Raw genomic sequence first — 72089 nt, forward strand, 5'->3', positions numbered from 1 at the left:
AGATAAGCATCAGGCAGTTTGTATTGTCTCAATACACTGAATTCCTCTGAACAGAAATTAGAGATGCCTGTGAGTACAGGCATCTGGCTGTGAATGCAGCAGTGTATAAGGATAGCTGTCTTGTGGATTACTAGGAACCTTGACTACAAGTCTCTGAGAGCCTGTGATGTATTATTAGTGATGCCCTAAGTCTGATGTGGTTCACTTACATGTTCAACTAGCCAAAGCATTACTATATGTACATAGATAGATAGATAGAGAGAGAGAGAGAGAGAGAGAGAGAGAGATCTATATAGATAGATTTTCTATCTATCTATCTATCTATCTATATATAATGAGATAATCATGAATTGGTGCTGTGAGGTACCTATTATATGTTTACTTAAAAATCTTACATAAATTATACTTTCCCTATTTGTACGTACTTCTTAGTAACTAGCATTGGCATTAAAGAGTTAAATACCTGGTTTACAATATATGGAGAATGAACTGTGTAACTTGTGGGTGAGGATGAGAAGGGGAGATGGGAAAAATGAAGGAAGGGGTGACATTGTCCAAAAAGAATTGTACTCATTACCTGACTTATGAAGCAGTAATACCTCTGTACATCACCTTAATAATAACAATAAAATTATATTTAAAACAAAATACCTAGATTATTATAAGACACATAAATTCATGAAAAAAACTTATAAAGCAAGAAAATGTTCATGAGCTTTTTGCTCGGACGTGATTTTTTCCCCCTACTATGGCAAAAATAAGGACAAAGCAAATGAACACTGAGGTATCCTGACAGATGGGCAGATCACAGTCACAAGGAATTTAGGACCCAACCATGTTTAGAAATCCAGTTAGGTTAGCAGTTGAAATCAGAAAAAGTTGTCAGTACCTAGCCTTTCAAATATCAGACTCTAAATTTGTTCTGAATCATTACCCCAGATAACCATAACTGCCTTGATTGCTGAGGGCTCTGTTCTGCAGAGCTGTTGGTATAATCTAACTGGCCACTAAAAGGAATGGCTTCCCTATGCTTTTAAGCTTTTTCTTTTGTCCTTGTTTTTAGACATCCTCCACACAGTGACTTTGTGTGAGGATCACTCACTATCTTGGAATGCATGAGTTGTTAAGAGTATTGATTAAATGCTGATGAATTCTTTAAGGGTGTTTGTTCTTCTTTCTTGTTTTATAAGCCTTAGGATCTATCTCTTCCCTAATGATCCTGTTCTATTTGCTAAGATTCCAGAGAACTCACCTGTAATGTAGATCAGATTGCTCCTGAAAGTCTGTAAGTCACATTTCCAAATCTATGGACAAATAAGACAGGAGTGATAATTTTGTACTTGATGATAATACTTGCAGCCAACTGCTCTTTTCTCTATTTTTTAAAAAGTGGAAGGAAAAGCCAAAAATGCAAGCAAATGTTTTAATCAAAATGTTACCTACTCTAAAAGACTGATCTACATAATTTAATTTTTATTTCTCCTTGAAGATGTAATAAAGTCATTATTATTTTCCCTGTATTCATTTATGTATATTTTATGGTTCTTGTGTGTACTATCTATTCTGTCCTTCACTCTAAATTAAACTATAAAAATCTGGCTTTATAAAAATGTCTATTCAATCCTACCATAGAAATTAAATGAGAGAAAGCCCTCATAAAATGTGATTTCTTATTGGCTGAAATGACATTGCAAAAACACATATTTAAAATATGTAATCTTTTTAAAAGAATTGGTAGTCCATATTTAGTGTCATATGTGCTTTACTTTCATCCCTAACACATTAATTCTTTTCAAATTTTGGTATACAAATTAAATTCAAATACCTGTCAACTTATGAAATATCTTCTGGAGACACTTAGTTTTCAATGTATCTTGCCATTTAATTTCTTTTCTAAGTCACTTTAATGCAAATTATATAACTAAAGCAATTAAAATAGTAGGATAACAATAATATATATATTTTAACTCAGGGCTTTGTACTTGTAAGGAATTCTGCTACATGAACCCTTCTCCCAGCCATTTTTGCTTTCATTATTTTTTGGATAAACCTCATGTTTTGCAAGGCTAGCCTAGACTGCAACCTTCCCGATCTGTGTCTTGTGAGTAAGGGATATTATAGGTGTGAACCACTGCTCCTAGCTAACACAGCTAATTTAAAAAGAGCTATGCTTATTGTTTTATAAGAAATTGCATGTGTGTCCAGTTTAATTATATATCCAAATAGTATAAAAGTCAATAACTAGGTAAAATTATTTTTTAGTGCCTTTGATCAGTTTCACTTTAACATGTTTGCCTAAATTGTTGATTAAAAATAATAAAACTCAGTCTTCTGAAATGAGACTCTTCATAAGATGTACTATTTAAAGTATAATTTTGTTAACTTATACTTAACATTATTGTTTTTAAATGGATTTTCATACATATTAAATTGTATCTCACTTTCTAGTTAACATGACAAATCAAACACATCTTTTAAACACTGCAGTAAAAGAACAAAAATATTTTAATTCACAAGAAAAAAAAGAAAATAAGAAAGTAAATATCAAGCAATAGCCCTATAGAAATACTGACAAAATTTTGTTTCATGGATTGTAGTTAGATGAATGGTAACTGACTCAACAGGGTAAAGAAAGCTAAGTCCTTCTGTAACAGATGCTCAAAAGGTACTTTTGCTAAAAAGCACTGACGACTTGGGTCAACTCATTAACTGAAAACTGAAAAAAGTTAGCATCTATGCTTCCATTTGGTACTTGTCTTTGCTGTAAGCCATTCTCTCTGCAATTATTTGGCAGTTACCTTGGAATTCCAGGAAGGAGAGAACTGATCAATAACTTATTTATGGCAAGGGATCAAAACTACCCTGAAGGAACAATAAAGCCTCCTCATCACAGTCTACTCACTAGGCAACCGTGCCTTGTTTACCTCCAGGAAGTAAAGAAACCATAGACTTCTCTGGACTTCCTCTGGAAACAAGGACTGCAAAAATGATCAATGACATCACACTTTGACCAGGACTATTTGATTATTATGCATATTCCTCTGCCTCTACTGCCAGTTTTCTATCTATGTAAAGTACAACTAATGTCTCTACTACAAAGGTGGCTGAAGTTCTATCTTCCCACACCTGCCTGTGGCATGACGCTCATTACTCTGCTCTTAACTCTTATCAGTGTCTCTTTATTTGGCATATAGGGATGAATGACTGACCTGACATGTAGAATTTCTGAAGTTTGGGCCTGCGGTATCAAAGTCTGGTTACACTTCGTGCTATAGAAAACACATGAGTAGTTATGCCATGCTGATCAATAATATTCCTGGCTCAGAGAAGCTATTGTGATTTACTGCTGGATAGAGATAGATAGATGGATAGATAGATAGATAGATAGACAGACAGACAGACAGACAGACAGACAGACAGACAGACAGACAGACAGACAGACAGACAGATAGATAGATAGATAGATAGATAGATAGATAGATAGAGATAGATAGAGAAAAGAGAAAGAAAAAGTCGTGTTAACATGCTCATAAATGTTATTTCAGTTACATATAATTATTATTAATCTCAATTAATAATTTCAGTGTAATCATTGTGGAAAGATAAAGATAATAGTTAATCCAGTTTTTGGTTAAACTAGGCAGTTCTTAGAGATAGATTGAGACATCTACCTAGTGTTTTCACTTGTTAGTTTTATTGAGAAATATCCAAGTTTTGTTTAATAATATAGATTGAATAATGAAATGGATTTTTTTTGGCCCATCCTAGGGCTAGAAATCTTGGTATGAGTGCTATCCCTGATGTCCTTTTGCTCAAGGCTAGTGCTCTACCACTTGAGCCACAGTGCAACTTTCAGCTTTTTCTGTGATTAATTACAGCTTTTCCTGTATTTAATTTGAGATAAGCATATCATGGATGTTCCTGCCTCAGCTCACTTTGAAATACCATCATCAGACCTCAGGATCTTATAGGCTTGAGCCACTAGCGCCCAGCAAATGAAATGGAATTTCAACATTTTGGAAAATGGCACAACTACATATTTTCAAGTGTTTTCTACATGAAGCATACAATCATCATCTCCTTTTTATTACTTTCAGAATGATTAATAGTACAAGGGAATTTCATTTAAAATATTTTAAAGATGTGTACAATGTAATTGGAACAAATTCACCACTTTTAATATATTTCCTTAATTTCCCTCTCTCACCAATTTTAGGCTATCTTCATATATACATACATATAGATATATAGATATAATAGTTTTGACCCTTTCTTATAATGTTTATATTGTTATTGTCAAGGTGATGTACAGGGGTGTTGCACTTCTCTAAGTCAAGTAATGCCACCCCTTCCTTCCCTCCCTCCTAGTTTTTCCATCCCATCCCCACCCACAAATTGCATACTTCATTTTCAACATGGTATCTAGTGAGTGTCACGTCTGTATTTGTTCATTCTTTGTCCCACACTTTCTGTTCCCTCCTTGCCCTATCAAAACTGATAAACTTTCAAAGACAAAAACAACAACAAAGAAGAAAAGAATACCTCTTGATTCCATTTTTTAGTTTAATTTTATTGTCAAGGTGATGTTCAAAGTGGTTACAATTAGATACTTAAGGAAGTGAGTACATTTCTCGTTAAACATTGTGATCCCTCCTTGGTTTTTCTCCCAATTCCCCTCCCAATGCCACCCCCCCCCAAGTTGTACAGATCATTTCTAACATATTGTCTTGTGATTATTGCTGTTGCATTGGATTGCCCTTTGTCCTTTGTCTCACCAATTTGTTGTTCCCCTTCCCTTCCCTAATTCAGATAAATGTATATAAAATACACAGAGTATCAAAATCAAATACAGTGACACACAAGATATAAACCATATGGGAGAAAAAAAGAAAAAATGCAAGCAAAAAGGAATAACTTCACATAGTACATTAAAAACAACAACAACAAAGAAAAACCTCTTGTTTCCATATCTTGGAGTTCATTCCACTTAACATCATCTTATATGGTCGTACATACATAACTATTGAGCTATTGTGATCCTGTGCTAGGGATATCCTAGACATACATTAATTACTATAATGGGAGGAAAACATGGAGTCTATGTTTCTTTAGGTCTGGCTTACTTCATTTATTTATTATTTTTTTTGGGGGGGGGGTCAGGTCGTGGGGCCTGAACTCTGGGCCTGGGCACTGTCCCTCAGCTCTTCAGCTCAAGGCTAGCGCTCTACCACGTGAGCCACAGCACTACTTCTGGCTTTTTTCTTTTTGCTTATGTGGTGCTGAGGAATCGAACCCAGGGCCTCATGCATGCAAGGCAAGCGCTGTACCACTGAGCCACCTTCCCAGCCCACTTCATTTATTTTTTTTCAAGTCTTTCCATTGCCTTATGAATGTCATTCTTTCTGATGGAAGCATAAGATTCCATTGTGTATATATGCTACATTTTTTTGAGCTATTCATTTACTGAGGGGCATCTGTTTTGTTTCCATATAGTAGTATAGTAGTATAGTAAATAATGCTGCAATGAATGTGCTTGTGCTGGTAGGTATAGTATAGCCTTGTTTGTGATTTTTTGGGTAAATGCCCAGAATTGGGATTGCTGGGTCATGGGGGAGATGTATGTGTAGTCTTTTGAGGAACCTCCATATTGTTTTCAAGAGTGGTTGAACAAGTTTACGCTCTTACCAACAGTGTAGTAGCATACAACTTTGGCCACATCCTTGCCAGCATCCATAATTAGATTTCTTGAAAATGGCCACTGTAACTGGGGTGAAGTGGAATCTCAATGTTGTATTAATTTGTGTTTCTTTTATGTTGAGCATTGCTTCATGTGTCCATTGGCCATTCTTGTTTTCTCTTCAGACAAGTCTCTCTTTAAGTCATATATATATATATATATATATTTAATCACTTGATCTTGTTTAAATGATTTTATAAAAATTTCATTATCTTTAATAACATGAATGATAGGAAGTGATGATGACACAGAAGAAGAGCTGAGCAGCAGATAAGTAAGTACAGATATTATCTGCATCACAGTTTTGCAAAGAGTCAATTGTTTTTGCAGTCTTTAATGACTAACACAAAATATCAAATTTAAGAAAACCTTTGTCTTAGAAGAAGATAGCCATTTCCAGAGATGTAATTGTGCTGCAGTAAAATCTAAGTGATACTAAAACAGTCAATGACATCAGAAAGTCAACGATTAATAACATTTTCTGGATTACTCCAATTACTGTTTCATCAAGGAGTATTACCAACAAGCCAGTAATTATTGAACACGTAATCTGTGGTAATTACAACTTGATCAAAAACTGTCAACTGCCTCTTGAACCTTTTATAGCTCTATTAACGCAAGCAAGTTCACCATAGCTTATAATTAAATAATGATGACTCTGTAACCTTTGAATGCTTTTTGTTGTTCTTGTGGGTATGCTGCTTATTAAGCGTCTAATTCCTAGGTGACTGAATGAAGACTCTCATTTAAGATACCGAGAATTACTTTCCAAACTCTTTTTATTTGTGCAAAACAATAAATAAATAACCTTCTCCTGCTCCAATTGCTAGCCAAAAAGGAGGCAGAACATCAGTGTTTATGTGCTGTCCACAGGATTATAGGATATTAAACTAGATCTCAGGGAAGCTGGGAACATTTTTACTATGTCATTTTGATTGGGAGAGTTTACAAAACAAACATACCATCTAGATTTAGACAGATTGTCACCAAGTATAAAGAATAATGCCATTCATATTGTATATATCAAAGATTATGCAGTCCTACTTTTTTCAGGACTCTTATTAAGAAGTAATTCTCTGCTTAGTCTCTGAAATAGAAAGAAAGGGCACATTATGACATATACTGTTACAAATGGTGGTCAAAAAAGTACATGGCCATTTGTACTTACAGGCTCCTATTTTCTTTTAAAATTGGGAGAGACATTCAATCCTTATAGGTCATTGATCTTGGGCAAATAGATTCCTTTTATGAAACCTTGATTTCTTCATGGTTTTGCTTGAATAATAGCTTAGTGATGTTAGAGACATTAAATAAAAATATTTAAATTAACCTTGCATTGTAATGATAGCCATTCTATTGTGGTGTTTCTTATTTACTAACATGAGAAAATTTCCTGAGAACTTGAATTTAGGTGTTTCCTCGAGACTATTAGGTTTAGTAAACACTGAAAAAAATGGAGCAGAAATTAATTATAGACAAGTAAAACAATGGCAATTTTGAGAATCTAGGGGTTTAAGAATTAGGAATGCAATCTTACAAACACATGCATATGAGTATGTACAACCCATCTGTTCTTGCTCTATGATGTGTTTTCCTCTAGCATTAGGACCAGGAATAGAGAAAAATATATGATTAGATTAATAGATTCACATATTCATTCTTGCATTATCAAGGACTAAAAATATTCATAGAAGACAGAAAGGAAAAAGAAAAGCATTTGAGCTATTTAGAAACACACCAACAGGTCACAATTGTCTTGGAGTACAATGACTTTTGCCAATTATCACTTGTCTGCACTTGGAGAAGCCACTTAGTGACTCTGAATTTAGTATCTTCATATATAAAATAGGAATTAAAATTTAAATTCATAGTGTTATTACAAGGTCTTAATATGATAATTCTAGAATTTATAAGATGTGTAATGTATACTATGTTTTTCAACTGATACACAAGAACTAATTCATTCAAACCTCTGTATAAATTTATGATATTAATTTGTAATCTTTCATATTATACCAATAAGAAAATCCCTGCTCTTAGTGGTGAAGTATATGCATATTAATAGGCATGACCAATAAGTTACATTCTTCATGATCCATAGAATATGTAAAATGCTTTGTTAAGTTTGAAGGAACTAAACTAGAATAAAATAATTGGAAAATTTCATGTTATAGTCATTTAATATGTCTGTTACTATTTTTATTTGATTGTAATTCTGTAACTCACATATCTTCTTTTGGCCTTCTAGTCATTGCTATTAAAAGACAAAACAGTATAATTTGGTCTATATAAATTTCTGAAATGACTTAGATAATTAGGTTTTTAAATTTGGAGATTTGAGACTCATTTTATATAAAAATATTTATTGAACATGGAAGACATTATACAAGTTTTAGCATCTTTGGCTTTTAAATTGATTTTTTGATGTTGGGCTTGAGGCTTGAACTCTGGGCTTCAGCACTGTCTTTGAGCTATTTTACTCAAGGAGACAGATCTACCATTTGTATCACAGCTCCATTTTGGGCTTTTTGGTGGTTAATGGGAGACAACAGTCTCAAACACTCTCCTGTCTGGGCTGTCTTCAAACTGTGATTTTCTTCTATTTTTTTTTTTTTAATGTTTTTGGGTCCCGTCGTGGGGCCTGAACTCTGGGCCTGGGCGCTGTCCCTCAGCTCTTCAGCTCAAGGCTAGCACTCTACCACTTGAGCCACAGTGCCACTTCTGGCTTTTTTCTTTTTGCTTATGTAGTGCTGAGGAATCGAACCCAGGGCCTTACGCATGCAAGGCAAGTGCTCTACCACTGAGCCACCTTCCCAGACCAAAGTGTGATTTTCAAATCTCAGCCCCCTGAGTAGTTAGAATCACAGGCATAAACCATTGGTGCCCCTTTTCTCCTGTCCTTCTCTAGTGCCTATGCTTAATATGTACAAAGAACATAGACTGAAGTTTCTTAAATTTTCCTGTTTCTCAACTGTTCTTAAAAGTGTTCTCTCCTGACCATATATTAGAATCACCTGGTCCAAAATACAAATTTCTTGATCCTATCAATGATTAATGCATCTTAAATGAGACACTATCTCACAACTAAAATCTGAGCAGCTCAGGAAATAGAAATCTGAGAATCAAAGAACAAACGCAGCCTGGAAGACAAAACTGGAATATTCATCTCCAATTAACCAGTGAAAAATAAGCTGTGGGGGTAGGGCTTAAGTGGCAGAGAACCAGCCTATAAGGTGGGAGTCCTGGTTTTCAAGCACTACTAGCGGCACACACAAACACACACACACACACACACACACACACACACAAATATTCAGTATGTTAAACTTTATGTATGAAAACTATCAAAAGTTTAAAAAGAAAAAATGAAAGAGTCCAGAGGAAAATGGCAGAGGAGAACCTGAAAGTTAAAAATGCTCCTGCACAGAAAGCAGTTTTAGTGTTCCAGTGAATCACTCCAAGTGTGCCATGACAATATAGAGAGTTTGGCTAGAGAGGAAAAATCCAGGTAGCTTGGTCAAGGCAACAGATCTGAGCACTTCCCAGTGTCCGAACTGGTGGTGGTGGCTGCTGCTGCCTTGACTAGCCAGGACAAAGGTGCCAGATGCAGTGTGCTAGCAGATTCTACTCATCACTAGCAAGAACTGACAAGGAGCAGAAATCTTCATCCTGCTGATTGCAGACCAGGGATGGCCCAGAAACCGAGGCTTGCATGAGTACCCTTAAGACATCCTCAGTCCTTCTCATGGAGTGGTGGGAAGGTAGCCCTTCCCTCACCACCCAACTCCACCTTTGATACTGACAAAGGCCCAGCTGAGCATCAAGTTCCAACTCAGGCCTTGGAAGAAAACAATAGGAGCCATTTACCAGGTCACAGGAACCTGACATGACCTGCCAGGCTGAGCTCCACCCATGGGAAAGTCATTACTCCCAGGCAGAGGAAGTTCCATTCCCAGAGGAGTGATTTTCTTCACTGGGTAAACAGAGTCAGAGGCTGCCCAGCCCCACTACAGCCTAGACAAGAAGCTTAGCAGCAGTAGGGGTAAAAGACAAACAATTGAAACTCAGTAAACAAAAATCCAGAGAATGGCCCCAGGCTGAGCACTGTAAGTACATCAGGAGCTAGCCCCTCAGGGCAAAGCTACTGATTGCTGCTAGGCATCAACAATACCCAGAACTTAGCCTCATCACAGTAACTCCAAGCTAGATGAAACATCCATCTCCCTCTTTTGTGATACTCAAAGCAGACATCCCACTGAAGTACCCTGGGAGCAGGATCACAATGTCCTGGGTAAGACAGAGCATTTTTCTGCCAGCTCAAACAAACTGATTTAAGAAACCAATCAAGCCACAGTAAAACCAAACACCACAAGCAGACCAGAGACTCCATCAAGAGACTGGCTACAGACACAGGGCAGATACAAAATTTCCCATAACTCCCCCCCCCCAAAGAAATCAAATAAGTCATTTTCAATCTATTTTTTTCTTTCATAATTTATATTTCAGGTGTGTGTGTATGTTTTTTAAAATCTCTTTTAACCTTATGTTCCTTTTTTTTGCGTGACTTAATTGCTGCTCTGCTTATCCCCAGATATATACCCATTGTTGATTATTAGATACTATCCTTCATTGTGTACACACTTATTTCAAAAATCTATTACTCAATTCACAACCTCTTAGGCTTAACATCTTTAATAGTATTATTTCTTTATACCTATATAATTTTTAAGTATTCCATTTTTAAATTTTTTATTTTTTATTTTTTCATTTTTCCTTTTTATCTCTCTCCTCCTCTCATCTTATCCTTTTCTTCTATCAGTATTATTTATTTATACTTACATAATTTTAAGTGCTTCATTTTTTAAATTCAAATTTTTGTTTTATCATTTTTTCTTGTTTCTTTATCTTTCTACTTTCATTCTGTTCTATCCGTTTCCTCTAAGAGATAGGGACTTGGTTAAATTCACTCTTTCCTTATACCTCTGCATATCTCTCTAATCCTATTTTTCCAAAGTGTCCCTAAACCTATTAATTTCTGGTCTGCTGAATCCCTCTTTGATGTTCTTAGACCATTAATCCAGAGTTGTTTGATGTTGAATAGATTGTATCTATTGAACTAGATTGTATCTGTGGGCATTTTGACTATGCAAATACAGGACTCTGGTTGATGCTTACCTTAAAATAGGGTTCTAACATGAAATTGATATTGCTTTCATACCAAATGGGCAGAGGCAGAGCAAGCAGGAGAAACACAAGAAAAATGGCAAGTCCAGGTATCTCAACTCCCACTCATGATAATCAAATGACAGGAGAGTTAATGAATAATCCAGAGGAGAGTTGCCAAACAGCTTTACAAAATCTACTGGTAAACATGGTCAATGAAAAGATTGAAATTGAGATTTAGAACATTATAAGGGAATACTTCTCAAACCATTATGCTAATAAGTTTGAGAATGTGGAAGAAATGGACAATTTCCTAGCAAATATCGACATGCCCAATAAGCAAGAATGAGGTAAACCAACTTAACAGACCCAAATCTAGCATCGAAATAGAAACAACAATAAGTGACCTCCCAGCTAAGAAAATCCCAGGACTGGAAGTATTTACAGTGGAATTCTACAAGACCTTCAAAGCAGAACTCACACCAATTCTCCTCCAAATCTTCAAGAAAATTGAAAGAGAAATTCACAACCAAACTCACTCTTTCTATGAAGTCATCATAACCATCATCCCAAAACCAGGCAGGGACTCATCAATGAAAGAGATTTATAGACCCATTTCTTTGATGAACATTGATTAAAAATCTACTCAACAAAATTTTGGCCAATCGACTTCAACAATTCATCCAAAAAATCATACAACATGATCAAACAGGGTTTATTTCATGGATGCAAAGCTGGTTCAATATACGCAAATCAATTAATATAACATCAACATGAGCAAGGATAAGAACCACATGGTTACCTCAATAGATGCAGAAAAAGCATTTGATAAGATCCAAAACCCTTTTAGGATGAAGGCTCTGGAAAAACTAGGAATGAATGGAACATTCCTCAATACAATAAAGGCTGTATATGACAAACCTACAGCCAGCATTATACTTAATGGTGAAAAACTAAAACCATTTCCTCTAAACTCAGGAACTAGACAAAGATGTCCAGTCTCTTCACTTCTCTTCATTTTAGTATTAGAATGCCTAGCTACAGAAACAAGACCAGATGCAAACATAAAGGGAATCCAAATAGGTAAAGATGAAATAAAACTCTCCCTCTTTGCAAGTGACATGATCTTGTATTTAAAGATCCCATGGATTCCATTCCCAAAATATTTGAGCTGATCAGAAACTTTGACAAAGTAGCAGGGTAAAATATTAACTCTCAAAAATGAATGACATTTCTGTATTCCAACAATGAGAAGAGCATGGCTGAAATCAGGAAAGCAACTCCTTTTGTAATAGCCCCACAAAAAATAAAATACTTAGGAATTAACTAAACTAAAGAAGTGAAGGGCCTCTATGATGCAAACTTTAAAAACCTGAAAAAGGAAATCAAAGCAGAACTTAGGACATGGAAAACTTCCCATGCTCCTGGATTACAGGGATCAACCTCGTGAAAATGACAATACTTCCCATGGCTATCTACAAAATCAATGCAATACCTATCAATATTCCAAACTCATTCTTCAAGGGAATAGAGGCGGTAATCTAAAACTTCATATAAAACAGTAAAAGACCTCAAATAGCAAAAACAATCCTTTACAGAATGAACAGTTCTGGAGGAACATCAATATCAAATATCAAACTCCACTACAAAGCCATAGTAATCAAAACAGCTTGGTACTGGCACAAGAACAGACCTCAGGACCAATGGAATAGAATTGAAAACCCAGAAAGGAACCCACAGAGCTATAGCCACGTAATCTTTGATAAGGGAGCTATAAAAAATAGAATGGAAGAAAGACAGCCTCTTCAGTAAATGGTGGTGGCAAAATTGGTTAAATACCTGTAGAAAACTAAAGTTAGATCCTTATATATCATATTGCACCAGAATCAACTCCAAATGGATCAAAGACCTCGGAGTCAAAGCAGACACCCTGAAAACATTATAGTAAGGAATAGGAGAAACCGTAGGTCTCCTAAGTAGAGTCTGAAATTTTCTCAGTAGAGATCCAGAAACAAAACAAATCAAAGAAAGGTTGGACAAATGGGATTGCATGAAGCTACAGAGCTTCTACATGTCAAAGGATATAGCTAGCAAACTCAATAGAAAGCCCACAGATTGGGAGAAGATCTTCAAGTATACCTAAAATATACTTAGAACTTAAAAAATTAAATCCCCCAACAACAAATCCTCAAGGAAACAACTACCTGATTAATAAGTGGGTTAAAGTCTTAAAGAGAAACTTCTCTGAAGAGGAAAAAAAGAATGGCCAATAGACGTATGAAGAAATGCTCAACCTCTCTAGCAATAAAAGAAATGCAAATCAAAACAAAGTTGAGAGTCTACCTCACCCAGTTAGAATGGTTATAATCAAGAACTCTAATAACAGATGCTGGAGGGGATGTGGCCAAAAGGGAACTCTACTGCATTGTTGGTGGGACTATAAACTTGTTTAACCACTTTGGAAAGCAGTATGGAGTTTATTCAAAAGATTCCACATAGAACTCTCCTATGACCCAGCAATCCCACTTTGGGGAATTTATCCAAGTAATCACAAACATGACCATACTAAAGCTACCAACACAACTATGTTTATTGCAGCATTATTTACCATAGCTAAGATATGGAACCAACCCAGATGCCCCTCTGTAGATGAATGGATCAAGAAAATGTGGTATATATACACAATGGAATTCTATGCCTCCATCAGAAAGAATGACATTGACTCATTTGTTAGGAAATGGAAAGACTTGGAAAAAATTATATTAAGTGAAGTAAGACAGGCCCAAAGAAACATAGGTCCCATAGCTTTCCTTATTTGCAATAACCAGTATATGTCTGAGATAAGCAGAAAAGGTCAAAAAGTATGTTCACATGACCAGATAAGATGATGTTGTGTGAAAGCAACCCCAAGATAGGGACACAAGTCATTTTTAGTTTTGCTATTATTCCTTACCTATTTATAATGTATCGTGATATTTTTGTTTCTTTGTATGTTCCTCCCCCATGGTATAACCCCTGTTTTCACTGTATTTGATGTGGGTGGCCTGCATGGTGTATATACACTTCTCTAGCATGGGGAGGGAAGGAAAAAAACAAAATGCCTAAATAGGGATGCAGGTTGACCCATTTTAACAATGAGATGTACAAGACACTATGTTAAGAAATGAACTTTACCATTTAGGCAAGGAACGGAGGGAGGAGGAAGTGTAGTTGTGGAGGTGGAAGGGAAGGGAGGGTAAGGGAAAAACAAAGGAGGAGGTAACAATTTTTTATAGGAAATGTACTCATTACCTTGCTCATGTAACTGCAACCCATCTGTACAATATTTTTACAATAAAAAAGTATTTAAAAATTTTAAAACAAATCTTTCAAAAAAAAGAAGAAATGAAAAACTTCAAGAAAGTACGAAGTCTCATACTTGGACACAAGTAACGCTAACTATTGGTATATGAAATTTCCGTCTCTATCTCTTTTCCTTGGTCTCACTTTCTCTGCCCCCCTCTCTCTCTCTCTCCTCAGAACTCTATTTATCCTTAATAATTGTAGTTTGAGAAAATTTTTCTGGAGGAAATGCTAATGAAACATTATGTAAAGATTCATTATACCATCTAAATAGAAGGCAAAAATAGAGTTAAATGGTGCACCAAATTTACGTGAGAGCCCTCCAGGAAGATGGCAGTGCTCTCACAGGTAGCCCCACTACCTGCCTCTGACAAAAAGAAGATCTAGGGGTACAGCCACACTTTACCTCAAGAGATCCACTCCAATTAAACTCGAGGTACCTAAAGACTTTTTTTTACTACACGAGGACTATCCTAGCAGGCAAATAAGAAAGGTAAAAGAGAAATAGTGAACGGGATCCCTGTAGAGCAGCTGCAACCACGTGGCTCTGTGCCGTGCCCCGCTGCCCTGCGCTTAACTGAGAATTTCTGCAGATTTTTAAATAAGTTTTTTATTGTGAAAATACTGTACAGAGGGGTTGCAGTTACATGAGCAAGGTAATGAGTACATTTCTTATCAAGCATTGTTACCTCCTCCTTTGTTTTTCCCCTACCATCCCTTCCCTCCCACCTCTTCAACTACACTCCCCCCGCCTAAATTTTAAGTTCATTTTTCAAGATAGCATAGTGTACATCTCATTGTTGCAATGGGTCAAACTGCATCCCTATTTAAACAATTGGTTTTTTTCCCTTCCCCTCCCCAAATTATACCAACATCAAATACAGTGAAAACAGGGCTTATGCTGTGGCGGAGGGACATACATAGGTCCCATGGTTTCCCTTATCTGCTATAACTAGTATATGTCTGGGACAAGCAGTGAAATTCAGATAAGATAATGTGAAGCAAAATGAACCCCAAGATAGTGACACAAGTGTCTTTTTTTCTTTCCTACTATTGTTTCTAACATATTTATAAAGTACCATGTGATTAATTTGTTGCTTTGTATGTCACTCCCCCATGGTATAACCCCTGTTTTCTGCAGATTTTAAGCAGAGGAGCACCCACAAACTTAAGAAAGCACTCAACACTACATCCGTGGAAGTTAGGAGGGAATCTGGTGAAGACCACCTAGTGAAGGAACGGCCCCCACTCAACCCAACCACCCTGCCAGGAGTCTATGGGGAAGGAGCAAACTCAGCAATTCTATGATTACACTCACCAGAAATTGGCACCATCCTGTAAGCCCTCAAATTCAGCCTGTGCCTGCAGCTCTGGCAGGATCACCATAGGCCCGCACCACCTTCCCAAAAGGCTCTCAGGAAACCACAGCCACAGCCAATCCATCTCTCATTACTCTATGGGCTGACTGCTCTGCCAAGTAGGCACTCTGCTCGGACCTGCTCCCTCCCTGCTGCCACTGGGCACAGACCCCAGGCTCTCACAACCACTGCAACACCAAGCTGCTGCAGGCATCTCCACTGACACACCTAACACCCACTGGCAGCCACCTCCAAGGCTGCCTGCTGCTGTCTGCCACATCCCACCACCTCTACTGCAGACCAGCATGCCCCTCCTCCCCCCCCCCCCCCCCCCCCGCAGTCCACACCAGCTTCCACCCAGTCCTCCCATCGTCAGAACTCCCCATGCCACCACAGAAGAGACTCTTCAGCATCAGCAAAGACACTGCCCCCACCTGGATCTGACAACACCCAGACCCTCTGAATGAGAACCTGCCAACTCCATCTTACAACCACAGCACAGGCTCTATGGTGCAGCACACCACCAGCTACAGACTTTGTGAGTAACCCAATTGGAATGGTTCTATCAGGAATTGGCTCTGAGGACTGTATGGAGACTAAAGCTGTGCAGGGACCAAAGAACATTAAAAACCCATTCTTCAGTTTTTTTATTGTTTTAGTTTTTTTGTTAGTTTTTATGTGTGATTGTTTGTTGTTTGTTTTTATTTCTATGTGTTACTTATGTGTATTATGATTTAGGATTTGCTATTCCACTTAAAGCTTCTATTTTTCATTATTATTTGGTTTTTAGTTTCACTTTCCAATTTCATAATTTGTAAGTTTTTTTCTTTCTTTTCCTCTCACTCTCCCCTTCTCCATTCTCTCCACATTATACTACTACTCCATCAGACCTACCCTGTCTAGTTCTATATACAAAGTAAGGCCCCCTTCTATGTGTGTAAACAATAAATACAGGAGTTAACTTAGATTAAGCGACTTCCAAATAATATCTGATAATCATTTTCTAATCTCAGCAAGGCTCCAAAATATATTACTTCTTTTTCATATCTTCATCTTGATCTCTAAGCTACTCCCTACATAACTTTTCTTCAAATTCTTTTCCACCTCTTACACTGCATAACAAGGTCTTTATTCTCCTCCTACTACATATACCCCTCCCCTAAGCTGTTCTTACCCCTCTACTATCATTATACTCAAATTCCCTTCTGAACTTAAATTAATATCTCTCCAATCATAACCCTTTGCTTCTCCATCTGCTCCAGTCATTGACCCCTAACAGTTTATATCTGACTCAACTTACAGTTGGCTCTATATTTGACTATAAAATTGATTCGATTTGCCTATTTTGAATACAAGGGGCTCATCATGTTAACTCTAAGGAGCAGACTACTTGTATAAGCCAAACTGATTGTCTCAAAAGTTACAACTATTCGTAATCTCGACTGCTGAGCCACAATATCCTTTTCCAAACAAAGAAAACGAGGGCTAAATAGGAAAACACCTACCCATAACTCTGAAACCTTAAAATCTATACATCTACACGACATCTGGTTGGCTCTGGTCCTAAAAGACTGTACTACTGTCATACCAGTGTAGTTCTTATATCCAAAGCATTAGAACTAACAGCAGAAAAACAAGAAACATGGCCAATCAACAAACCCCAACACCATCTCCACAGAAACCAGTTACAGTACAGTCCCAGAATGACCTAGAGGATAATGCTCAAGATAGATTAAAAGCATGGCTGGTAAACCTGCTGAATGAAAAACTGGACACCCTGAATAGGGTTATCAGAGAATGTGATGAGGCCAACCAGAAGCTAACAGATGACTTCATGGCATCCACAAATAAAAAGATAGAGGAATTCCAACAGAGGGAGAAAAGAAAAAGATAGGAACCCAAAGTAAGGAGTGGAAAGAGAAGTCTGATAACCAAATCCACGAGAGAAAAATATATTCAAGACTTGAAAGGAAACCTTAAAGTGCTGGCCACCATTAAGAAAGACCAGCAAAAAGGAAAGTTGATAACACCAAAGTAAAATGTCTTGAAAGTAGAATGGAGGAGGCTGAAAAAAGAATATCAGAGGCTGAAGGCAGTTAAGACTCTATAGAGAAAGAGCACACAATTATTCATAACAAAACTAAGAATCATGAGAGATCACTGCAGGAAATACAGGATACATTAAGAAAGTCTAATTTTAGAATAATAGGTATACAAGAGAGCCTGGAGAGGGAAGCCAATGGATTAGGAATTATATTCAGCAGAATCCTAGCAAAGAATTTCTAAAATATACAAAAGGACAATCCCCATCTAGATACAAGAAGCTTTTAGAACCCCAAATAGACCAGACCTGTACAGGTCATCCCACCACCACATTACAATCCATATTGGTTCAATAGCCACTAAAGAAAAAATTCTTAAAGTTGCCAGGGAGAAGAGAACAATAACATATAAATGTAAACCAATCAGAATCACCTCAGACTTCTCAGCAGACACCATAAAAGGAAAGATGGCCTGGAAAGAGGTATACCATGTCTTAAAGTCAAATAACTATGACCCAAGAATAATCTACCCAGTAAGCTCTCATTCATAGCAAAAGGACAAATGAAAACCTGGCACAACAAGGAAAATCTGAAGCAGTATATCGCTATAAAAGCAGCTCTTAAAAAAATCCTTAAAGACATATAGAAAACCAACAAAAACAGAATATAGGCAATGAAGCAGTCCACAAACAGAGAAATATGTAATCACAACAAGAACAGCCAAGGCACAGCTTCCTCCCAAATATATGGACAAAATGGTAGGGAAAGGAAAACACCTCTAAGTCCTAACCTTCAATATTAATGGTCTTAACTCTCCAATTAAGCGACATAGATTGTCCAGTTGGATCAAAAAGCAAGATCCTTCTATCTGCTGTCTTCAAGAGACACAACTTACCTTACCCACCAAAATAAGCATATCCTGAAAGTGAAGGCTGGAATGAAATCTATCGAGCAATTGGCCCTTATAAATAGGAGAGAGTTGCAATCCTAATACCAGATAAAATAGACTTCAAATTAAAATCAATGGAAACTGATAAATAAGGTCACTACATACAAATTAAGGGATCTCTCCTTCAGAAGGATATTACAGTTCTAAATATCTACTCACCAAATAACAGAGCACCCAAATTTATCCAAGAAACACTACTTTCCCTCAAATCTCACATAGCTCCAAAGACAATAATTGTTGGAGACTTTAACACACCACTATCCCCACTAGATAGATAACCCGGCAAAAACTCAACAGAGAAACCTTGGATCTTAAAACCTACATAGATCAACTAGACTTAACAGACACTTACCGAATATTTCACCCAGCAGCATCAGATTACACCTTCTTTTCAGCAGCAAATGGAACATTCTCCAAAATAGACAACATTTAAGGCCACAAAGCAAATCTGTCCAAATTCAGAAACATTGAAATTATGCTCTGCATTCTCTCAGACCACAAGGGAATAAAATTAGAATTCAACACTAAAAGCCACCACAGGAAATCCTGTAACGCATGGAGGCTGAACAACACACTGTTGAACCACAAGTGGGCCATGGAAGAGATTAGAAAAGAAATTCCAATGTTCATTCTATTTAACAAAAATGAACACACACAAACTATCAGCTCCTCTGGGACACAGCAAAGACAGTACTCAGAGGCAAGTTTATACCTCTGAGTTCCTACATTATCAAATTGGAAAGATCTGAAACTAACAATTTAATGAGGCACCTGAAGCTCCTTGAAAAAGAACAACAAGCTAAACCCTTATCCAGTAGGCAGAAACAAATAATTAAAATTAAATCAGAATTAAATGACTTAGAGTCCAAAAAACTATAGAAATAATTAACAAAACAAAGAGCTGGTTCTTAAAAAATTAATAAAAATGACAGACCCTTAGCAAATCTTATGAGAAAAAAAGAGAACACAGCCAAATAAACAAACAGAGATGAGAATGGAAGCATCAATACTGAAACAGCCAAGATTCAGACTATAATAAGGGGATATATATCAAACCTTTATTCTAATAAGTTTAAGAATTTGAAAGATATGGACAAATTTCTAGCAAATATTGACATGCCCAAAGTAAACCAAAATGATTTAAACCAACTTAACACACCCGTATCAAGCATTGAAATAGAAGCAGCAATAAAAGACCTCCAACCCAGCAAAAGCCCAGGACCAGATGTGTTTACAACTGAATATTACATGGTCTTCAGAGCAGAACTCATACAAATACTCCTCCATCTCTTCAATGAAATTGAAAGCACAAGCTTTCTATGAAGCCAGCATAACAGTCATCCCAAATCCAGACAGAGACTCATCAAAGAAAAGGTACAGACCCATTTCTTTGATGAATAGCGATGCAAAATTTCTCAACAAAATTTTGGCCAATAGACTTCAACAACTCATCAATAAAATCATACACCACTATCATACAGGATTTATTTAGGGATGCAAAGCTGGTTCAATATATGCAAAATAATTAACATAATTCATCACATCAACAAAAGCAAGCATAAGAACAACATGGTTATGTTCATGGATGCAGAATAAGCATTTGACAAGATGCAACACCCCTTTATGATGAAAGCTCTGTATAAACTAGGAATCCATGGAACATTCTTCAATATAATAAAGCCTGTATATGACAAACCTACAGCCAACATTATTCTTAATGGAAAAAAGTTAAAGACATTTCCTCTAAATTCAGCAATGAGACAAGGATGTCCACTCTCTCCACTTCTCTTCAATTTAGTATTAGAATGCCTAGCTATAGAAACAAGACCAGATGCAAATATAAAGGGGATCCAAATAGGTAAAGATGAAGTAAAACTCTCCCTCTTTGCAAGTGACATGATCTTGTATTTAAAGAATCCCATGGATTCCACTCCCAAATAACTTGAGCTGATTGGAAACTGGCAAAGTAGCAGGGTATCAATGGCTTTCTTGTATGCCAATAATGAGAATAGTGTGGCTGAAATTAGGAAAGCAACCTCTTTTGTAATACTCCCAGAAAAAATTAAATACTTGGGAGTTAACTAAAGAGGTGAAGGACCTGTATGACAAAAACTTTAAAAAACTGAAAAAGGAAACTAAAGCATAACTAAATAAGTGGAAATCCTCCCTAGCTCCTGGATTGGGAGGATTAACATCATGAAAATGGCAATACTGCCAAAGGCTATCTACAAATTCAGTGTGATACCTCTCAGTATCCCAACTTCATTCTTCAATGAAATAGGAGTCCAAAAATTCATATGGAACAATAAAAGACCCCCAATAGGAAAAACCATCCTGAGTAGAAAGAACAGCACTAGAGGAATATCAATTCCAAATTTCTAACTCTTCTACAAAGCCATAGTAATCAAAACACCTTGATACTAGCACAAGAACAGAGCAGAAGACCAATGAAATAGGACTGAAGATCCAAAAATTAACCCACAGACCTATAGCTATCTAAGCTTTGACAAGGGAGCTAAAGAAATAGAATGGAAGACAGCTTTTTTAGTAAATGATGCTGACAAAATTGGTTAAACACTTGTAGAAAAACTAAAGCCAGATCCTTATATATCACTCTGCACCAGAATCAACTCAAAATGGATCAAAGACCTCGAAATAAAAGCAGACTCCACAAAAATATTACAGGAAGGAATAGGAGAAACTCTAGGGCTCCTTGGCACAGGCCGAAATTTTCTTAACAGAGATCCAGAAGCACAGCAAATCAAAGAAAGGTTGGACAAATGGGATTGAATGAAACTGCAGAGCTTCTGCAAGGCAAAGGCCATATCTAGCAAGATCAATAGAAAGCCCACGGACTGGGAGAAGATCGTCAGTAGCCATACAATGGACAAGAGTCTCATATCTAAAATATACTTAGAACTCAAAAAATTAAATCCCCCAACAACAAATCCTCAAAGAAACAATTGCCTGATTAATAAATGGACTAAAGACTTAAAGAGAGACTTCTCTGAAGAGGAAAAAGAATGGCAAATAGACACATGAAGAAATGATCAACTTCTCTAGCCATAAAAGAAATACAAATCAAGACAACGCTGAGATTCCATTTCACCCCAGTTAGAATGGCTATAATCAAGAAATCTAGAAACGACAGATGCTGGAGGAGATGTGGACAAAAGGAAACCCTAGTGCCTTGTTAGTGGGAGTGTAAACTTGTTCATACACTTAGGAAAGCAGTATGAAGGTTCCTTAAAAGACTCCACATAGAACTCCCTTATGACCCAGCAATCCCGCATTTGGGCACTTAAGCAAACGATCACAAACAAGGTGATATCAAAGCTACCAGCACAACCATGTTCATTGCAACATTATTTACCACAGCTAAGATATGGAACAAAACCACGTGTCCTCAGTAGATGAATGGATTAAGAAAATGTAAATGTGTGTGTGTGTGTGTGTGTGTGTGTGTGTGTGTGTGTGTGTAATGGAATTCTATGCCTCCATCAAAAAGAATGACATTGCATCATTCGTTAGGAAATGGAAAGTCTTGGAAAAAATTATATTCAATGATGTAAGTCAGGCCCAAAGAAGCATAAGTCCCATGGTTTCCCTTGTTTGCAATGCCTAGTACATGTCTAGGACAAGCAGAGAAGATCAAAGCCTATGTACATGTGACCACATGAATATGTACCCCAAGACAGGAACACAAGTGTTTTTTTTCTTTCTTGCTAGTGTTTTTAATGTACTTACAATGCAATATGTCATTCTTTTGTTTCTTTTGCATATTCTTCCCCTATGTTATAACCCCTGCTTCCACTGTATTTGATGCCAGTGTTTAGCATCTTGTATATACTTTTTTGTAATTTGGTGAGGGGAGGGGATATTGCAGAATGCTTAAATGGGGATACAGGCTGACCTATTGTGGCAACGAGATGTATAGGACACTATGTTGAAAATGAACTTTATAATGTCGGCTGTGGGGGGGGAGGAGTTGGGGAGGTGGGAAGTGAAGTGATGGTAGGGGGGAAGAAAGGAGGAGGTTACAATGCTTGCTATGAAATATACTCATTACTCATGTAACTGTAGCCCCTCTGTACATAAATATATATATATATATATATCTACTTTAAGTTACGTTACATGAGCAGTCCTTCCCAAACAGTAATATAGACCTCCACAATAAAGACAGGAATTATTCAAGACTTTTGAGTAATATATCAGGACAAACTGCTAGCTTAGCAATTGACTAAGTAAAGGTGAAATGAGAGAATACTATTGGCATATCAAAATAACACAAGCATGAACAGGGCTTATTGTGCTACTTGGGGTCAAACAAACTATCATTCAAGTAAAAGGAAGACTTAACCTCTAAGTGATGACAGCAATCAAAAGTTTGATTATTTTCAGACATTGAAAATTCCTAAAATTTGTTCTGATGGATATTAACTTGTTTGGAATAGTGATCACTTTATATCTTCTTTCTCTCTTATAAATAGAAATGTCTGTAACTTTTACCTAATGCCTGGACCTCCCATCAGTTATTGTGGGGAGCCAAAAAATTTCTTCCTCCATAGGTCCACAGATGGAGATACATTCTTATTCAAAATATAACCTACTCAGAGTTACGTCAATGATTTATTCATATGGCCTACTTTATAAGATTTCAGGATTTGGAATTCATAATATTTAGAACAGATTTTGTCTTTTGAGGAACCTACATACTGCTTTCCAAAGTGGTTGAAGAAGTTTACATTCCCACCAACAACGCAGTAGTTCCTTTTTGGCCATATCCCTTCCAGCATCTGTGTCATTAGATTTCTTGATTCTCACTGGGATGAGGTGGAATCTCAATGTTATCTTGATTTGCATTTCTTTTATGGCAAGAGAAGTTGATCATTTCTTCATGTGTCTATTGGTCATTCTTTTTTCCTCTTCAGAGAAGTATCTTTAAGTCTTTAGCCTACTTATTAATCAGTCAGTTGTTTCTTTGAGGATTTGTTATTAGGAGATTAAATTTTTTGAGTTCTAAGTAGTATATTTTAGATATGAGACCCTTGTCTGTTGTATGGCTAGTGAAGGTCTTATTCCAGAGCCTCCATATGACCTAGCAATCCCACATTTAGGCATACACTTAAATGATCTCAAACAAGGCCATACTAAAACTACCAGCAACACTATGTTTATCGCAGCATTATTCAACATAGCTCAGATATGGATCCAACCCAGTTGCCACTGAGTAGATAAATGGATCAAGAAAATGGATCAAGAAATATATATATATATATATAAAATGCAATTCTTTTTATTGTGAAAATACCATACCAAAGAGTTACAATTACATAATGTAATTGTAATGCAAGATAATGATTACATTTCTTATGCATTGTTGCCTCCTCCTTTATTTCCCTTTCCCATCCCTTCCCATTACCCACCCCCACCTTCCCCCTACCCCTTCCGCCCCCCTTCCCCCCCTTCCCCCCCCCCCCCAAAGTTGTAAAGTTCGTTTTTTGACAAAAGACTTGTATATCTCATTGTTGCAATGGGTCAACCTGTATCCCTAGTTAAACAATTTGTTTTTTCCCTTCCCCTCCACAAATTATACCAACATCAAATACAGTGAAAGCAGGGGTTATACTGTGGGGGAGGGACATACGAAGCAACAAAAAATCATCTTATAAATATGTTAGAAACAATTGCGTCAAAGAAAAAACATTTGAATACTTATCTTGGAGTTCATTTCACCTAACATCAACTTATCTGACCTTTTCTGCTTGACTCAGACATATACTAGTTATTGCAAATAAGGGAAACCATGGGACCTATGTTTCTTTGGGCTTGGATTACTTCACTTAGTATAATATATAGAATAGAATTCAATGCCTCCATCAGAAAGAATGACAATGTCCCATTTGTTAGGGAATGGAAAAACTTAGAAAATATTATATTAAGTGAAGTAAGCCAGACTCAAAGAAACAGGTCCCATTGTTTCCCTTATCTCCAATAATTGGTATATGTCTAGGACAAGCAGAACAGGTCAAAAGCTATGTACCATATAACCTGATGCTAACCGAAATCAACCCCAAGATAGGAACATGAAGTTTTAACTTTTTTGCTTTTCTTTTTAATGTACTTATAATGTACTATGTGATTTTTTTGTTACTTTGTATGTTCTTTTCCCATGGTATAACCCCTGTTGTCACTGTATTTGATTCCAGTGCCCTGCAACTTATATATACATATTTTTCTATTTTGGGGAAGGGAAGAGGAATAACAAAATGGTTAAATAAGGATACAGGTTGACCCATTGTAACAATGAGATATATAAAACCTTGTTGGAAACGAACTTTACAATTTCAGCGGTGGGGAGTTGGGGGTGGGGGGTTATGTATTTGTCAAGTTGGGCGGGAAGGGATGGTAGGGGGAAAACAAAGGAGGAGTCAACAATGTTCAATAGGAAATGTACTCATTACCTGGCTCATGTAACTGTAACCCTTCTGTACAGCATTTTCACAACAAAAACGTACAGAAAATTTTACATATAAAGAATATAATGGGGGTGCGGTGCCGGGAAAGTGGCTCAGTGTAGAGTGATTGCCTTTCAGGCATGAGGCCCTGGGTTGGATTCCTCATCACCACATAAGCAGAAAACAAGCCTGAAGTGGTGCTGTGGCTCAAGTGGTACAGTGCTAGCTTTGATCTGAAGAGCTGAGGGACAGTGCCCTGGCCAAGAGTTCAGGTCCATGATCGACCAAAAACAAACAAACAAAAATAATGTAATTGGGTTAATAAAACATCATAAGATAAAACCATTAGTACATGTCATATATTATAATTTTTGAACTTTATCATCTAATTTAAATTTTTATTCAGCATTTGCAATGACCCTCTCATGTGCAGTTTGGACATGCTTATTAAGGCACCAACTGCATACATTCCAAACTACTCAGGGAATACCCCAAGGCTTTTTCTATCCTGCCTGACAAAATGTTTACTTATACTTGCCTTTCTCCAGGTACACAGCTAAATGAAATTTAGAAGAGAATATCTGAGAGGAACCTACAGTTTTAGTACCCTGATTTCTTAATATTTTAAGATCTCTGAATGTGTTAAAAAGATTTTTTTATTCAAACATAAGCTAATAGTTATCCAAATGGTAAACTTTTGTAGATACTACTAAGAAAATTATTTTTTAAATTACTTGTTTCCCTTGCCTTTTTTGACAAGCTAGGTGTTGTGTCTTCTTTTATTTGTTGGTTGTAAGGGCTTGAACTCTGGGCCTGGGTGCTTTCCCTCAGTTTCTTCAGCTCAAGGCAAGTACTCTATTTGAGCCACAGCACCACTTCCTGTTTTCTAGTGATTAATTGGAGATAAGAGTCTTATGGACTTTCCTGCCCAGGCTGGCTTTGAATCCCTATCCTCAGATCTCAGCCTCCTGATGTACCTAGGATTAGAGGCATGAAGCACCAGCACTAGGCATGTTGTGTACTTTTTAGTGATGTTTGCATATAAAATTTCTTAATTTGCTATCCTTCATTTTGTGTTTTTACTATGTCTTTACAAATATTTTTCTTAGTCTTTACAAATATTTTCTTGAAGTTAGTTCTAAATAAAATAGAAGTAAACTTTTTTTAACTTACACATAGATGGCTAGAATGTATGACCTAGATGGGTATAATATAAATCAGCCCTACTTCTCTTTCTCCTCTTCTTTCTCTTCTTCTTCCTCTCCTTCCTCTCCTTTCTTTCTTTTCTTTTTCATTCCTCCTTCTTTCCTTTCTTTCTTTCTTTCTTTCTTTCTTTCTTTCTTTCTTTCTTTCTTTCTTTCTTTCTTTCTTTCTTTCTTTCTTTCTTTCTTTCTTTCTCTTTCCTTCCTTCTTTCTCTCTTTCCTTCCTTCTTTCTCTCTTTCCTTCCTTCTCTCTCTCTCTCCACTAAGTTTGGTGGCTGCTATTATAGACATAATGTGCTAATTACAATGTGATCTAGCAGTTTGTCTCTTGCATATCTATAAAAATAAAAATGAATTAGTTGGATGAAGAGACATGGTGGCATTATACACAATTCCCAAGTATTAGAAACAGCCTAATTATCCACCAATTGATGAATGGATAGAGAAACTGGAAACTGTTAGACAGAAACAATGTGTATTACAAAGAATTATGCCCTATATTTTCAATAGCATGGAAGAAAATGAAGATCATTATGTTAAATAAAATAAATCACAGAATGATAAGTAACACATGATCATACTCATATGAGGATCTAAAGAAAATTTTCTCAAAGAAGGGTAGAATGATAATCACCAGAACTTAGGGGGCGAGGGAAAGGAGAAAGAATAGAGAAAGTTCAATCCATTAGTATTATGGTATAAGTAAATGATGGTAAAAATTTCAGGTGTGCTATACAAAGTGAAAAGACTAGTGCTAATGATAATGTTCTATATATTTCAAGCTAGGCTCCTACTTTTCATTTGAATTTTTCATTTGAGACATTCCCTCCTGTAGTCACTTTGCTGTCACCTTGGTTCCAGAAAGAATAGAATTTAAGAATTAGCATTTTCCAACAAAAGACAAACTGTCCCTCAGACAGATAATGTGTTTTAATCATCATGGGACAAAATGTAAAACTTCCCCCAAAGAAAGAGAACATCCCAGAGCTCGAGTCAGACAACCTGTCATACAATAATGATATGTTCAGCTCCCCTCATATTATGAGAACTCCAGGAACTTCTTTAAACACTAGGAGAACAGAAGATTGAGACAAGATAAAAATAACCAGGCCAAATCCGTAACTATTAGTCTTCAATCACCATGCACACTTTGTACTGCCCCCTCTCTATGCCAATTCTCTATCTATAAAACATAAGACTCATGTAGGCTAGAAGAAGGTGACTGAAGGATGTGTTGAAGTGCTGTCTTCCCTTGATATGCTTGCGCCATATAATAAATCTATCCACCTTTCAAAAATTAGAAGAAATGATATTGAATGTGTTTTGGTAAAAAGTTAGATGTTTGATGAGATTGATAAGTTTACCAAAATTTTTCACGTAGCTCAATGTGTACATGTATCTAAATATTAGAGGACATCCTGTAAATACATATTTTATAACAATTTGTTTTTATCAATTAAAATATTTCCACAATTAAAATTAATACATCTTCTGTATGCTTATATATAAATTAGGCATCAAAACATATTTTTCCAGAGTGACGGATAGACTTGCAAAAAGTTTTTAAAAGGGTTGCTATAGGAATAGTGAAAAAAATTAATTTGCTTATATTAAAAGGTTAGCAATTCTCTTACTTGGATTATATTTCCTTAAAGTGTCAGACAATATAGCCATTGCTGAGTTAGGTATCTGTGATTCATGGAGTTTAAGTATTTTATCTTTTAAATTTTATTTTTGGCTCTGATCTACTTATGAAGAAACACAGGCCATCAAAGAATTCTAGGACTAATGAATTCCTAATGAATTGTTTTAACACAGATAAAATGTTAGAAAATTTACTCCAACAAAGAACAAAAAGAAGTACAGTTGACCTCATACCATTGCACTAGTAATCTGAGGAAATATCAGATTATACCAATATGTACAGATAAATAATAAGAAAATATAATGCTTATTTACATTAAATGCTCTCAAACTAGGAATGAAAATAAGATTTCTAAACTTGATAAGGAACAACTACAGAGAAATCTACTGGAAATATCTTACTTGATAGTGAAAAACTATATGCTTGTCTTCTAAGATGAGGAACAGGTCACAGATGTCTGCCTTCACTATTTCTCAAATTATTCTGGAGCTTATGGGAAATTGAATGAAAATAGAAATGCAAGTAACATGTATACAGATTAGGAAAGGGGAGATAAAATTGCCATTGTTTACAGATGAAATTCCTGGCAAGGAGGAAATCTCCCAAAAATGAACAAATAAGAAATAAAGTCAAATGTTGTATGAACAAATAATCTATTTTGTAAGATATACAGTGAATATGAAAAATTCAATGGTTTTCTTAGAAACCTTTAATTAATACGTGAACATGAAGTTATATTAAGTATAATGATAAGAAAAATATAGAATCTCTAAGGAAAACTGAAAAACCCTGAAGAAACATTAAGAAGTGAAGAAATATATTCCATGTGCAGAGATAGTTATATCAAGAAGAAATTTATCAAGAAGAAATAGTTTTATCAAGGTGTTAATTCTGCCTACTTTAATTTAAAAATGCAATGCATTTCTCTTCAAAACCTCAGCAAGTTATTTTTATATCAGTAAGTGGAATCTGAAGTTTATGTACAGAAAAAACCCAGAACTGCCAAAAAATTGAAAAGTCAAGAATAAAATTGGAACACTAACGCATCATTTTTTATGATTTATTCTAAAATTATACCAATCAAGACAATAAGGTATTTGGTTAAAAAAAAAGGGGGGGTGATACAATGGTGAAAAGACAAAATATTTTAATGGTACTAGATAGGCCAGATATTCACACCAAAAAATTTTAACCTTAGTGAAAGTGAGTTGATTAGGGATGCACAGATTAGGAGAAATATTTGATAAACACATATTTAATAGAGGAATTTATTCAAAATAAATGAGGGGCTCAAGGGGCAGAAGAAGGACACATATGATGTTTTGGGTATTAAAATATTTTCAGAATACTATAAATGTGGATACATTTTTTGAGACAGAATCTAAGTATGCTACCTAAATTGGCCTTGAATTCATGGACTTAAGTGATCCTCCTTTAGTGTACTGAGTAGTTGGGACTATAGTCATAATTGTGGTTGGTGGATGCATCTTATTATATATTTTTCATAATCCATAGACTGTAAAATATCAAAAGGAAAGATAGACTGATCAGAATCAAGAGAAAAATCATAGAATTAGAGAAAATCCTGGCCAGCTATTCAATAAATAAATGAATATTCAGACTATGCAAAGAAATAAAAATATACAGCAAAAAAGCCCACAAACAGCCCAATCAATGAATGTGCAAACCATTTATTTGAATAAGTTCCTAGAAGAAATAAAAATGACTAAGAGATATGTAAAGACATTTCAACATTCTTAATCATAAAGGAAATACAGATCAAATTCATACTAGAGTCTATCTTACCGCATCCAGAATGAAAATCATTAAGAAGAGGGTGGGATGGGCTGAGAAGGTGGCTCAGTGGTAGAGCACTTGCCTTGCATGCCTGAGGCCCTGGGTTCGATTCCTCACCACCACATAAGAAAAAAGCCGGAAGTGGTGCTGTGGCTCAAGTGGTAGAGTGCTAGCTTTGAGCTGAAGAGCTGAGGGACAGCACCCAGGCCCAGAGTTCAGGCCCCACGACTGGACCCCCAGAAAAAAAAAAGAATTAAAAAAAAGGGGGTGTGTGCGAGGAGATGGGAAGGGATGGTAATGGGAAACAAAGGAGGAAGCAACAATGTTTGATAAGAAATGTACTCATTACCTTGCTCATGTAATTGTAACCCCTCTGTACGGTATTTTCACAATAAAAAAAGCCAACAACAAATGCTAGTTGGGATTCAGGGGTAAAGAAAGCCTCTCACATTGTAAATTGGAATGTGAACTAGTATAATCTCTATAAAAACTGGTATGATTACCTCAAAAAACTGAAAATAGATATACCTCCTGGGAATATATGCAAATTATGTTAAATTAGTATGTAAGATTCATGTTTCTTGTGAACTATGTTCACAATAGCCAACTGTCAAGTCAAACTGAGGTATCCAGGAGCTGATGAATGGATGTAGAAAATATAGTTATATACACCATGGAATATTACACAGCCTTAAATAAAAATGAAATTATGTCTTTTGCAGGAAAATTGATGAAGCTGGAGATCATCACATTGTGTGAGATTAAACTAAGCTCACAAACCCAAATATTGCATGTTTTCATTTATCTATGGAATCTAAATACAAAAGACAGGCTTATTCATATTATTATATAGAAAAATCAAACCGGACACTAATGGCTCATGTCTGTAATCCTAGTTGCTCAGTAGGCTGGGATCTGAGGATCCTGGTTCAAAGCCAACCTAGCCAACCTAAGATACTTATCTCCAAAAAAACTATTTAAAAAAAAGTAGTACTGTGATTCAAGTGATAGAGCACTCGTCTTAAGCAAAAGAAGCTCAGGGACCATATTCAGCCCCAGGACCAGCAAAAAAAAAAAAAAAAAATCAATCAAGTAAATTAGATTAAAATAATTTAAAATTCCAGTGGCTAACTGATACTGAAAATAAATGTCTTCATCCAACTTCTGCTCTTGGATTTTAAACTCATATTCTCCCATCAGGGAACAAAGTATCATATAGATTTTTAAAATGTAAAATCTTTTTAAGACTGTTCTTTCTAGGTTAGTACATTAGCTATGTTCTGGAAGTTTGGTTCTTTCTGGATGGTGCAGTATGTGGTAATATTAGATCAATAGGTCACAATTTCATGGACCCAATCTTATATCTCTTCTACTGTAAACTTGGTTTCCTAGCAAGGTATTAAGCTATGTAAAATTCCATTTAATGCACTATACAGCATTCCTGTATAGTGTTTTCATTAAGGCTTTTCAGTTAGAAAAGCAAGATTCCCTGCCTCCTATCTATCCCTTTGATAACTTCTCTCTGTTCCTTTTAGGATAGAAGAAACTGGTTCCTGGTACCTTGCCACTAAGATTCTGATTGGTCTCTTAGAACAGTTTTATCTGTTGGCAGTAGCTAAATCACGCTTTGCAAGAGTCAGTGTGTTGGACAGAGGTGCCATCACCTCTGTTTCCTAGTTACTCTGTTCATGTTCTTGTTGTGCTGGCTCAAAAGTAACCATAAGTAAAAGATGATGGCAATTAATTAGTAACATATACAATGTACCTTATTTTCAGTGGCTCTTCCATAGTAGTGGTAGGAATGTTGTATAAGTCTTTATACTTTGTACCTAATTCCATATGTTCATTCATAGCCATATGCATCATATATTCTTTCCTAGTCTTCTGATCCTTTTTCTTTCTAGAACTTTAACCAAAAGTGCATTTCTATGTTTTAACTCAATCATGCCTAGCACTAATCCAAATGGGGCAAACATATCATATCCAAACTATTCCTCTAAAATATTTATTATCGATACAATCCACAAAAAATTTTAATTTTTAATTATTTCAATGCTAGCCAAGGAACTGACTACTATTTCCAAATATCAGTAGCAAATACAACTGACCATTGCATTAATAATACACACACAAATACATATATATATATATATATATATATCCAAAATATTCTTTAGATAATGGTCATTTATAATATCTATTTAGTCCTGACATTACCTCTATTTTATTTATTTCTTTATTTATAGAGGCACCTATTATTCAAAGTAAACACTGTCAAGATGATTGTTAAAAATCTAATATTGTTTTATTCAAAAACTTGTTCTATTTGAGAAAAAGGATCAAAGTCTTATTCCAATTCTCTATGTTCCAAGACATAGCTTGATGAAATAAGCTCAAGATTTTCCTATTTTGTGCAAGATATTGTAGCCTGGGTTTTGGCGTTGTTGACATTATTCCAGGGGCACACATGATCTAACTCCAAAGAAGTGATATCAAATTTTGAAAACTGCCAAAAATGTTCTTGTTTCTTTAGGAGCATTCATGAATACCAAGATTTTGAAAATACACAGGTAGGAGAACTGTTGTCAAGACAGCAGCAATTCTTTCACTTCACACAAGCATAATTAACTGAAGTTTCTTTGAAAAGTTTCCCTTACCAGATTAGCCAACATTCGCATCTGTCAAAAATTGACATAACTTATCAGGAAGTATTCAGAGCAAATTTGCTTTCTATTCTATTGTGTGCAGTTCACCACAAGTAATTCTATTTATCTGGCATACATTAAAGCCCTTTGAAACATATGCCAGAGCATTTTCTTCAGAAATGAATCTTTTTCTCTATGAGTGAGTATGAAAATTTGTAGATTCTGAATAATTCTGTTATTTGCATTAGTTATAAACAAAAATATTTTGGCTAAAGATTTTGGTTAAAAATAATCAAGTTCTCAAGTTAAATTTGCATACTAGTCTTAGTGGCAAGGTACCAGGAACAAATCTCTTCTATCCTGAAAGGGACAGAAGTCAGGGATAGATACATTTTGGGAGGGAGTCTTGCCTTTCTATCTCAACGACAGTCAAGAGTTCAATAGTTTATCTTAATTGTGTTTGCATTACTGATAATTTTTATCTCCTAAAAGTTTCCACAATTGGTTTGGTTTTTCTCTCTTTTAATATTAAATAATGATGGGCAGTAGACTTTTACTATACATCCTGAATCAAAATCTAGAAAATAAACTAGGAAATAAATAATCCTCATGAAGGCATAAAAGAACTTTGGCATGTAGTACTTTACCTGTAAGTGTAATAATACATATCAAGATAACAGAGATAATGCTGCTTTTGTTTAAAAAGAAATCTAAAAACTATCTTTAAAAAAGGTAATTAAATTCCTTAGTATTTTAGTATTTGAGTGAGGCAAATTCAAACAAAATCTTCAAAGTCTTTAAATGTAGCTAGGTTGAATATGAAAAAACACAATTGTCTCTCTTATATAAAATCAAAGATGTTCTTCTCTGAAAAGATTAATATATTCTGTAGCCATACACACACACAAACACACACACACACACACACACACACACACATACACATATATATGTTAAGTCAATTGTACATAAGGTGAGAATTATATTTTTATATTTTCTCAATTTCTTTCTACCAGACACCAATTTAAGAAAATTGGTGTGTAAATTCTAGAAGTATTAAGTTAGCTATTTAAAATCTGGATTTTCATCACATATAACCTTACCTTATTTGGTGGAAATGCAAATTTACTTTTCCAGAGGAATGTATATATTCTCCCCTGAGAATCAATCTGTAACTTATTAATTTAATAAAATTTTAATTTAATATTTTTACTTTAAATAGGCTTGCAATATTCCTTGCATAATTAGTTAACTGACATGGAGAATATTAGCATAAGCACCAGTGCATAGCATTTTTCTTTTCTTTTGTGTGTGTATCTTGGTCCTGTACTTGAGTTCTTTTTGCTCAAGGCTAGAGCTCTACCATTTTAGTCACAGCTCAACTTTCCTCCTTGGGATGGCTTTGAGCCTCAATTCTCAGACCTCAATCTCTTAAGTAGCAGGGAATACAGGCATGAACCACTGGTTCCTAGATAGCATTTTTCTTTTGGTCTTTAAGAAGTAACCACTTATTCTACTCAAAGTATGTGCTTATTTTTTCTGTTTTTAATTTATTTTTATTGTCAAGGTGATGTCCAGAGGGGTTACAGTTACATACCTAAGGTAATGAGTACATTTCTTGTCCAACTTGTTACCCCTTCCCTCATTTTTCTCCCACTTTCCCTCTACCCAATCCCTCCCCACCAAGTTGTACAGTTCATTCCCATAAATTGCCTTGTGAGTATCACTGTTGCCTTCATTCACCTTTTGTCCTTTGTCTCACCATTTTTGTTCCCCTTTCCTTCCCTAATTCAGCTAAATGTATATGCAATATCTAGGGTTCCACAATCAAATACAGTGACAACAGGGAATAAAACATAAAAAGAAAAACAAAATCACTTATAGCCTTAAAAAAAAAGAAAAGTAAAACAAAATCACATAGTAGATTAAAAACATATGCTTCTTTTAGGAAGGGTCCATTTGACAGGGAATCCTTAAAATCCACCATAACTTTTGCCTTTAATCTATGCAATTCCCAGAGTTATCTCAAATCTCTCAACAAATATTTACTTCCTAACATACATCTTATTGCTTCTCCATGGTATTTCCTTATTGTCAGCTTATATCAATGTGAATCTAAGGTAGATCCCAAACAGAAACTATTCTTACACTAAAGTACATAAATTTGTATTGTCATATACACAATGAAAGATATATATATATATATATATATATGAATATATATATGACATGGTAGTATGAATAGTATAACCATTTAAACAATTTTACTAGTGGCTAATAATAATGGACTTTCCCCAGTAGATTTGTTGGAAAAACCATAACAGGTTTCGGACTACTCTTGACAATCATAGGTATCATAGAGTAGGTGCCTCTATTAATCTGTCTATATGTATGTATCTGAGTGGCAAAGAAAAAGGATGAAGTTTCTGTTATACCTTAAGTATTGTCTGTGTTTCGGTAATGTATGCAATTAAGATAATTAGTCAGATTCTGATTTTAATCAGCCTTTCCTATTTGATAATTTTCTGTGTATTGCTATCTGAAAAAGAAATTCAAGTTTCGATAAGCTACATATCAATTTTTCTCTTTGAAATGTGGTGATCAATACAGGTGCTTACAGTACCTCCGCTACAAGCCTAGTGTAGTTTTTCAGCATGTTTATCATATAATTGTAAGATGCAAACTGACTTTGATTAATTTAGCATAGATGTTGATCTTTTAGTCTCAAATTGTCTTACTCTGAAGCTTCTGTTTATCACCAGATAGCATATAATCAATATCCTAATTTTCCTGACTTTATATCATCATAAAATTTTCCTTGGTAGAAGTCTTTTTATATGGAAATAGGAAAAACTTCATAAATATTTTTGTCATTTAAAATGTTATTTAGTCATTTTTCAGTGTTCCTATGCAATTTCAGCAAATTAATTTATTCAACAGCCCAGGTAAGTAAAATGTCCTATCTTCATGCTATAATGGTCAATTACTTGAAGTAACTGTGCAATAATGTCACAATGAGTTATTTTAGTTTGCTTTTCAAGACAAAAAGTTGTATTTCATTTTTACCGTAAGAGTACTTATTATATAATGAATATTTTCATTTGTATTTTTTCAGGTCCAGATATTTTTGTCATAGAGAGCAATCAACAGTACATTAAGAAGACAATTTTCCAACATGTAAACTTCTATTGACTATATCATCACAGCTAAGTAGTTTCATTTTGTTAGCAGATGAAATGATAAATAGTTTTGGTCAAAATAAATTTCAATAATATGAAAACAATCTAACTTAATTGATTTTCAAATATATACAGATATTTGAATTCATATAGTCATCAATTCAGCAGCTGTTTTGAAGTTCTGCAAATTTCAAAAAGAATGTTTTATTAAATTTGATGTGGGTCTTCCTTTTTGTCCTCTTGTTTATCCTATACTCCTTCTCAACCAGCTGTACAGACATCCTATGTCTCACCTGCAGCAGTCGTTCAACAGGAAAGACAAATTTTGTCTTGAGAGTATGGTAGCAATATCTCTTGGATTACTTTTTCTCTTACTTGATTACTCACTTGGAATAGTACTAAACTTTCTAAGGATTGTGTGTGAGAATATTTTAGAATGCCATTGGAATATTCAAATTCACATTCCAGTTCCTTGGAATTCACATGCAGATTTCTTGTTCTATCTATTCCTTATTTCCAATTGTTATCTATTTTCTTTTTGCATCTAATTTTCAACATAATGGCAGTGTCAATTTAAATATAATTAAATAAATACTTATAAAAATTAATTTATTTAATCTTAGCCACTAACGATGAAGGTATTATTAGTGTTACAACTTACTACTGAGGAAATCCAGACAAACCAAGGTAAATAGGCCACAGAAATAGTAAGTAGCAGAGAAATGTTTCTGCTAGGATAGGAAAGGAAAATGAAAAGGAAAAGGAAAGGAAAGGAAAGGGGGAAAAAAGAAAGGAAAGGGAAAAAAGAAAGGAAAGGAAAGGAAGGAAAGAAGGCAGTGAAGGACGGAATGGAGGAATGGAGGAAGGAAGGAAGGAAGGAAGGAAGGAAGGAAGGAAGGAAGGAAGGAAGGAAGGAAGGAAGGAAGTCAGATTTTACTTCTGGCTTGCTCTCTTGTAGGTGATTTGATGCTTTTCTGAAATTTTACAAAATTTCATGTGTCACCCAAAGTTCAGCACTGAATTTGAACCTGTAGAATGAATGTGTATATAGAAAGGATTTATTATATGGAATTGGCTAAAGTGGTTATAGAGACCGATGATCTCCAAGGTACACAGTCTGAAGCCAGAGGCTTGAATGGAAGGAAAAAAGCAAACACTCCTAGGAATAATAGTGAATTCTTTCTGCCTGACAGCATTTAAACTGATATGTCAGTTTTTCCTGCTTTTTGACTTGAACTAAAATATCAGCTTTTTCTGTCTCTAGAGCCTGCCAACCTTCAACTTGGAACTGCACTGCTGATTCCCCTGTTTCTATGTGATTTGGAATCAAACAAAACCACACTTTGCATAATCCCATCCTGCTAGCTTGCTAGTATCAGATTTGAGGAATTGTCAGTCCCTATAATTCAGATGAGACAATTCTTTTTTTAAAATTTTTATTTTTTTATTATGAAAATACTGTACAGAGGGGTTACAATTACATGGGCAAGATAATGAGTACATTTCTTATCAAGCATTGTAGCCTCCTCCTTTGTTTCCCCTTCCCATCCCTTCCCATCATCCCCCCGCCCTCCCACCCAATCCTCCTCGCTACACCTCTTCCCCCCCCACCCCAAACCAAAATAAAGTTCATTTTTCGACATAACGACTTGTACATCTCATTGTTGCAATGGGTCCAACTGTATCCCTATTTAAATGATTTGTTTTTCCCCTTCCCCTCCACAAATTATACCGACATCAAATACAGTGAAAGCAGAGGTTATACTGTGGAGGAGGGACATACATAGCAACAAACAAATAATCATATAAATGTGTTAGAAAAAATCACATGAAAGAAAAAAAAACATTTGAATACATATTTTAGGTTTCTCTGCTTGTCTCAGACATATACTAGATATTGCAAATAAGGGAAACCATGGGACCTATGTTTCTTTGGGCCTGGCTTACTTCACTTAATATATTTTTTTCCAAGCCTTTCCATTTCTAACAAATGAGGCAATGTCATTCTTTCTGATGGAGGCATAGAATTCCATTGTGTATATATACCACATTTACTTGATCCATTCATCTACTGAGGGGCATCTGGATTGGTTCCATATCTTAGCTATAGTAAATAGTGCTGCAATAAACGTAGTCATGCTGGTAGCTTTAGTGTGGTCTTGTTTGTGAACATTTGGGTAAATGCCCAAAAGTGGGATTGCTGGGTCATAAGGGAGCTCTATGTGGAGTCTTTTGAGGAACCTCCATACTACTTTCCAAAGTGATTGAACAAGTTTACACTCCCACCAACAATGCAGTAGAGTTCCCTTCTGTCCACATCCCCTCCAGAATCTGTTGTTTTTAGAGTTCTTGATTTTTGCCATTCTAACTGGTGTGAGGTGGTATCTCAATGTCATTTTGATTTGCATTTCTTTTATGGCTAGGGAGGATGAGCATTTCTTCATGTGTATATTGGCCATCTTTCTTTCCTCTTCAGAGAAGTTTCTCTTTAAGTCTTTAGCCCACTTATTTATTGGGCAGTTGTTTCTTAGAAAGTGGCAAAAACTCCCATGCTCCTGGATTGGAAAGATCAACATCGTGAAAATGACAATACTTCCCAAGGCTATCTACAAATTCAATGCGATACCTATCAAAATTCCAACCTCATTTTTCAAGGAAATAGAAGAGGCAATCCAAAAGTTCACATGGAACAATAAAAGACCCCAAATAGCAAAAACAATCCTCAACAAGAAGAACAGTGCTGGAGGAATATCAATACCAAATTTCAAACTCTACTATAAAGCCATAATAATCAAAACAGCTTGGTACTGGCACAAGAACAGACCTCAGGACCAATGGAATAGAATTGAAAACCCAGAAATGAACCTGCAGACCTATAGCCATCTAATCTTCTATAAGGAAGCTAAAAAAATAGCATGGAAGAAAGAGCCTCTTCAGTAAATGGTGCTGGCAAAATTGGTTAACTACATGTAGAAAACTAAAACTAGATCCTTATATATCACCCTGCACCAGAATCAACTCCAAATGGATCAAAAACCTCAGAGTCAAAGCAGACACTCTGCAAACATTACAGGATGGATTAGGAGAAACCCTAGGTCTTATTGGCACAGGCTGAAATTTTCTTAATAGAGACACAGAAACACAAAAACTCAAAGAAAGTTTTGGCAAATGGGATTGCAAGAAGTTGCAGAGCTTCTGCATGGCAAAGGACATAGCTAGCAAGATCAATAGAAAGTACACGGAATGGGAGAAAATCTTCACCTTCACTAACCATACAACGGACAAGGGTCTCATCTAAAATATACCTGGAACTCAAAAAATTAAATTCCCCAATAACAAATCTTCAAAGAGACAATTCTTTTTAACCAAGTTCTGTATGTGTCTATGACAATACAGTCACATATAGGTCAAAGGCCTCATGATCTAAATGTCTGAAATTGTCCTCAAACACATCCAAAATGTGCTTTACTGGTCTCCTAGGCAAATTAAGAGTAAAGATTAATAAATATTTTTGCCTATCTCTAGATCTACCTACACATACACTTAACTATGCTTTGTTTTTATATCATGTCATTAATATTTTCACATTCCTTTTCAAGCTAATATATTTGTTGGTGCTTCTTTAATATATTCTCTGAGAATTGTTTCCTTGTTGCAGAAGCTTTTTACACTCCTGTAATCCCATTTGTCTGTGCTTTGTGGTAGTTACAAAAAAATGCTAGCAGCTTACTGAAATATCCTGAAGGGTTTCTCTCATGTGTTTTTAGTAACTTCATATGTGCAGAGCTTGCATTTCAGTACTGTGTCTACTTTGAATTGATTTTTTCTTACTGATGAGATATAAGCATTTAATTTCATTCTTTTGCATGTTAGCATTCAATTTTACAGCAGAATTTACCACAAGTCTTTGTTAAAATTATTTGACTATTCATGTGAAAGTTTACTTTTATTCTATTTATTCTACTCCATTCATTTAGGTCCATTTCAATTCTAATAGCCTGTTACTTTGACATTATACTGCATGACTTCATGGTATACTGATATATATATATAGAGAGAGAGAGAGCACAAAATGGCCTTTAACTCACAATTCTTAGGCTCAGTCTCTTGAGTGCAGGGATTATGCCACCATGTTAGACATAAATTTACACTATGCAAATTAAATTTCATATCAATATTGGAGAGACCCTAGTTACATAATATCACAGCCATTTCAATGAAAGGTTAGGGAGAGCTCTGTTCTTTACTGCCTGGGCTAATGTGGGCCAATGATTGCCCTTTTCTGAGCTTTCTTTTCTGAAAAGCACTGTAGGAATTATTCCATATACATCAGCAATTGTGTAAGTTAAAAAGATGACAGATAAAAGTTCTTGGTACAGAATAAACAAGCAACAAGATATATTTACATGGCGCATATGTGTCATCTTTCTCAAGAATTCGATCCTGTTTAGTTCTTATCATTCTAAATATAATAACTACAACATTTTGCGGCATTTTCACACCTATCATTACTTTGGGCACCATAATTCCTATGAACCAAGTAAAGCAGATGGGACTTTTTCTTTTCTTTTCTTGTGGGTAAGGAAATATTTCAGTCCTTCCTTATCTGAGAGACATGTTCCATGGATGTCTTAAACTGCAAATACAACCTAATCTTCTATGTAATGTTTCCTTATATGCATTTATAGAAATGATAAATGTTAACTTCTAATTTAGATATAACTATTAATAATCAATAAGCAATACAATATACTCTAATGAAATTATAAGAATATTCTTCTTTAAAAGTATCTCTGTACTCTATTCACCCTCTCTTTACAGCAAAGTATAAAATATTATTTTAGCACATTGTAATTAGACCATAGAATGAATTTCATTGTGTCATTTTATTAATTGAAAAATAATAAATGCGTATCTGTAGAATAAAATACACTTTGTTGGATGTACACGTTGGAGGATGGCTAAATTAAGCTAATTAAAATTTTTAAAAATCACTTCTATCAGAAATATTGAAATATATAGTGCAATATCATTCATTGTGGTCACCATGCAATACACTAAAATGCTAAAAGTTATTCCTTCATGAAACTTCCTTTGTACTCTTTAATGTGTCTCCTTTGCCACATCACATTTTGAGCATGAGATGCTTTGAGAAAAAAGAAACTTAATTCTTCACAACTTTCCTTGTATTTATATATGTATATATATATATATATATATAAACATATGTATACTTTTGAAAATGTGTGGCTATTGCTATTGTTTAAATAGATATAGTATCTGTAAAGAAAACATTAAGGATAATGGTTTCATTTTAACACATGTTTGTTTAAAGTATGTTTCATATATTACTTTTAAGGGGAAGAAATGAGAAAAACAAAGCCAGAGTGAGAGTGAAGATTTTCCTTTAATGGGGGCATAGATAACTTTTTCCACTCATTACTAATTGTACAACAAACAACATATCTAAACCCCACCGAAGTGAGAAATAACTTCTTCAAGGCTAACAAATTCATTGTCATGAATACAAATATCCACATCAATGAATAGAAATCATTGGGGAAATAGGAAATACGTTTTAATTCACAGGTTTTTCATCTTCATTGCAATGTATACTATTAAATGGATCCTTAATTTTTATGTCTTTTTAGATCCCAGGAAGAGTAAACAGACTATGAACTGGGTTTTCTGTTATGTTTAGCCAATTATGTGGAACATCCCAAACCTTATCGTCACAATATTGATTAGAGTATGGCAGCCGTAAATGTCATGTCTGTCAGCATGAGCCATATGAACAAATCCATGTTAGATTTACTGTGAGTAAATGTCAGTGCCATTGAGAATGCCTAGAAAAAGATTTTTTTTCCTACTGACAAGTGCTTGACAGTAAATTGTCTGGCTAGTACAAGACCAGCAAGCTAATGACTAGGTTTTGCCCTTATAAAGTTGTCAAGACAATCGTGTACCTCCCTTCATTTGTCAGGAAGGATCAAAGTTAGTTTTATATGTATATTTTGTGTAGGAAAGTAGAATGGCACATCAACTTACGGATTTCATGGTAAAACATTATTCTTTGTCTGATGTCCTTGTTTGCAATATGATAATTTTTAATCTATGTCATCTCCTTTACTGCTTTTGAAATAAAAGGACAGGCTGCCCTTTGCATTCTTGATAGTCTTTCATGCATAGAGAATAAGAAAAGAACTAGGCAATGCAATACTGCCATCATTTTCTTAGCACCTGTAATGACTAGTATTACATTTATTGATTTATTTCATTTTTTAAAATAACTCCAAATGTACTCTAGGTATCACTCCTGTCAGATATAAAAAGGCAAGAGACTAGGAAGGATATTTCCCAATAAGAAGATATAGCAGATACTTAGACAGGACACTTTCTTCATGTAAGAATATCATATAACTATCATATAACATGTAAGAAGAAGAGTATATTGGATACAAAATGTTGACTTAAATAATGAACTATATGTTTCCCTTTAAAAAAAGAGGACATAAACATCTCTCGAACTCAAATGGGTGGTAATTACAAATAGATTCTGAAGGGACAGATGCTATAACTTTCATATTATGAAACCTTTAGAATATTATTTGATCCCTATTGTCTCTCAAGTTTTTTTTCTGTGAGGTAGAAAATTATAGTAGTTATTTAAGAAATTAATATTGAAGCTTTTAATTGAGAGTATGCCCATAAGGAATTGAGTATTATGTGTGATTCATTAACCATAAACTATACAATTAATGTTGGACTATATAGAGAACTCAATAAATCTGTCTATCTTTTCTACCAAATCACAATTTCAGTTGAAAGGTGTAGGCCACTCTTAGCCACTAAAATTGAGTTCTACGATACTGAGAGTATTACTGAGCCTTACATGGGCTATGGTTTTTTTTAAAGCACATATTGCTATGATAATATCTAGTTTGTAAACTAGTATACTAAGACATTATTTAGTAAATAATATAAAGGAAAACTAATAATATATTGTAATAAAAGTTCATTAAACCTTCAAATTGTTTATTTCTATTATCTTCCACTCAAATTTTTCTAGTTGAAGTTTGTCACAGGCAATTGCAACTACTAAAAGCAAAACTGTACAGGATTTGGACCGATGGGAATTAACATAACTGATTTTTTTAACTGAGAAAATGAAAAAAGCTCCCTTTGCATTACTAGCAGAATAGAATTTGTCTTACACTTTCCATTCTTCACTTTTATCCCAAGTCATGGGCAATGCTGAATTGCAGTACAAAATGTACCTATCCCATTATATTTATCATATTGCAAATAATAAAGTAAGCGTACCTTGTGTACATTTAAGTTTATCTGACAGAGAAATGGACTAAATAAATGAGTAAGATACTCATTTCACTCAGTATCTGAGTGAGGGAAGTAATGCAAAAGAAGACTGTAGAATTATTTCAATCATAATTCTTCTATATTATGTAAGAGGAATAAAGTTTCTGATCACCAAAAATCATTATAAAACCAATCTGTTTTATAATGTTACTTCCAGCACCTGTTACTTCCAGACCTGTTACTTCTAGAACCTGATGACTGAAGGAGTAAGACAAGTAGTACAAGGCCACATTATCCCCCGAAATAGAAATCACTACAATTCCAGTCTTGCATTATTTTTGTCTCACTAATATGAAAAGTCTTAAGGACCAAAATACAAAACAAATAACCTGTATATTCAATGATTTTTGTGGAGATGTAGATACCATCATTGTTTGATTATAATCACATTTTCAACAGCCTGATTATTATTTGTGTGTTTTGTTGCAACAGCCCAAAAGATTTGTTATGCTACCATCAGTTCCTTTTGTCTCCATTCCCTTACAAGTGTATTTTAAATAATTATTAGGTATATAATCAGCGTTGGATTGGCTCTTTCCTACATGAAATTCTTTTGAAATTTTTGTACTGGTTTCATGAGCCGTGGAGCTGTTTGCTAAAATAATTTTCACCCTAGAAGCTTGGATGAAAAAAATTCAACTTTTTTTTATACTTACACCTATTGACTCTAATGGGTACATTTAAGCCAATCATGAGAAACTAGTCTTAAAAGCAAAGCACATAAAAGCACAGTATTCTATGATGAACATATCAGGACAGTAGGTGAATGTTTTCCTGTAGCAATAGAACTTTCACAGTGTTAACACAAGGCTCAATTTGTTGCTATTTTTCTTGAGAGAGTGACCAGGAAACCAAGAGGGAATTCTTTACAAATTAAAGAGCAAACATCAGCCAAGAAGCAGTTTCTGTGAGATCACGTTCCTAGAACGCTAGAAGTACCTATTTATTTTCTAAAGGGTAGTCTGGACAGGCTTATCCATTAAAGGTATTATTTCTTATTGCAACTTAAAACACATCTTTGTTGTGTAAAGCAGTTCAAGAAAATGGTATGAAAATGTTTATATACAAATTAATCTAAAAATGATTTATTAAATCAAAAATAAATACTCTGTGTTGCCCAAATTCTATTTGAAATGTTGTCACATTATTGAATATTAAATATATTAATCTAAATAATCAATTAATTCTATTGAAAATACACAAATATAGTAACCTACATATAGGTTTATCCTTGACCTGGGTAAAGTGATGTACACTTCAATCCTTTTGATTTGCAAATATTGCTAAATTGAAATCAAGTAGTATGAAAACTTTAAAAATCTGGAAAAGGAAATTAATCCAGAACTAAGGAAATGGAAAAACCTCCCATGCTCCTGGATTGGGTGGATCAACATCATGAAAATGGCAATACTGCCAAAGGCTATCTACAAATTCAATGCAATACCTATCAATAACCCAACCTCATTCTTCAATGAAATAGAGGAAGCAATCCAAAAATTCATATGGAACAATAAAAGACCCCCAATAGAAAAAACAAACCTTAGCAGAAAGAACAGTGATGCAGGAATATCAATACCAACTCTCAACCTCTACTACAAAGCCATAATAATCAAAATACCTTGGTATTGGCACAGGAACAGACTTGAGGACCAACGGAATAGAACTGAAGACCCAGAAATGAACCCACAGACCTATAGCTACCTATACTTCGATAAAGGAGCTAAAACATAAAATGGAAGAAAGCCTATTCAGTAAATGTTGCTGGCAAAATTGGTTAAACACCTGTAGAAAACTAAATCTAGATCCCCATATATCACCCTGCACCAGAATCAACTTCAAATGGATCAAAGACCTCAAAGTCAAAGCAGACACCCTGTAAACATGACAGGAAAGAAATGGAGACACTCTAGGGCTCCTTGCTACAAGCCTAAATTTTCTTTTTTTTTAATTTATTTTTATTGTGAAAAAACTGTACAGAGGGGTTACAATTACATGGGCAAGATAATGAGTACATTTCTTATCACGCATTGTAGCCTCCTCCTTTGTTTCCCCTTCCCATCCAGAAACACAACAAATCAAAGAAAGCTTGGACAAATGGAATTGCATGAAACTGCAGAGCTTCTGCACGGCAAAGGACCTAGCCAGCAAGATCAATGGAAAGCCCATGGATTGGGAGATCTTCACTAACCATATAACAGACAAGGGTCTCATATCTAAAATATACATGGAACATGAAAAATTAAATCCCCCAACAACAAATCCTCAAAGAAGCAACTACCCGATAAACAAGTGGGCTAAAGACTTAAAAAGAAACTTCTCTAAAGCAGAAATAAGAATAACTAATAGACACGTGAAGAAATGCTCAACTTCTCTAGCCATAAAAAAAATGAAAATCAAGACAACATTGAGATTCCACCTCATCCCAGTTAGAATGGCTACAAACCAAGATATCTAATAACAACAGATACTGGAGGAGATGTGGTCAAAAAGGAACCTTACTGCATTGTTGGTGAGAGTGTAAACTTGTTCAACCACTTTGGAAACCAGACTCTTTTTTTTTTTTTTTTTTGCTATTTGAGCTACTTTTGTAAAAAAATTTAAATATAAATTTTTATTGTAAAGATACTGTACAGAGGGGCTACAGTTACATGAACAAGGTGATGAGTCAATTTCTTTTTTCTTTTTTGTCGGTCGTGGGGCTTGAACTCTGGGCCTGGGCGCTGTCCCTGTGCTCTTCAGCTCAAGGCCAGCGCTCTACCACTTGAGCCACAGCACCACTTCCGATTTTCTAGTGGTTTATTGGAGATAAGAGTCTCACGGACTTTCTTGCCCAGACTAGCTTTGAACCGTGTTCCTCAGATCTCAGCCTCTTGAGTAGCTAGAATTACAAGCGTGAGCCACCAGCGCCTGGCTTGAGTCAATTTTTTATGGAGCATTGTTACCCCCCTCCTTTGTTTTCCCCTATCATCCCTTTCCTTCCCACCTCCACTATTCCTCCCTTCCCCCCCAAAGTTGTAAAGTTTATTTTCAACATAGTGTCTTGTACTTCTCATTGTTATAATAGGTCAGCCTGTATCCTTATTTAAGCATTTTGTTATTTCCGTTCCTCTCCCCAAATTAGAAAAATGTATGTACAATATGCAGGACACCAGAATCAAATACAGTGACAACAGGGGTTGTACCATGGGAGAAGAACATACAAAGAAAGAAAAAAAATCATATAGTACATTATAAGTACATGAAAAAGAGCAACAAGAAAGTAAAATTTCTTGTGTCCCTATATTGGGGTTCATTTCAGACTTTTATTTAAGGGAGACAGCTTCAATTTGCTGAGTGTGAAAAAAACTTTTATTCTCTAACATTAATTCTTTCTTTTACTCCTAGCATGTCTTATGACTAAATCACCTAATCAAACCACCTTTATGCTTTAAATTTTGGATTCTACACAAGTGCTATCATATTAAATTTTCCAAGGTCACTAAGATGCTCTCTGTTCCTTTTCAGTTCATATATTGTTTATCTCATCTTCACTCTCACTTTCTTCACTCTTCAAACTGCTTCCGTCATTGTTAACAATAAATACATGATGATGTATTTATTAACAATGACGGAAGCAGTTTGAAATTGTTATTCCTCTACTGAATATAAAGTCATTTAAAGTGCCTAAGTAATTCACTCAGTTTAAAAACAAAATAATCAAAATAGAACCCTCAGTTAATATTACAGAGATTTAAAACTTATCTCTCTGATTCCAGCAGGAATGGAAAAATGTTGTCCAGCCAAGGGCCAATTGGATACTTATAACTTAATTTACTGTTAACCATAAAAAATTATTAACAGAGGCAAACAGGCTAGAGTCAATGACAATTATTTTTGTCTGTCTCATCCAGTACAGTTGATTTCAGAGGCTAAATATTCTTCACCCCAGCAAAGTTCTAGTAAATCATGGTGTGTGTATTTCATACATGGGATGCACCATTCACCATGCCAAACCTCTGACTTGTGATGATGTACATTTTCAGAAGAAAGAAAGTTTTAATAATCAATTAGAATGTAACTATTAGTATTGTGATCTTAGAATCAGAATAGTAGTGTGAGAGATGAGACTGAATATACCTCACTAAGGTAAAAGAAATGTATTTCCTACACAAGCAAAATACTGATTTATGAGTCTGATTCACACTTTATCAATAAGTATTTTGCTTACAACTCAAGTCTTTTATATTCCTATATCAGTTAAAACCATCTCCTGGAATGTTTGCTCAGAATAAATAATGGAGGGAATATCACAGAAAGTGCTCCAAATCCTTAACTTTGGAGTTCAAAATGATTGTCCCAAAGTATTCATTGACTCGAATGACATGCCATGAATTTATTTTACTTATATGTCATCAAATATTCTTATTATGGAAAACAATTCATTGTTCATGTACTGAAATCTTATCTTCCTGTGCTAAGCAGTAACTAATTCTTTGTTTGTATTTAATATCAATCATTCATCAAACTGCCTAAAGAGTAGTTTGGGGTCCTTCTCTGTATTGTCTGCCTGTGGCAAAGTAGTAGTTGAAATTTCACCTATATCTACCTGAAAAGGTGAACTGGATATCAACCTTAATATATCTGTAGATTACTATTAATCACCATTATCTTAAACACTACAAAGTGTGATACTGATGATACCTTATTAACACATACATTTACATAATAGCATATTTCAAGCTTATCCTGATATAAAATATTTTATCAGAGAATGTTGTATTAGATAACTGTGAGAAGAGTAATACATTCCATTATAGTAGACATTCTTTAAGCCAGGGGATTTTTTTCTTAAAGGATTTAAGATGAATATATTATTGATACCATTTTTGTATTCATGTTAATGCATTATGGAAGTACTGATTCTTGAGGTCAGGAACTTGTGTTTGCTAGACTGATACTCTACCTCTTGAGCCATACTCCCTGTCCCTTAAAATAATTTGCAATAATCATGCACAAATAATGAATATGATGCAATATTTTCTTTCTTATATTGTGGAATGATAAAATAAATCTATGTAGCACATTGGTCACCTCATATATATATATATATATATATATATATATATGTATGTTTGAAGAATAAACATTGCTATTCTTAGCAATCTTAAAATATACAATATTTAATTATTAAATATAGGCACTTTACTGTACCACTAATCTCAAAATGATATAACTGCTGTCAGAATCTTTCTCACCTTTATCCAATATTTCTTCCAGTCTATTGTACAGCTTCTATGAATTTAACTTCTTCAGGTGTCAATGTAAGTCAAACAGTGTGTAATGTAATTTGTGGTGCCTGGCTCCTCCTCCTCCTCCTCCTCCCGCTCCTCCTCCTCCTCCTCCTCCTCCTCCTCCTCATCCCCCCTCCCCCCTCCCCCTCCCCCTCCCGCTCCTCCTCCTCCTCATCCCCCTCCCCCTCCCCCTCCCCCTCCCCCTCCTCCCCGTCCCCCTCCTCCCCCTCCCCCTCCCCCTCCCCCTCCCCCTCCTCCCCGTCCCCCTCCTCCCCCCCCCTCCCCTGCCCCTCCCCCTCCCCTGCCCCTCCCCCTCCTCCCCCTCCCCCTCCTCCCACTCCCCCTCCCCCTCCTCCCCCTCCCCCCCCTCCCCCTCCCCCTCCCCCTCCCCCCGATATTTTTCACTGAAGGCTAGTGCTCTACCATTTGAACCATGGCTCCACTTATAGTTTTCTTGCGGTTAATTGGAGGCAAAAGTGCCAGTGTGACATTCTTGCATGGGCTGGTTTCAAACTACGATACTCAGATCTAAGCCTCCTGGGAAGCTAGGATTACAGGGGTAAGCAATCGGTGCCCAGGAATTGCTGAAATTGTTTTTTTCTCGGTTGTATGGCCTGAACTCTGGGCCTGGGGGCTGTCCCCCAGCTCTTCAGCTGTAGACCAGCACTCTGCCACTTGAGCCTCAGCCCCACTTCCGGCTTTTTCTGCTTATTTGGGGCTGAGGAATCGAACTGAGGGCCTCATGCATGCAAGGCAAGCACTCTACCACTGAGCCACCTTCCCAGCCCCCAAAATTGCTGAAATTTGAGTGAATCTGTTTCAGATCCACAGGAAGCCCAGACATACCAAATCCTCATTTGATCAGCAGGCTTTTCTAGCTCAAGATATGCAGAAAATTGTAAGTACCATTTCCAAAGATCTCCACAGGAGCAAAAGAGAGAATAATTGCGGCCCTGTCCATGATTTTGAGCTTTGGAGTAACCAGTTTGGTTTCCTTGCACAGTAGATATGATTATTTCCCTCCTTATAAGCAGAAGAGCCTGTCTGCTTCTCATCCTGCTTTATGGATTATGGCTCCAAAAGTCTTGCACCCAAAGATTATGTTTCTATAATTTCAAATAGGACCTCCCTTGGCAAAAATTAGAAATTTAACATATTGGTAAACAGTTGGCTAGGATTCCATTATACTCTATGCCTCACATCCTAACTGCTTTCAGTCTCTTCTTTGGCCCAACCATGATGAATAGTCATAAAAGATATGTAGAAGGCACTGCACCTGAGTTGTCACTTCAGTAGTTCCAAGATATTGAAAATAACAGTCCCAGATAAAGGGAATGAATCATTAATACTGTATAGGAAAGATTATAGGCAAAAGGTGTGCAACAAAAAGATAAATATAAATAATTTTCCCTTAAAGTTGAAAATTAATATCATGAACTTGGCTTATAATTTAGAATTGTCTTTAACATTTCTCCATGTTCTCTTTTTAATACCCTTTGTTCAATATCTACTCTTGTTCTGCAATTTGGAAAGTAATAAACCAGACATCCTCATACTTAATTTATTTTTTATTTTTTTAATTGCAAAAGTGATGAACAGGGGTTTGCAATTACATAATAAAGGTAATGAGTACATATCTTTCTGAACACTGTTACCCCCTCCGTCATTTTCTCCCACTTTCCCCTCCCCACTCTGCTCTCAAGTTGTAAAGTTCATTCCCAAAATACTGTCTAGTATCATTGTTGCATTAGTTCATCCTTTGTCCTGCTGTTTCTGTAATTCACTTTTCTTTCTATGGACCAGATAAACTTATATACAGAAAAGGGGTACAGAAAACTAAAACAAAACAAAAAAAATAGAAATAACTGCAAAAAGAACATAATATGAACCACTTGTTTCCTAACTGCAGAGCACAAGAGCCTCTTGTTTCCAATTCTTGGAGTTCACTTTTATATGCTTCGTTACATATAGTCTGTCACACGCACTTAGTGATTTGGCTATTGTAAGAATATTATAGACATTCTTTTGGTCCTGGCTTGCTTTGCTTAGTATAATTTTTTCCAAGTCTTTCCATTTCCTTACAAACGGGGCACTGTCTTTCTTTCTGATGGAAGCATAGAAGTCCATTGTGTGTATATGCCACATTTTCTTTATCCATTCATCAATTAAGGAACATCTGGGTTGGTTCCTTAAGTATGGTAAATATTGCTGCAGTGAACATGTTTGTGCTGGTAGGTTTAGTATGGCCTTGTTTGTGGTCATTTGGATAAATGCCCAGGAATGGGATTGCTGGGTCATGGGGGAGATTTATGTGTAGTCTTTTGAGGAACCTTCATACTGCTTTCAAGAATGGTTGAACAAATTTACACTCCCACCAACAGTGTATTAGCATTCCCTTTAGTCCACCGGGATCTGTTATTAATAATTTTCTTGATAATGGCCATTCTAACTAGGGTGAAGTAAAATCTCAATGTTATTTTGATTTTGATTTCTTTTATGGCCAGAGATGTTGAACATTTCCTCATGTATCTATTGGCCATTCTTATTTCCTTTTCAGAGAAGTCTCTCTTTAAGTCTTTAGCCCACTTGTTAGTGGGGGTGGTTGTTTCTTAGAGGATTTGTTTTGAGGGGATTTAATTTTTGGTATCTAAGTATATTTTAGATATGAGGCCTCATACCTGTTGCCTCATACCTAATTTAATATTTAAATATATTCAACAATATGTCCTTAAGCATTGATTCTTTCATTCTGAGACTTCTAACTTCTTGGAATGAGTAGGTTCACAATTCTCAAACTCTCCAGCATTCAGATAGCCACTCTTGAAATTTCCAGGCTCCAACAGTGGCATTCCAATTACAGTAGGTATAGTATTTTATTTAAGATAACAAGAATCTCATTATTTCAATGTAACATAGTTTAATTGACACATATTGCATTTAATTTCTATAATCTATTAATTAAAATTCATCTCTATATTCATCAAGTCAATCATTAAAACATTTCTGTAAAACACACTCTCTCTCTCTCTGTACTATGGATTGAACTCAGAGCCTCATGATCAGTAGGTGGTGATCTATCATTTGAGTCATGTCTACAGCCTACTATAGTTGGAATTCTAATGTTAATATTTTTAATATGTTCAAATTATTGAAAGAGAATTTTCTCATAATCATACAATGCTTATTTGGTCTGTGTCTCAACTTTCTATACAATGGAAAATTACAATACTTAAACCACCAAATCTTGAGATCTTTTTCAGTAATTACACTCTAACTTATATTAGCTACAGAATAGCACACTTGAATTACTCAAATATATTTAAGTAATTACTCAAATATATTTATTTAAGTAATTTAAACCATAAATCCCAAAGTTCCTTTTTGTTAATTGGAAAGTAGTTGAATATTTAAGTATAAATGTTTTAAGGGAAACAGATATATGTTTCTTTTTTCGTTACCAATTCTATTTTAAAAGGAAATCCCCTTAAAAAGACATGTATTTTATGCTGAAAAATAAATTACTTTTAAAATTTCAATTCACAAAGATATATTGCCTCGAGTCAGAGAGGCTATAGAATACAAGCAGTTTCTGAAATAGCTCTTAAGTAGAAGCTTGACTGTGTTTTGTAGTCTCTTGGCGAAAAGTCATTCAGTTCTTAATTAAAACCTGAGTTAAAAATGAGCAACTTGAGGTGAAACAGAAAGAAATTATTTTTTGAACTTAATTGAGAATATGGAGAATAGGAAAAGAATATTGTCTACATCAATTTCCAAAGTGTAAATACTACCTAGTCTACATAAATGAGGACTTGGTGATGTATTACCTAAATTCTGCATTTGACAGAGATCAACCAGGACCAAAATGTTTTAGGGATTTGGCAAAGGATAAATAGACTAGACTCTAAATAGGAAATTATTTAAGAGATACATATGTTATATGACTATCTTCATGATATATACTTTTTACTCTCAATATTTTGAGTTTTAGAGGTAATGTATATCCATCAAAAATCAGATTACAGCTAATAAGCATCATATAAAGATGCCATGGAAGAACTAAGAGATAAAGGGTCGCAGTTGCCTTCTTGTGAGCAATGAAAGTAATAAACTGAGTTTAAATGTTAATTTTCCCCGATGTTAAGAACATAGATAGCACTGAATTTGATACATTGCTTTTGCTGAACTAGCTGCTCTTTGCTTCTGGAGGAAAAGAGGTGGATAGAATTTCAACATCTATAACTGCATACATGCCAGGAATTATTCTGCTTTTTTATTTATCCATAAGAGGATACCAGTATTAAGAACTATTGGCAGGCTGGCTACAGGAATTTTCATTTTTCTCCTGTCTTAACCATTACATTGCATTATATCTCAAATACCTGTGTGATATAAAGATAAAATATTTTAATGGATAAATGTAAAAGTCTTGAAAGCTCTAAGTAGTTTATAAAGTGCTGAAAAATGTACCTTTACTACTGCTCTACCATCTAGTAAGTTTTATATTTCCAGCACATAAAATAAATGTAAGATTATTCTTTAATAATTTTATGAACAATTTTTAAAAAGAAAAGAGAAGAAATTCAGGAACTAAAACCTTTGTGAGCTCTATTAAAAGAAGAAATACTAGAAGCAATCATATCATCTCCAGGACCTGTTTTTTTTTTCTTTTTAAAGTTTGTGTAATGAAGCTTACTGAAGTAGTTTGACAGAAAGAATACAGACTGTTATTTTGAAAATATCATATTTGTCCTTATTGCAGAAATACTACTTATTTGGAGAAAATTGCTCCACTTAAGGTGTTATTTCATCTTAACAAAAAGTTGTTTTGTAGAAACATTTTTTCAATGATTTCAATGAGTAGAATCGGTTAAGATAAAGGGTTTGGCATGGATTCAGAAGCATTCACTTTCTCTAAAGTTCATCCTCTTCTGCCCTAACCACCCAAAATCTATGCCATACTAGGATACAATACCAAAGACTAAAAGTGGAGTGAATACCAATTGTCAAAAGAGCTTTTAGAATGAACACCTGACCCCCATCTATTCCAGCCAAATAAAGAATTGAATTTGAGTGGCCAGTAAGGTTTTCTAAAGCTAATATAATTATGCCAGCTTGTAATGTGAAAGAGCTATAAAATTCTAATAGGCCATTAATACTAGAGACAGATCTTTTCATTCTGATAGATTGGGTTGATTCTTTGATACAATTTCATTTAAGGTAGGTGAAGGATAGGAGCTATTTCCATTAAAATGTTGAAGGTTTTACACATTCAATAGCCTTGAGCTAAATATAATGATATGATATCCTTTTACTCAAAATTTGAATGAGCAAATACTTAAGACAGTCAAATGGAAATGAAGAGTTGAAGCTTTCTTTTCTAAGCTCTAGCTTCATTTGATACAATATGGCAACTTTATTTGAGTAGGAAATTTTAGGTACTTAAAAATAATCAAATGTCATACTGAATCAAGTAAGACAAATTTAGTCACTGAGTAGTGTTTTGGTGGTAAAGGGAGGGAGTACATGATGCTATATACTACTATGACTTAATGTTTGATTCAAATTTTTTGAAGTATAATTTTGAAACATGTAAGAAAAACTCTTCTTATGACTAGATATTAAATAGTGATTAAAAAGTATCAAATAAGAGTTATAAAGAGACATTTTACAAAACATTTACAAATATAGTATTCCTATTTTCCCAGATTGATCTTAATTCTCATGACTCTCATGCTCTGTCCTTCCCCATCCCTCTTCTCTCTCTCCCTCACTTCTCTCTATCTCTCCCTCAGTTCTCTTTATCTCTCTCTTTATGTATTAAAGTGAAGTAAACAATCTGTATTAAGACCTACAACATAAGAAACCTAAATCAAACCTAATGGCCAACGTTTAATCAATTGTGACAACAATTTAATAGTATTTATATGAGGTCTTTTTAGATTAGACTCCTGTACATCATTTTCCCTCCTACCTTTCTAGTTTGTAGTTACTTAAGCTTGTGTCAGATAGCTAATTAACCACAATTATATCTATATTCTCTCTCTGTCTCTCTCTGTGTCTCTGTCTCTGTCTCTGTCTCTCTCTCTTTCTGCCTATACTGGAACATAGACTCAGGGCCTCAAGATCTCATTTGGCATTTGTCACTCAAATGTGGCTCTATCACTTGAGCCACTCCTCCACTTTTGGCTTTTTGATGGTTAATGGAGATAAGAGTTTCATAGATTTGTGCACCCTGGCTGGCTTCAAAGTATTGTGCTTGAATCTCAGCCTCCTGAGTGTCTAGGATTACAGGCCTGACTCACCCAGGCCTATACTCTTCTAATTTACTTAGTGTAAATTATGACAAAGTTGTATTACTACCTGTTTTCTTATTTTTGTATATTTTGTAAAAATACTGTACAGAGGGGTTACAGGTACATGAGTAAGGTAATGAGTACATTTCCTATCCAGCATTGTTACCTCCTCCTTTGTTTTTCTCCTACCATCCCTTCCTGGCCCCACCTCCTCAACTCCAAGCTCCCTGCCCACAAGTTGTAAAGTTCGTTTACAACATCTCGTCCTGTACATCTCATTGTTACAATGAATCAATCTGTATCCTTATTTCAGCATTTTGTTATTTCCCTTCCCCTCCCCAAATTAGAAAAATGTATATGCAAGATGCAGGGCACTGGAATCAAATACAGTGAAATCAGGGGTTATACCATGGGGGAAGAACATACAAAAGAACCGAAAACATCACATGGTACATTATAAATACATTTAAAACAACAGCAAGAAAGATAAAAAAAAACCTGGGCTGGGAAAGTGGCTCAGTGGTAGAGCTCTTGCCTTGCATGCATGAGGCCCTGGGTTCAATTGCTCAGCACCACATAAACAAAAAAGAAAAAAGCCAGAAGTGGCGCTGTGGCTCAAGTGGTAGAACGCTAGCCTTGAGCTGAAGAGCTGAGGGACAGCACCCAGGCCCAGACTTCAGGACCCATGACCGGAACCCCCCCCCCCAAAAAAGATAAAAAAACCACTTGTGTTCTCATCTTGGGGTTCATTCCACTTAGCATCATCTTATATGGTCTTAGGTACATAGCTAATATTATTACCAGCATATTATTTCTTATTTGTCTATTTCTGTATGAATAGGTTCCTAGTTGTTTCGATTCCTCTATTTCCCTTACTACATCTCATGTCATTATGGATATTTTTAATCAAAATATTCTGAATGCAAAATCTTTAAGAAAGGTGTAGATTTCTCATTTCAAGCTGTGAAGCTTAACACAAGAGAGAACTCAGGGGGTAGGATTTATCTGGTCTCATAGCCATGACTAAGCTGTCAGAACAGAGAGATTGCACCAGAATAAGAACAGCACCCCCAAAAAAGACAATAACAAAAGTAAAATCTCATTGCTTAACATAACATATGTGTTATACCCAGGTCGCAGGACCCCCACCAAGAAGACCACCAAGAGTCAGACTTTACAGCTGCTTTAAGGTTTTATTTAAACGGGGTGCAGTTGGAGCCTCGTCCTACACTCCAAAACAGTGGAGCCTAGAAGGAGAGCCCTGAGCTAAAGATTTGCAAGGTTTATAAAGGCACGATTACCACCATGTGTTGCTCTGCTAGAAACAAGCAACAAGTGGTCACTGCCTCAAAACTTTAACCCTTGATTCCCCGCCTTGACTTATGGCCCTGAGACACAATGTTGTGGCTCCGGCCCAAAACTAAACTCCAACAGCTCTTGATCTTGAATGGGTATAGTCCCTCACTGACCTTAGCCATACTATTAAACAACAATACCAATAACAATAAGTTTATTTTTCTCTTCTTGAGGCGTACGCGGAGTGGTTGGGTAGGATGCTTGGAGACTTCCCATGTTTTCCCATAGTTGTCCAGGGCAAAGGGGTCAGCCAGTCTGGCGTGGGAGCAGTGGATCCAAGAAGCAATGCCATCCACCTTAAGGGCAGTAGGTGTAGCCAGTAGCACCATGTAAGGTCCCTTCCACCGTGGTTCCAGAGATCTCAAGTTGTGCCTTTGAACAAACACCCAGTACCCTGGTTTAAACAAATGGGGGGTAGGAATAGAAGCAGAATCATATAATGCTCTAAGCTGATGCCACATACTGTTATGCACCAGCTGTAAATAGTCAAGCTTACACAGAAATTCAGTATCATCCAAATCAGCAAGCAATTCAGTCTGAAGGCTAGGGATAATGGGTAGAGGGTGTCCATACATTATTTCAAAAGGATTAAAGCCAAGCTGAGAGGGTGAATTTCTTACTCTAAACAGGGCAAAATGAAGGAGCAATACTCGGTCTGCGCCAGTCTCCAAGTTAAGGTCTCTTTTAGAGTCTGATTCATTCTTTCTACCTGTCCTGAACTCTGAGGTCTATAAGCACAGTGCAATTTCCAATCCGTCCCCAGTGCCTGGGCTATTCCCTGACTTACTTTTGAGACGAAGGCTGGTCCATTGTCCAACCCAATGGTGGATGGGAAGCCATACCTGGGTAGGATTTCTTCCAGGATCTTATTAGCAACGACGTTCGCAGTCTCATGCTTTGTTGGGTAGGCTTCAACCCATACTGAAAAGGTGTCTACAAAAACTAGCAAGTATTTATATCCAAATTTTCTAGTTTTAATTTCTGTGAAGTCTACTTCCCAATACACACCTGGCCTATCTCCACGGAGGCGAGCTCCTTTTGTAACAGGTTGATTGGGGACATTGGTGAGCTGATAGGCTTTACAATTTTTAACAATGTCTTCAATGAGTTGATTTCCTTGCCTAATTTTTACTTCTGAGTGTCGGAGCAAGTCCTGCATTCTTAGGGTTCCCATGTGAGAGGCCCGATGGATTCTCTTAAGAATCCCCTTGCCCAATCTTTGTGGCAAGATAAATTTCCTCTCACCAGTTTTCTACCAGTCTTTGTTTCCTTCTCTGTCTGGGGGTTTATAGACCATGGGAATTTTCTTTATCCACTCCAAGTCTTCTTGGGAGTACTGAGGCTCAGGAGGCAAAGCTCATGGCCCTGGGTCTACTAGAGTCAGTACTTCTGCTCTGGGCTGGAGGGCCGCCTCCTTAGCTGCCTGATTGGCCAAGTTATTTCCTTTGGTTATAGAATCAGTTCCTTTTTGATGCCCAGGGCAGTGCATAATGGCAATATTTGCTAGTTCCCATATGGCCCGGATGAGGCTTAAAATTTCTTGTCTGTTTTTAATAGTCTTTCCCTAAGCTGTCAGCAGCCCCCTCTCTTGGTAAATGGCTCCATGGACATGTACAGTGGCAAAAGCATGCCGACTGTCTATGTAAATGTTTAGTCTCTTCCCTTTTCCCATTTGTAGGGCTTTTGTTTGTGCCACTAGCTCTGCTTTTTGTGCAGACGTTCCCTGGGGGAGTGCTTCTGCCCACACTATCTCAGTGCCCATGGTGACTGCTGCGCCCGTCTACCTTTCTCCCTCTCGAATGAAACTGGTGCTGTCAGTGAACCAGGTATGCTTGATATGAGATAGTGGTGAGTCCAACAAGTCTGGCCTGAGACTATATACTTGGGCCAGGATCTGCTCACAGTCATGCAGGGGCGCTTCCAGATCCGGATCTGGCAGCAGAGTAGCTGGGTTTAATGCTATGGCTACGCAAAAGCTGATCCTCGTGGGGTTAAGTAACAAGGTCTGGTAATGGACCATACGGGCATTGCTCATCCACCAGTTGGACAGTTGTCTTAGCACCCCCTCTAGAGCGTGTGGAGTGGCTACAGTCAGGTTTTGTCCCAGAGTCAATTTATCAGCATCTTTTACTAAGAGAGCTACTGCTATTATTCTTAGGCACGGAGCCACCCAGTGGCGACAGGGTCTAATTTCATTAACAAATAAGCAACTGGCCTCTTACAAGGTCCAATTGGCTGGGTGAGCACTCCCTTTGCTATTCCTTTACTTTCAGCTATGAATAATGTGAATGGCTTGTTCACATCAGGTAAGCCCTATGCAGGGGCTTCCAAAAGGCTTCTCTTAATTGCCTCAAAGGCTTTTTGTATCTGCTCTGTCCAACGAAATTCTGAGAGATTTTTGGTGGCTTCATATAGGGGCTTAGCCATCTCAGCAAACCCAGGTATCCACAGCCAGTGAAATCTTGTTGTTCTTAGGAACTCTGACTTGTCTGGCTGACTTAGGCACAGGAATTTTTAGCACAGTTTCTTTGCGTGCATCCATCAGCCAGTGCTTGCCCTCCTTTAGTATGAAGCCCAGATAGATGACCTCTGGCTTACAGATTTGTGCCTTTTTAGTGGAGCCCAGGTTGCCAAGAGTCTTTAAGAGCCTAGCCATTCCCTTTAAGCAGCTATTTTGGCCTGGAGCGGCTATCAACAAGTCATCCACATATTGCAATAAACTTATTTCGGGATTTTTAGAGCGGTACTCACTCAGGTTCTCATGTAGCACCTCATTGAAGATTGTAAGTGAGTTCTTAAATCCTTGAGGCAGCCTGGTCCAAGTCAATTGACCGCTTATCCCAATTTCGGTATCATGCCAAGTAAATGAGAAGTAGCTTTGGCTCTGTGGGGCTAAGGGTGGGCTAAAAAAGGCATCTTTCAGATCCAATACAGTATACCATACATGGCTCGGTGGCAGAGAGCTCAACAGGGTATACGGGTTAGGAACTGTTAAGTGAATGTCCATTAGTCTTGTTGACCTCTCTCAAGTCTTGCACTGGTCTATAATCATTTGAGTTTGGCTTTTTGAAAGGCAAATAGCAGGGTGTTCTAGGCTGACTGCATAGGCTTTAAGACTCCTAGATCTAGCAATTTTCTAATATGGGAGGTGATCCCCTTCTTTGCTTCTAGTGACATAGGGTACTGGCAAACTTTTACTGGGTCGGCCCCGCTTTGAGTTCCACAAAGATTGAAGGCTGGTGTTTTGCCAGTCTCATTCCTCCAGTTTCTGCCCATGCTTGAGGAAACACCTGTAGCCACTCATCTTCCAGAGGCTCAAGCTTAAAATGTTGGTCTAGCCTATTTTCTTCTTCTAACTAAATGGTTAGCAATATACTAATGGGATTTCCCCTGGAGTCCATCACAGAAGCTCCACTATTTTTGAACTGTATCTGAGCTTGCATTTTTGTTAAGAGATCATGCCCAAGCAATGGATAGGGGCAGTCAGGGATTACTAAATATGAGTGAGTTACGTGGCCCACTCCCAAGTCCACTGTTCTTCGGGTAGTCCATTTATAGGGTTTGACGCCAGTTGCACCTTGCACCCATGTTGTTTTAGTGGACATAGGCCCTCTCAGGGCTAGTAATACTGAGTTTTCTGCTCCAGTGTCTACCATGAATGTGACTGGATTCCCATCTACTTTCAAAGTTACCCTAGGCTCAGGAAGGAGGTCTAAGCCCTGACTCCCTCAATCACTGTCCTCAGCCAATTCTAAGGCTGACAACACTCTTGATCTTGCCTTTAGTTCTTTCTCTTCTCTCTTGGCTACCTTTGGGCAATTCTTGACCCAATGCCCCTCCTCTCTGCAATAGAAAGACTGATTTTTCCCCACTTGCGATCGAGATCTAGGTTTCTGTTCCTTACTTGGAGAGGAGGACTGATTAAACATTCCAGTTTGCATGAAAGTCAAGATTTCCCTGAGGTCCTTCTTATATTGTACCTGTTGTTGCTCCAGAATTCTAGCCAAACTCTTTTCCTTGGCCCGTCTCTCTTTTCACGCTCAATTTCGCTTTCTCTGTCCTTCTTTCCTGTCTTTGCTCCTCCGTCTCTCTCTTATTGTAAACCTTTTCTGCCATTGCTACTAGATCCCTAATAGACTTTTCACCAAGTCTGTCTAGAGCCTGCAACTTTCACTTTATGTCTGGTGCAGCTTGATTTATATAGGCAAACATAATCATCTGAGCCGACTCCTGGGTCTCAAGATCATACAGGGTATATTGACTAAACACTTCCATGAGCCACTCAAGATATGCTGCCGGACTTTCACTTCCTCCTTGTCTAACATCATAAACTTTGGCCATATTAGTAGGTTGGTGAGACGCAGCCTTGAGACCTGCCAACAGAGCCTGGAGGTAGATGAGGAGTCACTCCCTACCTTCAACGATATTGTAGTCCCATGTTGGTCAGATCTCAGGAAAATAGGCAGTGATCAGGGCAGGATCCGTGATGGGAGCTCCTGTGTGGGGCCACGGATATGTTTCCGGGCCACCTCTTGGATACAGTCTCTCTCTTCGGTGGTTAAAAGGACCTATAAAAGCTGACTGCAATCATCCCAAGTGGGCTGATGAGTAAAGAGAATAGTTTTAAGCAAACAAATTAAATCCTGGGGTTTCTCAGAAAAGGGGGCATTTTGGGTGCGCCAATTGTATAGAACACTGGTAGAAAATGGCCAATATTGGAGTTGCTGTTGACCATCCACATCCACAGGACCTACGGCGCATAAGGGAAAAACAGCTGCATGAAAAGGAGGGTTGATCCCACGGATCATTCTCAGGTTCTGTAAAAGGAACATGGGAAGGGTAGTATGGGGGAGGAAACATTTCTTCTTCCAAGTTATCTCCCTGAAAAACTGGGGGGTATCTTTTTTCCCTCTTTCTCACTTTCTTTTAAGTCTAGGGGGCTAGATGGAGTGGTGCCCATGGTTTCCAGTCCTATCAGTTGTACAGTCTAAAAAACAATAAACAGTACAAACAAAACACACGCAGGCCTGAAAGTTAAAAAAAGTTTAAAAAAAAAAAAAGCTTATGAAGTGCAGATATCCCGAATTGGTCCACTGACTCCTGTCACAGCAGGGTTCCACACCCATGCCTCACAGCAGAAGGAGCAGACCCACAGTGGGTGAGTTGGACCTCAGTTAGGAGGCCCTCTTGGTCAGTTCTGGCCCAACACCGAACCGACCCTCGCCCCACAATTCGCACGGCGCGGTTCCAAGGACACTGCTCCCCACATGATGGGGTTCCAAGGACCCCCCCCTTGCTCCAACCGGTGGGCTTCCAAGGACCCCCGCCCCACAACAGGATCTGGTACATCTTCCAGTTCCTCCAGGGTTGTCGTGCAAGCGCATCGGCTTCAACAACCCTTTACACAATACGAATTGGAGCAGCCTTCCTCACAAAGGAAAACTAAAGTAAAACAAACAAATGACAGGACAAGACTAATTAACAAAGAGAGCGCTGTTTTACCTTTGGAATCTGAGGTCTCGGGAGTCTTTGGGAGGATCCCGGACAAACCCCTACTAAATATGTTATACCCAGGTCTCAGGACCCCCACCAAGAAGACCATCAAGAGTAAGACTTTAAGGTTTTATTTAAATGGGCTACAGTTCTGGCCTCATCTTACACTCCGACCCAGCAGAGCCTAGGAGGAGAGCCCCAAGCTAAACATTTGCAGGGTTTATAAAGGCACACAACCAACTAGGTGTTTGGATTACCACCATGTGTTGCTCTGCTAGAAACAAACAACAAGTGGTCACTGCCTCAAAACTTTAACCATTCATGTGTAATTTAATTAAATATGAATTCCTCTCAGAAAGCTAAATGTACATAATTATATTATTTAGATTCAAAGGGACTTCATAGCACATATAGGCAATCTTAAGATCTACCAGAATTTTGTATTGTTTGACAGGATCAGTAGATAGAAAATCCTTGACACTAGTTAAAGGATTGGAAATTTAATGCTATGGGCCGAACCTACCTCACTGCCACATTTTGGTAAAAAATATTTTATTGAAAAGCAGTCAGGATTATGTCTTTATGTATTATCTATGAATACTTTTGTGCTAATGCTGGTAGAATTGAGTATTTGCAACAGAAACTGTATAACCTGCAAAAACTAAACTATTCATACCTGGACCTTCAAAAAGCTGTTGGTGCTTGCTTTAAAAAGTTTAATATTCCTGTTTGTAAACATTTGGGTAAATGCCCAAAAGTGGGACTGCTGGGTCATAGGGAAGCTCTATGTGGAGTCTTTTGAGGAACCTCCATACTACTTTCCAAAGTGGTTGAACAAGTTTACACTCCCACCAACAATGAAGTAAGGTTCCCTTCTGTCCACATCCCCTCCAGCATCTGTTGTTATTAGAGTTCTTGATTTTAGCCATTCTAACTGGGGTGAGGTGGTATCTCAATGTTTTGATTTGCATTTCTTTTATGGCTAGGGAGGTTGAGCATTTCTTCATGTGTCTATTGGCCATCCTTCTTTCCTCTTCAGAGAAGTTTCTCTTTAAGTCTTTCGCCCACTTATTTATTGAGCAGTTGTTTCTTTGGAGATTTGTTGTTGGGGGTTTTAATTTTTTGAGTTCCAAGTATATTTTAGATATAAGACCCTTGTCCATTGTATGCCTAGTGAAGATCTTATCCCAATCCTTGGGCTTTCTATTGATCTTGCTAGCTATGTCCTTTGCCATGCGGAAGCTCTGCAACTTCATGCAATCCCATTTGTCCAACCTTTCTTTGATTTGTTGTGTTTCTGGGTCTCTATTAAGAAAATTTCGGCCTGCGCCGAGGAGACCTAAGGTTTCTCCTATTCCATCCTGTAATGTTATCAGAGTGTCTGCTTTGACTCTGAGGTCTTTGATCCATTTGGAGTTGATTCTGGTGCAGGGTGATATATAAGGATCTAGCTTTAGTTTTCTACCAGTAGTTAACCAATTTTGCCAGCATATGGTTTAGTATTTAAAAGATTCCCTGCCTTACACCTAAATGTTTACAAACAAGACCACACTAAAGCTACCAGCACAACTATATTTATTGCAGGATTATTTACCATAGCTAAGATCTGGAACCAACCCAGATGCCCCTCAGTAGATGAATGGATCAAGAAAATGTGGTATATATACACAATGGAATTCTATGCCTCCATCAGAAAGAATGACATTGCCCCATTTGTTAGGAAATGGAAAGACTTGGAAAAAATTATATTAAGTGAAGTAAGCCAAGCCCAAAGAAACATAGATCCCATGGTTTCCCTTATTTGCAATATCTAATATATGTATGAGTCAAGCAGAAAAGATCAGATAAGGTGATGTTAGGAAAATGAACCCTAAGATATGTATTTTAAATGTTTTTTTCTTTCATGCATTTGTTTCTAACGCAATTAAAAGATTATTTCTTTGTTGCTTTGTATGTCCCTCCCCCACAGTATAACCCATGCTTTCACTGTATTTGATGTCGATATAATTTGTGGAAGAGAAGGGGAAAAACATGTCGTTTAAATAAGGATACAGGTGGACCTCTTGCAACAATGAGAAGTACAAGTTGTCATGTCAAAAATGAACTTTACAACTTGGGGAGGGAGGATTTGGTGGGGGGAAGGGAGGATGGGAAGGGATGGGAAGGGTAAACAAAGGAGGAGGCTACAATGCTTGATAAGAAATGTACTCACTATCTTGCCCATGTAATTGTAACCTCTCTGTACAGTATTTTCACAATAAAAAAAGAAAAGAAAGAAAGAAAGAAATACTAAACCATAAAAAGTTTAATATTCCTTTATTGATGGTTTCAACTTAAAGTGAGAAAATTTCATTAAGATACAAGATTCACTTTTGCTGTTACATATTATTAAAGGATACTGAAACAAATTCCTAAGTACCTAAAATATGACATTGGCATTTCACACAGAGTAAACTCTGTCCCCAATATGTCACAGTTGCATGTATGAAATTTTAACTAGGTTATATATTACTAAGCAGGTAATCAAATTATATTCAAATTCCACAAATACTCATATTTCATCTTTCCTGTCCCATATTTGACTGTCAATCCCTGAGCTTCCATTGAGTAGTCTATTATAATCTTAACTGATCATTATCTGGTGCCAGTGATTCACACCTGTAATTCTAACTACTTAAGAAGCTGAGAACTGAGGATTTCAGCTAAAGCCAGCTTGGGCAAGAAAGTCCATGAGACTTTAATCTGAAATTAACCTCGAAAAAGCTAGAAGTGAAGCTGTGGCTCAAGTAGTAGATCACTAGCCTTGAGCATAAAAGCTCAGGGAGAGAGCCTAGGCCCTGGATTAAAGCCTCAGCAAAAGCATAGATAGATAGATAGATAGATTAGATAGATAGATAGATAGATAGATAGATAGATAGATAGATAGATAGATAGATAGATAGATAGATAGATAGATAGATAGATAGATAGATAGATAGATAGAGAGAGAGATAGATAGATAGAGAGATAGACAGACAGACAGACAGACAGATAGATAGATAGATAGAAAAATGATCATTTTAGCTTGTGATAATCTATTTTATAAATTCAAATGATGTAAGGATAACTCTTCATTGTTCTTGAAGCATAAATATGCTTGCTAATACATAGCAAAACTCAAAATGCATTTAGTACCAAATTCATCCATTGATACTTTGATAGATATGTATAGTTCTGATACTTAGTGTAATAGTAATATTAACAATGTGGCTTCATGAATAAGGAGGATTCAATAAGGGATTGCATTCATATATAATAATACATATCTGTGGGTCTATGTGTGCCTTTATATATAAATATTTTCAATATATTTAAATAAATTGGATGATTATTGCATATGTAGCAAAAAACCCACTAATTTTATTTTTGTTTTAGTCTATGTAACTTGGTTTGCTTCTTTTATCTTTTTCCCATTACTGTCAACTAATCAACAAATGTTTTGTCCTTCCAAGTCACTGTATCCTTCCCCTGAACAGTATTATTCTAAAACTTTCTCACACATTTTAAAGAAAAATTTAAAACTGTAGTTCCTTTCATGATCTGGTCCACAATATCTCTCTAGTGTTAGCTAATCAATTAGATTGGGACTTGCTTGCTTTGGAAATGATTTTAACCAGATTCTGTCATAAAGTACTTGAATTTCCACTTTTCCAATTTCTCTGCATAAGACTTCTGTGGGTAGGGTCTGAGACAGACTTCATTCACTACAACCTATTGCATGAAGGAGTCAAATCAGGCATAATCCAAATGTGACTTAAAGGTTTTGGTCTCTTTGGAAAAAAAAATGATATTCAGTTCTGCCCACTGTGGCATTAAGAGATTCATGTTGAACAGGACACCTGTGCTTCATTCCTATAATCCTAGCTACTCAGAAGGTTGAGATCTGAGAATCAATGTCCAAATCAGCCAGGGCAGGAAAGTCTCTGATACTCTTATCTCCAATAAACCATCAAAAAAAATTTGTAAGTGGAGCTGTGGCTGAAGTTGTTGGGCACTAGCCTAGAGCAAACAAGGTTTAGGGACAGTGCCTAGGCCCAGGATAACACAAAAAAGAGAAATTTCCTGTTGCTGGATAGATGCTAATTGGATAAAAAATAAATATTGATCAGTTTAAAGTTTTTTTTGCAAACCAGAAGGATTTTTTACCCATTTAGTAATAGGATAATTTGAACTATCTAGATCTTCTATTATTTAGTGTATAATTTACATGCTTTGAAAATATATGTTCAACTTTCCATTGTATAAAGGTGTGGACATGTATATAATTTGCTTTCATGTAACATTAAGAAATACTGTTCTTATTGACATAGGCAGAACTTTCTGAAGAGAGACCCAGGGACACAGCAAAAGAATATAGAAAAGTGGTATTAAATAAAACTAAAAAGTTTCAGCGTTGCAAAGTACATAGTTACTATTCTAAAAAGACAGCCAACACAGAGGGGAATATGTTTACCAGTTATACCTCCAATGAGGCCTTAATATCCACAATATACAAGTAGATCAAATAATTAAGCCTCCAGATTAATAGCTTAATGAATACATGGGGAGAAAAACACAAAGTAGAGAATTCTCAGAAGAATAAAGAATAGCAAATAAACACATGAGGAAACACTTAACATCCCTGGCCATAAAGGAAATGCAAATCAAAGCATCAAGATTTCCTCTCACACTAGTAAGATTGACCAGCATCAAAAATTCAAACAACAGCAAATTCTGGCAGGAATATGAGGAGAAAAACACATTACACTGTAGGTGGGAATGTAAACTTGTTCAGCCACTTTGGAAAGCAGTAGGGAGGTTCCTCAAAAGACTCCACATAGAGGTCCCCTATGACCCAGCAATCCCAGTTTTGGACATTTACCCAAACAATTACAAACAAGGTTATATTAAAGCTACTAGCACAACTATGTTTATAGCAGCATTATTTACCATAGTTAAGATTTGAAACCAACGCAGGTGCACCTCAGTAGATGAATTGATCAAGAAAATATTACATATATATATATATATGAATCTATACCTCCATCTGAAAGAATGACACTGCCCCATTTGTTAGGAAATGGAAAAATATATATTAAGTGAAGTAAGCCAGGTCCAAAGAAACATAGGTCCCATGGTTTCCCTTATCTGCAATAACTAGTATATGTCTAGGACAAGCAGAAAAGGTCAAAAGCTATATACATATGACCACATAAGATGATGCTAAGCAAAATGAACCCCAAGATAGGGACACAAATGGTTTCATCTTTCTTTCTGTTGTTTTTAATGCATTTATAATGTACCATGTGAAGGTTTTGGTTCTTTTGTATGTTCTTCCCCCATGGTATAACCCCTGTTTTCACTGTATTTTATTCTGGTGCCCTGCATCTTGCATATACAGGTTTCTAATTTGGGGAGGGGAAGGGAAATAACAAAATGCTGAAACAAGGGCACAGATTGACCCATTGTAACAATGAGATGTACAAGACACTGTGTTGAAAATGAGCTTTACAACTTGGGCGGAGGGAAGAAAGGGAGGAGTTGGGGAGATGAGGCCAGGAAGGGATGATAGGGGAAAAACAAAGGAAGAGGTAATAATGCTGGATAGGAAATGTACTCATTATCTTACTCATGTAACTGTAACCCCTCTTTATAGTATTTTTACAAAAAAAAATATACCAAAAAATAAAAAAAATAAAAAATTCAAACAGCAGCAAATTCTGGCAGGAATGTGAGAGGAAAAAATCATATTACACTGTTGGTGGGAATGTAAACTAGCCCAACAGCTCTAGAAAGCAGTTTAAAGATTCCTCAAAAAACTGAACACATGATACTGCTTGTGATACCATTGAGCATCTACCCAGAGTGTTACAAGTCAGGATACTTGCATATCCATGTTTATTACTGCACCATAAACAATAACCAAGTTAGAGAAACCTCCCAGATGCCCTAAACTGGATGAATGGATCAAGAAAATGTGCCACATTTACAAGATGGAATTCTTCTCATCCATTAAGAAAAATGTAATTATGTCATTTGCAGGGAAATAGATGGATCTAGAACAAATCATAAGTAAGCCTGACTGAGAGAGACAAATGGTGCATGTTTCATGTGGAAGTTAGGTCTAAAATACAAATATGCATGATAACATATACAGGGCTTAGTGCATTTCCTCACAAACTGATTAACTGATTAACAGAGGGTATAATTTCAGGAGAAATCCCAAGGCACAACTCTGAACAATTAATGCTCAGTTTTCCTAAGTAAATACAGTACTAGAGAGTGGAACCATGTTTTGGTATGGTTGGCAAAGGGACCACAGGAATTGAGGAAGAAAGGGTGAATTTATGCAGTCATTACATTCAATTAACTATGTAACTTGAGGGTAGGAACAGGAAGAGGAAAGTGAAGTAAATGAAGTGGGGGTGACATTGACCAACAAGTATGGTATACATAGCCTGACTTAAGGCATTGAAACACCTTTGTACAACTTAATAATGAAGAAGAAGAAGAAGAAGAAGAAGAAGAAGAAGATGATGATGATGATGATGAAGGGAGTATTAATCATAATGATGAAACTGTTCTCTTTTCTTTTCTTGTTGGTCATGGTGCTTGAACTCTGGCCCTGGGCACTATCCCACAGCTATTCACCTCAAGGTTACTGCTCTACCACTTAAGCCATAGCATCACTGCCTGTTTTCTGGTGGTTTATTGGAGGTAAGAATTACACAGACTTTCCTTCCCGAGCTGGCTTTGAATTGCAATCTTCAGATCTCAGCCTCCTGAGTAGCTAGGATTACAGACTTGAGTCACCAGCGCCTAGAGAAATTCTGTTCTTAAGCATCAATGCAGAATCATGGGATTGAGGACAACACATCACATTAGTTTTATTATCAGCATGTCGCAAAAATGTAATTGCATGCAGGGGATATATCAAGTATCCTTAGTCTATTCTAGACTTGAAGTTTTGGCCACAGCCGGTTGCTGGTGACTAATGCTTTTAATCCCAGCTATTCAGGAGGATGAGATCTGAGGATTGTTTTAAGGTTCTTGTTTTTGTTCTTAGAATTCACAATCACTACGAGTGTCTGACTTTCTCCTTTTATTTGAAACCTGAAATTTAAGCATCACCAACTCTATAAAGAAAATTATACAACAAAAGTAACACTTATTAAGAGTGAAGTAGAATCCAGTTTATAAAAGAAAGTTATCTATGAAGTTCTAACTTCAATTTCAGTTTTTCTCCTTCTCTTTTTTCTTTCCAATGCACAGAACATTCTAATGTTCTCTGTTGGAAATCATTTATCAGTTTAATGAAACATTCAAGAAAGCATAACCATAGGAAAGGAGGAAGGAAGATCCAATTCTTTTGTTGCACACATAGTATAACTATCCATTTCGCAGTGTATCTGACAGACTCTAAATATTAAATTAACTGGAATGAAAACCTCATTCTGAATTGTGATTTCCCATACATACCAACAGCCTGTGAAATGCCTCAGATTTTACATCCAAATCCATTATACACACTGAGGAGAAAAGGATAGCAAATGAATGGTTGGATATATGCTCATAGAAAGCTTCCATACTTTGTCAACTGCATAGCTGAAGTGATCCACGGGGTGCAAGGCTAGGTACTGAGAACACTAAATGGCCTGGCAGAGCTGGAAATGGAATTTCATCCTGAATGAAATTGCAACATTGGAAAGAATCTCAACATCAGAATCATTTCCTATTTTGTGATCTTTCTTCTGTCATGTCAATATGAGCATGTGGAAATGGAGCTTGTAAGAGATTGCTGCTCAAAGGCAATGCCAGTTGTTGGAGTGATGAGTTTTTATAAAGACCAGACTGATGGAAACCTTCCCAAGCATCTCTCCTTTTATTGTCTGGTTATTTTTGAAAATTTGGAGGAGCTTCACTAGATCACCAAGAAAAGTAATTATACTCTTCAATTCTTTTATTATTTCCTTCATATTTAATGAGCTTCAATAGCCCACGAGAACTGTTTTCATTTTTTTTTTGTCTTGATGAAAGATTATATACAGCTATTGAAATTTCAACATCATGAAATTAATGGTAATGAAGTAGAATAAAAGTAAATGTCATCACATCTAACTTTTTTCTAAAACCTAAGTAGATAAGACATGTTCACAAAGCTGTAAAATATGACCTTTGCTTACATGAAAAAGGTTATTTCTGCTCTAACAAATTATAATAGGTTACTTGATCATATCAGTCACTGAAATATGATAGCTTATATTTTAAATATTCATACAAATCTTTTTGCCCCTAACAAGTGATTTTTAAAGGATAAGTACTACCTTGAATCTTTGAAATATTAAATAACTGGATAGAAATTCATGAATCAAATAACTCTTTAAGTCAAGCACATTTTTCTCATCAATACAGCTAATCTTTCAATATTACACATATAATTTTGCATGAAGATAGACCTGATAATTATTTTACTGAGGACATGCCCAACAAAATTTGCACTACAGCAGATATGATGGATAAGTAGAAAGGATACATGTGAAGTGTATAAGGGCATGTTCTTTTATGGTATGTTCTCATGAAAAATATATTACACAGTTGTCTGAAATGACAGTTTGAAATCACAAGCATATTCTCAGTTGAGGTAAGAATTAGATTCTGGTTTGCTTTGTTGTTGTTGCTGTTCTACAATGACAACAGTGCAAACACCAGAGTGGTTATTCAATTAGAATCAGTCTCACTGGCTATACTTTGTTTTGTGAGGTTTATATTTTGCTTTACTTTCATGTCATCTACTGATTATTTGAAAATTTTCAAAATGCATTTCTTAGAGCCAAGTTTATAACCTGTTCATAGAGAGTATCTACTGCTAATAAAATGTCTTCAGAGGCTTAAAATGAGAAAATACAATTTATTATTCCATATAATAGCTACTAGAATGTCAACAAAAATAACAGGCAGCAGGTAATGAATACTGTTATTTTAGTGGAAAGCTAAATAGCAAATATTCTTGGCCAGAATTCCTCACACAGTTTTAAAGAAATAATATTCAAACAATGGCATTTGCACAACTGCTAAATTGAAGTCATGTTGGAGTTGCAGTTCAGTGATGGAATGTCCTTTTGCATGTATGAGGTGTTAGCATTCGTCTCCAATGTCCCATCGAAAACTAATATAATAAACAAGTAAAAAGAATTCTGATTTTACTAATTTTGGGTAACAAAATTCTCCTACAGCTCTTACAAGAAATAACTATTCATACTACCATAACATTTTATAAAATAGAGTATGATATAGATCTGCAATTGTATAAGACATTAGGGGGAAGTTCTGGGAAGATGGCGGAGGAGAAGCTGGAGGCTAAAAAAGCTCTCGCATAGAGAGCTGTTTTAGTGTTCCAGTGAACAGTCCTAAGCCAGAGAATCACACCAAGTGTGTCATCACAGTAGAGAGTTAGGCCAGAGAGGGAAAATCCAGGCAAGGAGACAGATCTGAGAACTTGCCAGCAGCCACAGCTGCGGCTGCAGCAGAGGCAGCCATAGCGCCATATCTGCAACACAGAGAGTCCGGGACAAAGGCGCCAGACGGGGCAGGTGATTGCATTCTACTCAACACCAACAAGAACCAATAAGGAGCAGACATCTTCATCCTGCAGTTTACAGACCAGAGATGACCCAGTAACCAAGACTCAGCATGAGTAGAAGCCTGAAGTCCTCACTCCTTCTCATGGAGCAGAGGAGGGAAGGCTACCCCTCCCCCCCCACTACTGGAGATCTCCATCTTTGATACTGACAAAGGCCCAACTGAGCTGCTAGCTCCAACTCAGGCCTTGGAAGAACACTAGAGTCATTTAGCAGGTCACAAGAACCTAATCTGACCTGACAGACTCAGCTCCACCAAGGGAAAAGATACCCAGCCCACTCCCGGAGTGGCTTTCTTCACTGGGTAAACAGAGCCAGAGGCTCCCTTTAGCAGCCTTGACAATCAATTGAAATTCAGTAAACATAAACCCTGAGAATGGCTCCAGGCTGCACTTTGTGAGTTTCTCACAAGCTAGCCCCTCAGGGAAAAGCTACTGTTTGCTGAAAGGCCTCAACTCTACCCAGAACCTAGCCTCATCACAGCATCTCCAAACTTGAGGAAACAGCCATCTCCCTCTTTTGTGATACTCAAAGCAGATCTCCTTCTCATTGAACTAGCCTGGGAGGAGGATCACAAAATCCTGGGTAAAGCAGAGCATTTTTCTCCCTGTTCAAACAAACTGACTTAAGAAACCAACCTAGCCACAGGAAAATCAAACATCACAAGCAGACCAGAGACTCCAACAAGAGGCTGGTTACAGACACAAGGGAGAAACAGGATCTTCCCACCCCTCCCCAAAAAATCAAAGAATTTTTTTTACCTTTTATAATTTTTTTTTGTTTTTTTAATTTTTAATTTTTACCTTTAAAAATTTGTTTTCTAGTAACTTTTTTTCTTCCTCTTATAATTTTTATTTTAGGGGTGCATGTGTGTGTGTGTTTCTTTCTTTTTTTTTCTTTTTAAATTTTTTTAATTTTTTTGTTTTTTGTTTAGCTCTACTGAACTTTTGATCTTTTTTTCTTTCTTTCTCATTCTTTTCATCTTTTCTTCTCTTTCGTTCTTCTTTGTGTGACTTAATTGCTGTTCTGCACATACTCAGATATAACCGTAGTCGATTATTAGACCTTATCCCCCATTGTATACACACTTAATCCAGAAATTTATTACTCAATTCAAAACGTC

Source organism: Dipodomys spectabilis, unplaced genomic scaffold (genome assembly GCF_019054845.1).
Source record: "Dipodomys spectabilis isolate Male_0828 unplaced genomic scaffold, ASM1905484v1 ptg000482l, whole genome shotgun sequence".
Taxonomy (NCBI): domain Eukaryota; kingdom Metazoa; phylum Chordata; class Mammalia; order Rodentia; family Heteromyidae; genus Dipodomys; species Dipodomys spectabilis.